The sequence below is a fragment of the Hyla sarda genome, chromosome 3 (genome assembly GCF_029499605.1).
Source record: "Hyla sarda isolate aHylSar1 chromosome 3, aHylSar1.hap1, whole genome shotgun sequence".
Taxonomy (NCBI): domain Eukaryota; kingdom Metazoa; phylum Chordata; class Amphibia; order Anura; family Hylidae; genus Hyla; species Hyla sarda.
In genome coordinates this window covers 392,615,974-392,688,062 of record NC_079191.1, presented here as the reverse complement: position 1 = coordinate 392,688,062, position 72,089 = coordinate 392,615,974, and positions in this window count along the sequence as shown.

The window sequence follows — 72,089 nt, the reverse complement described above, 5'->3', positions numbered from 1 at the left end:
AGGGTATCATTTTAACCGTATGGACCTACAGAATAATGATAAGTTGTCATTTTTACCAAAATATGCACTGCGTAGAAACAGAAGCCCCCAAAAGTTACAAAATGGTGTTTTTTCTTCGATTTTGTCGCACAATTATTTTTTCTTCCGTTTCACCGTGAAATTTTGGGTAAAATGACTAATGTCACTGGAAAGTAGAATTGGTGACACAAAAAATAAGACATAATATGGATTTTTAGGTGGGAATTTTAAAGGGTTATGATTTTTAAAAGGTAAGGAGGAAAAAACGAAAGTGCAAAAACTGAAAAACCCTGAGTCCTTAAGGGGTTAAAGGGGTACTCCGGTGCTGCAGAATTTGCTCAGAGCCGGAGGCTGCGATCATGATGTTACGGCCACGCCCCCTCCATTCATGTCTAAAGTCATGAATGGAGGGGGCGTGGCATCATGAGGGGGCATGACTGTGATGTCACTGCCACTGCCGCAGGAACCCCGCGTTTGTTTAGGACACCAGGTGCTGTAAGAGATCACGGGGGGAGGGGCAGCAGTGGGCCCCCCGCGATCAGAGATCTTATCCCCTATCCTTTGCATAGGGGATAAGATGTCTAGCAGTGGAGTACCCTTCTAACTAGATATTCAACAACAAAAAATAGACCTAAATGGGGATGGATGTAACACAAGATGGTAAAGTAAAAAATAGGATATATCCAATGAAAGTGTATTTCAGCTCACCCCGAGTGTTCGCCTCCCTGCAGCACGGACTGGAGCGGACCAACTCCAAAGATCCAAGCAAATAGAACAAAAAAAAATGTCAAGCACAGTAGCTCGGTATAAAATCCTTAATCCTTTATTAGCAACCAAACAGACATAGAGGGTAACACATGACGCGTTTCTGCTGTCTTGTGCAGCCTTAGTCGTACCCTCTATGTCTTTTCGGTCGCTAATGAAGGATTAAGGATTTTATACTGAGCTACTGTGCTGGACATTTCTTTGTTCCATTTGCTTAAAAAATAAGATATACTTTTTGGTGTAATCCTTGTTGTAAACATGTAATTTATCTTTAGGGTAAGGTTACACACAGCACATCCACATCATATTTAACCCTGCAGATAAGCTGTCTGCAGTCACAGAGTGACTGGAGACCAAGCTCCCTGCTGTGGCCGGGTAGCTCTGTGTGTCACCTTGTGCCGGTGGCAAATCTGCCGATACGAACGGACACACACAAAGCTCACTCTGTCGTCACTCTGTGACTGCTGGCAGCGCATGCGCCAAATACGATGTGGATGTGCCGTGTGTGACCCTATCCTTAATATAAAGAAGCATTACCTTTTATACTTAAAAAGTGCCTGACATGCTACACTAGGAAAAATCAGGACAACAGGCTGAGCATAGCACTTGCAAGGAATGGGAAAAGGAAGACATCTGTACAGAATCAGTGTAATAATGTAATGTAATTTCCTTTCATCAAAAACAATCCATTATTTTTCATAGAGTCAGAGATTAGGGATGTTTGTTATTGGTTGTGCTGGCTGAAATATCTATTTAGACATAAAGTGGTTAGCCAGTATGCAATAAATCCTGCCATCCATCCTACACTAAAAGGTCAGCCCTATGGCTTTGTTCACATTTACGTTGAGACCTCTGAAGCCTCCTTTGCAAATTTCCGCAGATTTACAAAGAAGAATAGCACTTCATGTAAAACAATGGGCACCATTATAAATCACTGGGATCTGTTGGGTACAGTTGGAACAATACAAGTATCCAGGCACCTTCAAATTTGTTATGTTGAGGACTTGCGCTATAATATGAAAAAAAACAACTAGTTTTCCCCACCACATTCTGAACTCGATAACTCTAAAATGACAAAGTGGAAACAGAATGTTAGAAATATTCGTTAATTTATTGAAAAGGAAAAACTAAAATCTTGCAGTGACATAGGTATTCAGACAGTACTTAGGTGAAGCCTTTTGGCAGTGATTACATCCTTTAGTCTTTCTGATGCCACAAGGTTTACACATTTGAATTTGAGGATTTTCTACCATTTTTCTCAAGCTCAGTCAAGATGGGGACTGTTGGAAGCCATTTTTGTTACAGTGAGCGCTCCGGTCCCCGCTCCTGGACCGGAGCGCTCACTGCCTCTGTCCCGGCCCGCAGTGTCCCTGCGCATCCCGGTCGAACACGCTGACCGGGAGCACAGAGTTATCCCCAACGGGGATGCGGTTAGCGTGGCAGGAGGTCCACGCACACGCGCCGCATCCCGATGCTGTCCCCTACCTCCTGCGGCTCCACGTGTCTTCTCTGTTCCCCGGCGCGCGCGTCCCCGCTCTCTAGGGCGGGCGCGCGCTGGCTTCAAGAAATTTAAAGGGCCAGCGCACCATTGATTGGTGTCTGGCCCAAAGTGACCTATAAATGTTCCCAGCCCCTTCCTGCCCTTGCCGAATCTTTGTGCCTTGTGCCAAGAGAAAGCGTTCCTTATTGTTATAGTGTTTCCCTGCCTGTTGCCAACCCATTGCCTGTGACCATCGCCTCTGAACCCGTGCTGCCTGCCTTGACCTGTTGCCAGTGACTATCGCCTCTGAACCTGTGCCGCCTGCCCTGACCTTTTCTGCATCTGACTACGTTTCTGCCTATTCATCCTGTACCGTGTCTATCTCAGCAACCAAAGGAGTTGAGTCGCTACCGGGTGGAACGACCTGGGGGCTACCTGCCGCAGCAAGACCATCCCAATTTGCGGCGGGCTCTGATGAAGACCAGTAGCTCCTTAGACTCCGTTCCCCCAGTACGGCCCACGCCATCACTCCTCTGGTCCAGTGGATCCACCTCCTGCCACCATTCCGGACCATTACAGTAAGATCTGGCAATGGATCCTGCTGAGGTACCTCTTCCTAACCTTGTGGATCTCACTACCGTAGTGGCTCAACAGACGCAACAGATTGTCCAGAAAGGTCAACAGCTGGCCCAGTTGACCGCCATGATGCAGCAGCTCCTACCTGTCCAGAAACAGCCGTCACCTCCGCCTGTGCCTGCTGCTCCACATCAGCCAGCAGCCATTTCCTCTTCCAGAATTCGCTTGTCCTTGCCAGACAAGTATAGCATAGATCCTAAGCAGTGCCGTGGGTTCCTGTCGCAGTGCTCACTCCACCTTGAGTTATTGGCTGACCAGTTTCCGTCTGAACGCGCCAAGGTGTCCTTCATTCTCAGCCTGCTAACTGTGAAGGCCCTGGCCTGGGCTACACCTTTGTGGGACCGCTTTGATCCAGCCACTACCTCCGTCCTGAATTTTTGCCAAGAGTTCCGCAGTGTATTCGAGTAAGCTGCCTGGGTGTCCTCTGCAGAGACTGCTTTGCTGAACCTGACCCAAGGAGACTCTACCGTGGGTGACTACGCCATCCAATTCAGTACTCTTGCTTCCAAGTTGAATTGGAATGATGATGCTCTATGTGCCACGTTTAAGAAGGGACTAAGCAGTGAAATTAAGGACCTCCTAGCTGCACGTGAGATTCCATCTACCCTTAGTGAGCTTATACTACTGGCCACTAGGATTGACATGCGTTTCTCGGAGAGAAAAGAGGAACTTCTGCATGAAAAGGAGAAAGCCCGTCCAAGACGCTATCCTCGTCTGGCTCCGGTTTTTCAGTATCCACCGCAACCCTTTTCTGGGCCTCCTGCCATGGAAGCCATGCAGGTGGATCGGTCTCGCTTGACCACTCAAGAAAAGAGTCGTGGAAGAAACGAGAATTTGTGTCTGTACTGCGCCAGTACCGAGCACTTCCTTAGAGACTGTCCTCTTCGTCCTCCGCGTTCGGGAAACGCACGCACCTAGTGAACGGGGGAGAGGCATTTCTGGGTGTGGATTCCTCCTCTCCACATCTTACATTATCAGTACAGCTCACCGTGTCTGCCAAGTCTACCTTCACTGCTACCGCCTTCTTGGATTCTGGATCTGCTGGCAACTTCATCCATGCCTCCCTGATTGACAAGTACCAGATTCCTGTGCACCGTTTGCCCAAGCCTTTCTTCATCTCTACAGTTAATGGTGAGAGACTTACTACCACAGTGCAGTACCGCACTTCACCACTACAGATGGACTTTGGCATTTTCCATACTGAGAGATTGGAGTTCTTGGTCCTTCCTTTTTGCTCCTCAGAACTCCACCTGGGTCTGCCCTGGCTACAACGCCATTGTCCCATCCTGGATTGGTCCTCCGGAGAAATCCAGCGTTGGGGTTCCTCTTGCTTCGGCCACTGTCTCCGGCCTGCTCCTGTTAATCAAGATCACGTTGCTTCTCTGCCACCTGGTCTTCCTGAGCCTTAACACAGTTACGCAGACGTCTTTTGCAAGAAGCAAGTCGAGGTTCTTCCACCCCATAGACCCTATGATTGTCCAATCGACTTGTTGCCAGGGACTACCCACAGAATCTACCCACTCTCTCAACCAGAGGCTCTCGCCATGTCGGACTACATTCATGAAAACTTGCAGAGAGGTTTCATAAGGAAGTCCTCCTCTCCCACTGGAGCCGTTTTTTTCTTTGTTGCTAAAAAGGACGGTTCCCTCCGTCCTTGCATTGATTACAGAGGCCTAAACAAGATCACAATTAAGAACCGTTACCCTCTCCCCTTGATCTCTGAGCTCTTTGACCGTTTCCGTGGGGCCAGAATATTTACCAAGTTGGATCTTAGAGGAGCCTACAACTTGGTCCGAATTAGAGAGGGTGACGAGTGGAAGACCGCCTTCAACACACGGGATGGCCATTTTGAATATCTGGTGATGCCCTTTGGTCTCTGCAATGCACCTGCCGTGTGCCAAGAGAAAGCGTTCCTTATTGTTATAGTGTTTCCCTGCCTGTTGCCGACCCATTACCCGTGACCATCGCCTTTTAGGGACAAGTCCCCAAGGACTGCCCTAAACTAGAGACCACTTAACTAAATTATTAAAGCTTAACTTTTATTCCAATTTATCAAAAATAAATATGAATCGTGTTTATTGGTACCATAGTGAATAAATGTTAAAAGACCGGTCATCCACTATGTGACTACAAATAGAATGATCCTTCTAATGTGTTTTGTGAACAGTGTCACTATGGGAACCTGAAGTTCCTCTAGACAGTGCTGCGACAACTGACCAGAGGGAACCCCCACACACTTGCAAATATTGCTAATGTGTCACTTGGATGCCGTTATTTAAAAACATTATAGCCCCTCCTGCTGACGTTTCGCCAGTGTACCCTGGCTTTTTCAAAACAATATTTGCAAGTGTGTGGGGGTTCCCTCTGGTCAGTGGTGGCAGCACTGTCTAGAGGAACTTCAGGTTCCCACAGTGACACTGTTCACAAAACACATTGGAAAGATCATTCTATTCGTAGTCACATAGTGGATGACCGGTCTTTTAACATTTATTCACTATGGTACCAATAAACACGATTCATATTTATTTTTGATAAATTGCAATAAAAGTTAAGTTTTAATAATTTAGTTAAGTGGTCTCTAGTTTAGGGCAGTCCTTGGGGACTTGTCCCTAAAATTGTAATTTTCATTGTTTGGCCCTGAGACACTTATGAGTATTTGGTTGGTTTAACTGCTGAAAAAACACCCCCACAGCATTATTCTGCCACCACGATGCTTACTGTGGGGATGGACAGGTCATGAGCAGTAAACAGTGACTGGATTTCCTACAGTCATGACTCTTAGAATTGATACCAAAAGTTTCATTTTTGTGTCATAAGAACAGAAATACTTGTTTCTCACAATCTGAGAGTCCTTTAGTTCCCTTTTTGTCAAACTCCTGGAAGCTTTCATATGTCTTTTACTGAGGAGACGCCTCTTTGTGGCCCATCTGTCATAAAGCCTAGATCCAGATTGGTAGAGGCTGCAGTGATAATTGACCTTCTGGAAGTTTCTCCCATCTACACATAGGATCTTTGGAGCTCAGACACAGGGCATCTCTTATTAAGGCCCTTCTCTCCCGAGTATTTGGTGGTGGCAGCTAGCTCTAGGAAGAGTCCTAGTTGTTCCATTAAAAAATTATGGAGGCCATACCCCAGCCACACACCTAACCACATCCCCGGCCTTGCAAATAACCATACCCTCTGCCACGCTTAAGCACACTCAGCTTTTTCCTTCAATAGTCTCACACATACATTCCTATCACCCTCAAATCTCAGCATGTACACTCTGCCTATGAGTGATAGGAGTGTGACTGCTGCAACCACACTCCTATCACCTTACGCAACCTGTACATACCTAAGTAGCCTGCACATGCTGAGATCTGATAGGATCACAACCACACTCCTATCACTTTTAAGTAGCATGTACAGACCGAGCTCTCACAGATAGTTAAAAAAAAAAAAAAAAAGATTTGTTGCTATGTAAGTAAAAATAAAAGGACAATATATATCTAACATAAGAAAGTCATAAAGTTACCAAATAACAAGAGTATACAGGGAGCAAATATCACTTCCATGCTGTTACTGACCAAACTCAGCATACTGAGACCAGTATTACCAATAGTACCAACATACAAGGAGGCATATTATCACATACATATTACCATTATACTGTTACTGACTAAATCCTGTATACTAAGATCAGTATTACCAATAATACCAATATACAAGGAGGAATATTATCACTATACGTATTACCATCATACTGTTACTGACAAAATCCTATATACTGAGACCAATATTACCAATAATACCGGTATACCGGTATACAAGCAGAAAATATAATCACCATATTTAATACTATCATACTGTTACTGACCAAACGCAGTATAGCAAGACCAATATTACCAATGATACCAGGATACATGTGAGGAATAATAACGCCACACCAAAATTACCGCATTGTGACTGGATAATGCAACCATACTGTTACTAAATAAAATCCACTATTTGTGACTTATAGGTGGCATATTCTCAGAGTAAATCAAAGGTGACATATTTTCTGATAGGAGTCATTCACTTTTCTCTTTCTTTGAAATTTGTCCTTGGCTATCTTGAAGACTTCTACTACCCACAACTTCTTTCACAAAATCTGCAAGACAATTGTGGTAGAGGGGTGTGTGGTGCAGGGCAGATGTTGTTACCCTAGGGGCAGATGGTATTAACCCCTTGTATCCGTGACGCCAGGGTGTGGTTTAGCCTATAACCCCCCGAAGGTATACCACTGGATCCTGGGCTAGGCACGGGGGGCAATAAAGACTCCGACGCCAAGTTACGGCCAACGGTAGCTTTGGTGAGGGTTGACAGTTGGTAAAGTCTATACAGTTCAGCCAGGGCCAAAGGAGGTGACCAGTGATGCAGAGACCTTAAAGTCTTGCTGGGACTTGTAGTAGGACTGGACAACTGAATACAGACCAAGCTGACTTGACAGATGACAGGGATTGACTTGACTTGACTCATAAAGCTGTGACTTTAGCTTACTTGACTTGATGGTGGCTGCAGGACTTGACTTTGAGGTCTCCAACACTCTAGACACACACACTAGGCGACTGCACTGGACCTCCGCTTAGTAGAAGAGCAGAGCTCAAAAAGAAAAAAGGCTTATATGGTGGAGACTAACAGGGAGCCCATAGGTCACTCTTGGGATCACCTGGTCAGTGGTACCTCCTGGGTAACAATCCCAAGACATATCACATGGTATGACTCTTAAAGCAACATTACATGTTATAACACTTTACATAGTAAAACATATTTACAATTGGGAAACAAGTGGACACTGAAGGAGGCTGTCTGACAGGACAGCAGGAGCACGGGGTAACACCTCCCGTACTGGGCCACCAAACAAATATTTTAGGCTCCATGCTCCAACACCTTCCTCTCCTCTATAGAAACTCCCCATGTATATTGCCCCACACATTAATAGTGCCCACTATTAATACATAGTAGATATGCCCCTCTGTGCCCCCATATATTATTAGGTCCTCTCTTTGCCTCCATATAATAGTGCAGATTCTCCCCCTCCTCTCTGTGCCCTCATATAGTTCAGGCTCCCACCTCCCCTATGTGTACCCATATAGTAAAAGCACCCCACCCCCACCCCTCTGTGCCCCACTATAGTACAGGCTCTACCTCCTTCTGTGCCCCAATGCAATTTAGGCTCCCCCTCCCTTCAATGCCCCCATACAATTCAGGCTTCCTCCTCCCCTCTTGCCCCTATACAGTGCAGGTTCTCATGTGAAAAAAGAAAAAATATTCACCTGTTACATCGCTCCGTGTAGATACTTTTCATCCTTTTGACACTTCGGTCCCCTGCATTCCTCTTTGAGCTTTCAGCGCAGGCAAGAACCTCACACGTGGTACGTCCGCATGGAAAATAAGATTGAGGACCTGACTTGTGCTCATAATACTGCAATGGACTCTGTTAACCATATAGAGGATGATGTAGATGTCTTTAAAGGGAATCTGTCATCAGTGTGACCTGCACTAACCTGTCTGTACAGGCTGGCAGTGTGGGTGACACTGATGAGAATGATACTTACCTATCCATGATCTGTCACACTGTTTGCCTGTTATCCTCCTTATTCTGTGGCAGGCTTGGTGCAAGGGCACTAAACACTTGTGGAACCATGCTATCACTTATGTGGTGGCCCCAGGGGCGGACTGACTGGCCAGTCCAATCGGACATCGTCCGAGGGCCCGGCCGGTTTAAGGGCCCGCCGCCGCTACTGATGATCTGCCTTTTCCTGTATGCGCGATACACGCACATACAGGAGAAGGTGTCCCCTCTGTCTGAGCCGCATCTGCAGCTTACCAGAGGAGACATGACCTCCGCCCCCACGCAGCATGCAGTACAGGCGCCGATGACGTCACTCATCGGCGCCTGCACTGTGGAGGGGAGAAGACGCGGGCCCTGCTGCTGAGGAGATCGCTGCGTGGGACATCAGGTGAGTATCACTTTTTTTTATTTTTTAACCCTGCCTATACCTATGGGAAAGGGGGGGGGGGGCTCTGCCTATACTTATGGGTAAAGGTGGGGCTCTGCCTATACTTATGGGGAAAGGGGGGGTAACTCTGCCTATACCTATGGGGAAAGGGGGGGTAACTCTGCCTATACCTATGGGGAAAGGGGGGGACTCTACCTATATCTATGGGGAAAGGAAGGGGGGACTCTGCCTATACCTATGGGGAAAAGTGGGAACTCCACCTATACTTATAGGGAAGGGGGGGACTCTGCCTATACTTATGGGGAAAGGGGGTGGGGACTCTACCTATACTTATGGGAAAAGATGGGAACTCTGCCTATACCTATGGAGAAAGGGGGGGGGGAACTCTGCCTTTACTTATGGGGAAAGGGGGGACTCTGCCTATACCTATGGGGAAAGGGGGGGAGCTCTGCCTATACCTATGGGGAAAAGGGGGGGAACTCTGCCTATACATATGGGGAAAAGGGGGGGGACTCTGCCTATACCTATGGGGAATGGGGGGGGTTTAACTCTGCCTATACCTACGGGGAAAGGAGGGGAGGGGACTCTGCTGTCTATGCTTAAGGAGAAAGGGGGGTTAACTCTGTTCCTATACCTATAGGGAAGGGGGGTTAAGTCTTCTGCCTATACTTACGGGGAAGGGTGGGGGGATAACTCTGCTGCCTATACCTTTGGGGAAGGGGGGTTAAATCTGCTGTCTATACCTACAGGGAAGGGGAGGGGAAAACTCTGTTGTCCATACCTACAGGGAAGGGGGAGTTAACTCTGTTGCCCATACCTACGGGGAAGGGGGGGGCTACCTAACTTTATACCTGATGCCTAACTACTTACCTATACACCAGGCTGTATAACTACCTGCATACCCAGCTACCTAACTATGTTCATACCTGGCCTTCATACATGGCTGCCTAGCTAGCCCCTTACCTACCTGGCTTGTCACCTACCTACATATCTGGCTTCCTGACCTACCTAACTTATTACCTGTTTACCTGGCTACCTACCTACCTACCCTTTTACTGTGCAGGACATTAAGGAGGGCATTATTACAGTTTGTGGGACTATAGATGGAAATATTGTGTAGAGGAGGGGAGGGCACTGGAAAAATGTAGAGTCTGACATGTTTGTCCTGCAGATGTTAAGAGATCCACATGGCGGTCTGATCCGGACGGAGAAGAAAAGGAAAGAGGACGCCACTGATCAGAAAAGACGTAATTGTGAGTCCCAAAATGTAACTGTAATCACTTCTATGGTGCACAGATCCTGTGTGCAGCTAATATCTACCGCAATATGGTCCTGTATATAATCACTTATATTGTATACAGATCCTGTATAGTATACTGGTCTGTGTACAGTGGTTTTATTCAGTACAGTATGGCAGTATGATCCAGTTATTGTGTGGTGGTATATATGTTCTCCTTGTATACCAGTATTATTGGTCATGGAAATTTACCTACGTTAAAGTGTTTCTTACATATATAAATTTTAACAAAAAACAAGGAGAAAAAGCGGAGTCACTTATAAAGCACATTAAGTGTTGATTTTATTAATTCCGTAGAATGTACAATACAAAAAACAATAAAAAATTACATGATATCAAAGAGGAATGCAACAAAAAATGGTGGTATCACTGACTCTGCACATGAAACTAACGCTGAGGTATATAAAGTATATTGTTGTCCGTGTCCACTGCAAACCAATAAGACTTATGTAAACCAGCACACTAAATTGTACATCTCCAAGTGAGAATAAAGTGCTACATATGGTGCAATGTGCAATGTGCATGTAAACAGAAAAAACGTGGTTGCAGAGATACAGACCAATGTAAAGATATACAGCAGTACAGCAGCAGATGGCAGAGTCCGGGATAGCACCACTCCAACGTACGTTTCGGTACGCAACCTTCGTCTGGGACACCATGACGAAGGTTGGGTATCTAAACTTACGATGGAGTGGTACTAGTTCTTAGGAGATGGTTTGCTCCTGAGGCACCATCCATTCGCGAATGGCAGAGTGCAATAGAACAGATGAGAAGATGAGGTTATTTACTACAGAGGGAAAAAAAATGGTAGAAAATGAATGGAGACAATTTGGAGGAAACAACCTAACTGGTAGTGGGTAATGGGGGGGGAGATGGTAACGGATGGGAAGCGAGGGGGGAGGGGGGTCAGGGGTATGCTTGTTCTTTTGAATTATGTATGTAATATTATAAAATTATAATAAAGAATATGGAATAAAAAAAAAAGATATACAGCAGTACAGCAGCAGATGGCAGAGACAGGGATAGCACCACTCCAACGTACGTTTCGGTACGCAACCTTCATCTGGGACTCCCAGATGAAGGTTGCGTACCTAAACGCATAGGCGTGCGCAGCCTATTGCATTAGGGTGTGCACCCTAAAGCACAAACTCATGCTGCGCGCGTGCATATATATATATATAGGTGCAGTATAGTTCCCCCCACATTAGGTGCAGTACAGTTCCCCCACATTAGGTGCAGTACAGTTCCCCCACATTAGGTGCAGTACAGTTCCCCCACATTAGGCTGGCAGTATAGTTCCCCCACATTAGGTGCCGTATAGTTCCCCCACATTAGGTGCAGTATAGTTCCCTCACATTAGGTGCAGTATAGTTCCCCCACATTAGGTGCAGTATAGTTCCCCCACATTAGGTGCAGTATAAGTCCCGCCACATTAGGTGCAGTATAGTTCCCCCACATTAGGTGCAGTATAAGTCCCCGCACATTAGGTTGGCAGTACAGTTCCCCACATTAGGTGCAGTATAGTTCCCCCACATTAGGTGCAGTATAGTTCCCCCACATTAGGTGCAGTATAGTTCCCCACATTAGGTGCAGTATACTTCCCCCACATTAGATGCAGTACAGTTTCCCCACATTAGGTTGGCAGTATAGTTCCCCACATTAGGTTGGCAGTATAGTTCCCCACATTAGGTGCAGTATAGTTCCCCCCACATTAGGTGCAGTATAGTTCCCCCCACATTAGGTGCAGTATAGTTCCCCCCACATTAGGTGCAGTACAGTTCCCCCACATTAGGTGCAGTACAGTTCCCCCACATTAGGTGCAGTACAGTTCCCCCACATTAGGCTGGCAGTATAGTTCCCCCACATTAGGTGCCGTATAGTTCCCCCACATTAGGTGCAGTATAGTTCCCTCACATTAGGTGCAGTATAGTTCCCTCACATTAGGTGCAGTATAGTTCCCCCACATTAGGTGCAGTATAGTTCCCCCACATTAGGTGCAGTATAGTTCCCCCACATTAGGTTGGCAGTATAGTTCCCCACATTAGGTGCAGTATAGTTCCCACATTAGGTGCAGTATGTTCCCCCACATTAGGTGCGGTATAATTCGCCACATTAGGTGCAGTACAGTTCCCTACAAAAGCAAAATAGACATGGAGGCCACCAGCATCTGGGGGTGCTACCTTCCTACTGGCAGGAAGCGGGGGTTAATTTGAGGGTAATACCTTCTTACTGGGGGGGTGGTTAATTTGGGGGTACTACCATCCTACTGTGGGGGAGGGGGTTAATCTGGGGGTACTACCTGCCTACTCGAGGCCCCAGATTAACCCCCTCCCCCCCCCCCCCCCAGTAGGCCGGTAGTACCGAAGATTAACCCCCTCCCCCCAGCAGGCAGGTAGTACTCCCAGATTAACCCTCTCCCCTCAGCAGGCAGGTAGTAACCCCCAGATTAACCCCCTCCCTCCAGCAGCAGGTAGTACCCCCAGATTAACCCCCCTCCAGTAGGATGGTAGTACCCCCCAGTTTAACCCCCTCTCCCCCCTGTAGGAATGCAGTACCCCCCAGATTAACCCTATCCCCCCACCCTGTTAGAAGGTAGTACCCCCTGATGACCCCCTCCCCCGTAGGATGGTAGTACCCCCCAGTTTAACCCCCTCTCCCCCCCTGTAGGAATGCAGTGCCCCCCAGATTAACCCTATCCCCCACCCTGTTAGAAGGTAGTACCCCCCTGATGACCCCCTCCCCCCCAGTAGGATGGTAGTACCCCCCCAGTTTAACCTTCTCTCCCCCCCTGTAGGAATGCAGTAGCCCCAAAATTAACCCTATCCCCCCACCCTGTTAGAAGGTAGTACCCCCCTGATGACCCCCTCCCCCCCCCAGTAGGATGGTAGTACCCCCCAGTTTAACCCCCTCTCCCCCCCCTGTAGGAATGCAGTACCACCCCCCAGATTAACCCTATCCTCCCACCCTGTTAGAAGGTAGTACCCCCCTGATGACCCCCTCCCCCCCAGTAGGATGGTAGTACCCCCCAGTTTAACCCCCTCTCCCCCCCTGTAGGAATGCAGTACCCCCCCCAGATTAACCCTATCCCCCCACCCTGTAGGAAGATAGTACGGTGCCCCAGATTAACCCCCTCCCCCCAGACCCAGTAGGCAGGTTGAAATAACATTCACTCACTCAGTGCGGTAATCCTGTGAGCCGCGTACCGTCACGTCACGCTCTGGGGCCGGCGTCCTTGAATACAGCATGACGTCCTGATGGTCATGTGGCGGCAGTAACGCGCCGTCACATGACCGGACCAACTGAAGGTGAGCCAGAGCGGAGCGGGGCGGGGCACAAACAGGAGCAGGAGGCAGCGCTGTGCGGTGCGCCTGGTGGACAGGTGCACCGCACAGCGGGGGGGGGGGGGGGGGGGCGGGGGTCTGGGCTGGTGAAGGACGGTCGGGCACAGATGGGGGGTGCTGCGGAGCATCTTGGTGTCACCCGGTGCGGGCCGCACCGCCACTGGATTAGGGTGTGCCTGGGCACACCCGGCACACCCCGTGCGCACGCCTATGCCTAAACGTACGTTGGAGTGGTGCTATCCCGGTCTCTGCCATCTGCTGCTGTATATCTTTACATTGGTCTGTATCTCTGCAGTCACGTTTTTTCTGTTTACATGCACATTGCACTTTGTACCATTTGTAGCACTTTATTCTCACTTTGAGATAGTTGCATTTTTTATATGTTATGCTGCAAACACTTGGAGATGTGAAATTTAGTGTGCTGGTTTACATAAGTCTATTGGTTTGCAGTTTTTTTGTCATATTCCTCTTTGATATTATGTAATTTTTAATTGTTTTTGTATTGCACATTCTACGGAATTAATAAAATCAACACTTAATGTGCTTTATAAGTGACACCGCTTTTTCTCCTTGGTTTTTGTTACAAGTGTATGGCGTTCACATACAGTGGGGATCAAAAGTTTGGGCACCCCAGGTAAAAAAATGTATTAATGTGCATAAGGGAGCCAAGGAAAGATGGAAAAATCTTCAAAAGGCATCAAATTACAGATTAGACATTCTTATAATATGTCAACAAAAGTTAGATTTTATTTCCATCATTTACACTTTCAAAATAACAGAAAACAAAAAAATGGCGTCTGCAAAAGTTTGGGCATCCTGCAGAATTTATAGCATGCACTGCCCCCTTTGCAAAGCTGAGACCTGCCAGTGTCATGGATTGTTCTTAATCATCATCTGGGAAGACCAGGTGATGTCAAACTCAAAGGTTTTAAATGCCCAGACTCATCTGACCTTGCCCCAGCAATCAGCACCATGGGTTCTTCTAAGCAGTTGTCTAGAAATCTGAAGCTGAAAATAGTTGACGCTCACAAAGCTGGAGAAGGCTATAAGAAAATAGCAAAACATTTTCAGATGTCAATATCCTCTGTTCGGAATGTAATTAAGAAATGGCAGTCATCAGGAACAGTGGAAGTTAAAGCAAGATCTGGAAGACCAAGAAAAATATCAGACAGAACAGCTCGCAGGATTGTGAGAAAAACTATTCAAAACCCACGTTTGACTGCACAATCTTTCCAGAAAGATCTGGCAGACACTGGAGTTGTGGTACACTATTCCACTATAAAGAGATACTTGTACAAATATGGTCTTCATGGAAGAGTCATCAGAAGAAAACTTCTTCTACGTCCTCACCACAAAAATCAGCATTTGAACTTTGCAAATGAACATATAGAAAAGCCTGATACATTTTGGAAACAAGTTCTGTGGACTGATGAGGTTAAAATTGAACTTTTTGGCCGGAATGAGCAAAGGTACGTTTGGAGAAGAAGGGGAACAGAATTTAATGAAAAGAACCTCTGTCCAACTGTTAAGCATGGGGGTGGATCAATCATGCTTTGGGGTTGTATTGCAGCAAGTGGCACAGGGAAAATCTCACGAGTAGAAGGAAAAATTGATTCAATAAAATTTCAGCAAATTTTGGATGCTAACTTGATGCCATCTGTGAAAAAGCTGAAGTTAAAGAGAGGATGGCTTCTACAAATTGATAATGATCCTAAACACACCTCAAAATCCACGGTGGATTACATCAAGAGGCATAAACTGAAGGTTTTGCCATGGCCTTCACAATCTCCTGACCTCAACATGATTGAAAATCTACGGATAGACCTTAAAAGAGCAGTGCGTGACAGACAGCCCAGAAATCTCAAAGAACTGGAAGACTTTTGTAAGGAAGAATTGGCAAAGATACCTCAAACAAGAATTGAAAGACTCTTGGCTGGCTACAAAAAGCGTTTACAAGCTGTGATACTTCCCAAAGGGGGCAGTACAAGATATTAACTCTGCAGAGTGCCCAAACTTTTGCAGACACCATTTTTTTGTTTTCTGTTATTTTGAAAGTGTAAATGATGGAAATAAAATCTAACTTTTGTTGACATATAAAAATGTCTAATCTGTAATTTGATGCCTTTTGGAGATTTTTCCATCTTTCCTTGGCTTCTTTATGCACATTAATACAAATTTTTACCTGGGGTGCCCAAACTTTTGATCCCCACTGTACTGTGATAAGTCAGGATATTGGAAAAGGCAGTGTTGGTATTTAAACGGGATTTCCCCTTAGATGGATGACCTGCCCTCAGGAAAACAGTCTTCAGGTCCAATCCCCGAACGACCTAAGTCAGGACTCTCATTTTATGTCGCCTCCTGCCCCTATGTAAAAGTTATTGTAGGTGTACTGTTAGAGGCACTGATAGATACAGGGTCACAAGTATCTACTATACCTAAAAGTGTTTTCTATCAGCATTGGGATGCTAGTTTGTTGTGTGAGCCTGATGATGTTAACTTCCGAGTATGTGCGGGTAATGGGCAACCAGTCCCCAGACATGGATACTTGGAGCCAACCATTCAGTTGGGAGAGCATGTACTGAGCGGGCAGGGCATGATTGTAACTAATGTGACAAAAAAGTGGTCTGTTGAGTTTATATTGGGGATGAACATTATGAAGAAATGTTTAGCTAAAGTGTTAGATGCCTTAAATGCCTCTCTTCCCCATATGTCCCCTTCAGGCCAGCCAATTGCACAGAACCACTTGAAATTTTTACAGGCGGAGCAGAAGTTTGCCAACAAGCAAGGTGAAATCTGCAGAGTACGCGTTCAAGACATCAGGTTGGTGACCTTACAACCCAACACGGAGACCATCATCTGGTGTTGTGCACATCCCAGAGTCAAGAATAGGGACTATCAAGCCCTGCTGGAACCTATGCAATTGGAAGATCATCTTCTTGTTCGAGCTGCGAGAAGCCATGTCACTGTCACCAATGGGAAAGCCCCGATGCAGTTAGTACACCTGTCTGATTCTGCTACTCCTGTAGCCCAGCTTTACCTCCTAGAGTCAAAAAACATTTTGACAGAACGTCTGGTGGCCCGACAGTGTGCAGCTCATGTGGCCGAAGGATCCGGTGTGAGCCCTCCAGAGCCCTTGTGGGCACAACTCCAGGTTGGAGACAACACTACCCAAGGGACCAAGTCAATGGAATCATCAATGTCGCCAAGAGGTACCATGAGGCTTTCAGCAAGCACCCCAAAGACTTTGGGCAGACTTCAATGATCCAGCACTGAATCTTCACAGGTGAGAGACCACCAATCACTGAAAGACACTGTCCTTTCACGCCAGGCATGCATCAAACTGTCAAGAAGATGCTGGCCAACATGAAAGAGGTAGACGTGATGCAAGTCAGAGCCACTGGGCGGCGTCACTTGTCCTGGCCAAGAAGACCATCTGCTTCTGTGTTGATTACAGGAAACTGAACGTTACACATAAAGACGCTTATCCTTTGCCAAGGATCGAGGAGTCACTCACAACCCTCGGGTCGGCTGCTTACTTCTCCACCCTTGACTTAAGCAGCGGATATTGGCAAGTGCCCATGTCCGTGGAGGATTGGGAGAAGACTGCCTTCGTCACACCCATGGGACTGTTCAAGTTTAAAAGTATGCCATTTGGGCTATGTTATGCCCCTGCTACGTTCCAGTGTCTGATGCAAAGGTGCCTGGGCCATCTGAATTTTCAAAGTGCCCTATTATACCTGGACAATGTCATTGTGTATTCCAAGTCCTACCAGTAACACCTTAGTCATCTGTCAGATGTGTTCCAAGTCATAATTAAGTATGGCTAAATGATTAAACTGTCCAAGTGTCACCTGCTCAAGCCTCAGGTCCATTATTTGGGTCATGTTGTCAGTGCAGACAGAGTCCAGCCCAATCCTGAAAAGGTGGAAGCTGTCAAGAACTGGCCTACCCCGTGCATGGGGAAAGATGTCAGGAGCTTCTTGGTATTTGCCAGCTACTACCGCCGCTTCATTCCCCATTTCTCTTAGATTGCAGAACCCCTCACAGCTCTCTTACGGGGTATGGCAAAGGAGAACTACAATGGAAGACTACCTATTGAATGGGCTGAAGAGCAAGAGACAGCATTCCAAGCTCTTAAACGTCTGCTGACGGAGCCATCTTGGTGCAAGCAGACTACAGTCAGCCGTTGTGGCTGTATACTGATGCCAGTTTCGAGGCTCTGGGTGCAGTCCTGTCCAAAGTCCAGGAAGGACAAGAGCGGGTAATTGCCTACGCCAGTTGCAACCTACGAGGAGCAGAGAACTATGCCAATTACAGCTCATTCAAGTTGGAACTTCTCGCCCTGGTATGGGCCGTGACCAAAAAGTTTAAAGACTATTTGGCTGCAACTCCATTTACTATCTACACGGGCAAAAACCTGTTGGTCCACTTGAACACTGCCAAGTTGGGTGCCATTGAGCAGCGATGGTCTTCAAGACTAGCCAATTACAGTTTTACCATCAAGTACAGAAGCAGCAAGTCAAATGTCAATGTCGATGCACTGTCCCGGATGACCCCCTGATGAAGAACCACCTGTCGAAGACATGTGGAAAGAGGTGGAGATGCCCCCATTTTATCAGCGGTTCGTGAACCAGAATGTTGTGACCACACTCATGGACGGTGAACCCAGGTCCGAAAAGGTTAAGGAAGACCTATATACCTGGAAGACTGCAAGACGAAAGTCGAGTCTTGGGGGATCTGTTGGACTACCTTCTGGCGAAAAAGGTACCAACCCGTCTATGCCGGGCCCAGTGTTACTATGAATTAAAACATCTGTGGCAACAGAGGAAAAGACTGTTTGTGCACAAGGGACTGTTGTACCAAAATTCTTTTGGATCCGGTCTCTGGTGATCGACTTCAACAGATTCTGGTTCCTCAGAGACGCGGCGATGGTACTCAACGCACACCATTATCTGTTGGGACACTTTGGAGTCCACAAGACCTTGGCTACTGTCAGGCGAAGATTCTATTGGATCGGAATGCGGAGCGACATTGAGAAATGGTGCAGTGAATGTGCTACGTCTGTAACATCACCAAGAACGTACGCAAAGACGCAAGAGCACCCCTCCATTCCATCCAGAGTGAAAGGCCTAACCAGTTGGTCGCACTAGACCATGTCAAGTTGTCTCCTACCCAGTCTGTGTACACTTATACTCTCACCATGGCAGATCACTACTCTAAATGGGTTGTCGTTGTACCCGTTAAAGACCTTACAGCCAAGACAGCGGCACAGATGTTCTACTCCAATTGGGTGCAAACCCTTGGGTGTCCGGAGTCTGTCCTTACGGACTGTGGAACAGCCTTTGAGGCCCAACTCTTTGGAGAGCTGTGTCAATTCCATGCCTGCAAAAAACCCTGGACTACTGCTTACCACCCCCAGGGGAATGGGCTCTGTGAGCGCATCAATCAAGTCTTTATCCATATGTTGGGAGCAGCCTCTGTGTCAAGACAGGAAGAGCGGCCTCAAACTATTGGGGATCTATAATAACACAGTCCACTGTTCTACGGGGTACACTTCTTTCTATTTGATGATGGGGCGACATGGGCAGCTGCCTAAAGACCAAATATTTGGGCTCCAAGCCCCATTCAACAACTCTCTGCAAGCCTCTCTGGAGTGGTTCTCTGCAAGAATTGTGAGCAAGAATATGTGCAAGGCCCAGCAGAGACAACAGGAGGACTATAACCATCATGCCTCTGTCAAACCACTTCAATTGGCTTGTGCTTTCTCTCAGGCACAAGGCAACAAAGATCCGGTAGGGAAGTGAGGAGGGTGGAGGAATTTATCAATGAGCCACAGGTGAATTACACTAATGAGCACACTGGCCCTTTAAATCTTAAAGCTCCTGCACGCGCGCGCACCCTAGGGGAAGGGGACAAGCGCATCGGAGCAGAGAGGCAGAGGCTGGGGCAGGAGAAGCACCAGGTGAGCGACGGACTGGGGCTTGCATGCAGGCGCGTCCCGCGATGTGAGTCCCAGTCCTGCCGGCAGCAGCAGGTAACGGAACCATGCGCTCACTGCCAGCGTGTGCGGCCGGAGTGCATAACGTAGCAGTACCGCCCCCCCCCCCCCCCCATTGGTCTACCCCTCCTTTTACGAGTCAGAAAACTCCTGAGAAGGTCACGGTCCAGGATATTCTCCTCAAGCTCCCAAGATCTCTCCTCAGGACCATAACCCTCCCAGTCGACTAAAACATTTTTTTACCTCTCACAGTTTTTGTAGCAATAATCTCTTTAACCTTGAAGATGTCAGAAGAGCCGGAGACAGGTGTGGGGAGAAGATTCTTCTGAGAAAACCGGTTTGTGACAAGAGGCTTCCGGAGAGAGACGTGGAAGGAATTGGGTTGTAATAGACAGGGTTGATTTTTTGTAGAATCTGGAAGGGACAAAGGTAGCGAGGACCGAGCTTGTAACAGGGGATCTTGAAGCGGATGTACTTGGATGAAAGCCACACTACGTCATCAGGAGAGAAGGACGGAGGAGGTCTTCTACTTTTATCCACTTGCACCTTCATGTGGGAAGAAGCCTGAGATAACGACTGTCGGGTCTATTGCCAGATGGTAGCGAAGTCACGGACCAGCTCATCAACAGCAGGTACACCAGAGGAGACTGGGAGAGGAAGAGGAGGATGGAGATGGAGTCCGTAGACAACAAAAAATGGAGATGACCTCGTGGACTCGGAATCTTTATGATTATATGAGAATACAGCCCAGGGAAGAAGGTCGACCCAATCATCTTGGCGAGCTGAAACAAAATGCCAAAGATAAGTCTCTAGGAATTGATTAACCCTCTCCACCTGACCATTCGACTGAGGGTGGTAGGCCAAGGAGAAGTCCAGATTGATGTCCAGACGGTTGCAAAGGGCTCGCCAGAACTTAGAGACAAACTGCACACCTCGATCCAAAACAATATGCTGAGTAAGACCGTGTAAATGAAAGACATGCAACAAGAAGTACTTTGCCAGCTGCGGGGCAGAAGGAAGACCTGGTAAAGGAATAAAAGGAGCCATCTTGGAAAACCAATCTACAATGACCAGATGACAGTGTTATTATGAGATGGTGGCAAATCTGTGATTAAATCCATGGCGATATGGGACCAGGGAGTCTCTGGAATGGGTAAAGGCTGTAAGAGTCCTGCAGTATGAATAGTTTTGTCAGGAATAGTTTTGTTACGGGCAAAAGTTTCACAGGAACGAACAAAATCAGAAACAGCACGTTCAAGATGGGGCCACCAGTAGTGCGGGAGATAAGTCTTGCATATTCCAGGATGTCCTGCTGCCAAGGAAGAATGACTCAATTTCAGGACCTTGTGTCTCAATCTGGCGGGCACAAAGGATTTTCCGGCAGGAACTTGCTGAATCTCGGCAGGAGCTGCAGGAATCAAATGGTCAAAAGGAATAATATGCCTAGGCGTGGAGTCCAAGCCAATGACGTCAGAGGACCTGGAGAGCGCATCAGCCCTGATGTTCTTGTCTGCTGGATGGAAGTGAATGAAGAAGTTGAACCTGGAAAAGAACAGTGACAAACTTGCCTGGCGGGGGTTCAAACGCTGAACAGACTGAAGGTATAGAAGATTCTTACGGTCGGAGTAGATGCTGACCGGATGAGAAGAACCCTCCAATAAATGTCGGCATTCCTCCAATGCTAGCTTGATAGCGAGGAGTTCACGATCTCCAATGGAGTAATTCCTCTCAGCAGGAGAGAAGGTCTTGGAGAAGAACCCACAAGTAACAGTCTTGCCCTTAGCGATTTTCTGATTACGAACGGCACCCGCTCCTATAGATGAGGCATCAACCTCCAAAGCAAAGGGCCTCTCCAGATCAGGTCTTGTAAGCACGGGAGCAGAGGCAAATGCAGACTTTAAACAGGAGAAGGCCTCTTCAGCCTCTTGAGGCCAAGACTTAGGATTAGATACCTTCTTAGTGAGAACCACAATTGGAGCAACCAAGGATGAAAAATGTGGAATAAATTGACGATAATAGTTTGCAAGTCCCAAAAAGCGTTGAATAGCACGTAGGCCTGAAGAACGAGGAAAATCCAATACTGCAGACAATTTATCTGGATCCATCTGCAAGCCCTGGTGAGAGACAATGTAGCCAAGAAATGGAAGACTAGATTTCTCAATTTCTCCAGTTTGGCGTAAAGATGATTCTCCATAATTGCTGAAGAACCAGACGAACATGAGTACGATGCTCCTCTAAGTTGGAAGAGAAGATCAGGATGTCATCTAGGTTTACGACAACACAAGTTTAGAGAAGATCACGGAAGATATAATTTACAAACTCTTGAAAATCGACAGGAGCATTGCAGAGACCAAATGGCATTATGAGATACTCAAAATGTCCGTCACAAGTATTGAAGGCCGTTTTCCATTCATCTCCCTTGCGGATACGAATTAGGTTATACGCTCCACGTAAGTCCAATTTGGAGAAGACCTTGGCACCACGTAGACGGTCAAAAAGTTATGAGATAAGAGGTAGAGGGTAACGGTTCTTGACCAGGATTTTGTTAAGTCGCCTGTAGTCAATGCATGGACCGAGTGAGCCATCCTTCTTCCTTACAAAGAAGAAACCAGCTCCAGCAGGAGAATTGGACTTACAGATAAATCCCTTTTTGAGATTCTCCTGGATATACTCAGCCATGGCTTTGGTTTCAGGAACCGATAGAGGGTATATCCTTCCACGAGGAGGAGTGGTACCAGGCAGAAGATCAATAGGGCAATCGTGAGGACAATGTGGAGGAAGAGACTCAGCCTGTTTCTTGCAGGAAACATCAGAAAAATCTTGGTAAGGTGGTGGCAGACAAGGTAAAGGAGGAGGGTGAAAAACTATTTTAGACTGAACTGATTGGAGGCAAAGATTTTGACAGTATGGTCCCCAGCGAATAATTTCTCCAGTTCTCCATTCCAGGTGCGGAGAATGGCGTTGCAGCCAAGGAAGGCCAAAGAAGTACAGTGTGGCAGTACATAGAATTCAATCTTTTCTTTATGTACCCACTTGCATGACCAGAGATTCAGTATGGAAGTGAACTGTTACGCCGAGCGCTCCGGGTCCCCGCTCCTCCCCGGAGCGCTCGCTACACTCTCGCTACTGCAGCGCTCCGGTCAGATCCACTGACCCGGTGCGCTGCGATACCGCCTCCAGCCGGGATGCGATTCGCGATGCGGGTGGCGCCCGCTCGCGATGCGCACCCCGGCTCCCGTACCTGACTCGCTCTCCGTCGGTCCTGTCCTGGCGCGCGCGGCCCCGCTCCCTAGGGCGCGCGCGCGCCGGGTCACTGCGATTTAAAGGGCCACTGCGCCGCTGATTGGCGCAAGTGGTTCTAATTAGTGTGTTCACCTGTGCACTCCCTATGTATACCTCACTTCCCCTGCACTCCCTCGCCGGATCTTGTTGCCATTGTGCCAGTGAAAGCGTTTCCTTGTGTGTTCCTAGCCTGTGTTCCAGACCTCCTGCCGTTGCCCCTGACTACGATCCTTGCTGCCTGCCCCGACCTTCTGCTACGTCCGACCTTGCTTCTGTCTACTCCCTTGTACCGCGCCTATCTTCAGCAGTCAGAGAGGTTGAGCCGTTGCTAGTGGATACGACCTGGTCACTACCGCCGCAGCAAGACCATCCCGCTTTGCGGCGGGCTCTGGTGAAAACCAGTAGTGACTTAGAACCGGTCCACTAGCACGGTCCACGCCAATCCCTCTCTGGCACAGAGGATCCACCTCCTGCCAGCCGGCATCGTGACAGTAGATCCGGCCATGGATCCCGCTGAAGTCCCTCTGCCAGTTGTCGCCGACCTCACCACGGTGGTCGCCCAGCAGTCACAACAGATAGCGCAACAAGGCCACCAGCTGTCTCAACTGACCGTGATGCTACAGCAGCTACTACCACAGCTTCAGCAATCATCTCCTCCGCCAGCTCCTGCACCTCCTCCGCAGTGAGTGGCCGCTTCAGGCCTACGACTATCCTTGCCGGATAAATTTGATGGGGACTCTAAATTTTGCCGTGGCTTTGTTTCTCAATGTTCCCTGCACTTGGAGATGATGTCGGACCAGTTTCCTACTGAAAGGTCTAAGGTGGCTTTCGTAGTCAGCCTTCTGTCTGGAAAAGCTCTGTCATGGGCCACACCGCTCTGGGACCGCAATGACCCCGTCACTGCCTCTGTACACTCCTTCTTCTCGGAAATTCGAAGTGTCTTTGAGGAACCTGCCCAAGCCTCTTCTGCTGAGACTGCCCTGTTGAACCTGGTCCAGGGTAATTCTTCCGTTGGCGAGTACGCCATACAATTCCGTACTCTTGCTTCTGAACTATCCTGGAATAATGAGGCCCTCTGCGCGACCTTTAAAAAAGGCCTATCCAGCAACATTAAAGATGTTCTGGCCGCACGAGAAATCCCTGCTAACCTACATGAACTCATTCATCTAGCCACTCGCATTGACATGCGTTTTTCCGAAAGGCGTCAGGAGCTCCGCCAGGATATGGACTTTGTTCGCACGAGGCGTTTTTTCTCCCCGGCTCCTCTCTCCTCTGGTCCCCTGCAATCCGTTCCTGTGCCTCCCGCCGTGGAGGCTATGCAGGTCGACCGGTCTCGCCTGACACCTCAAGAGAGGACACGACGCCGCATGGAGAATCTCTGCCTGTACTGTGCCGGTACCGAACACTTCCTGAAGGATTGTCCTATCCGTCCTCCCCGCCTGGAAAGACGTACGCTGACTCCGCACAAAGGTGAGACAGTCCTTGATGTCAACTCTGCTTCTCCACGTCTTACTGTGCCTGTGCGGATATCTGCCTCTACCTTCTCCTTCTCTACTATGGCCTTCTTGGATTCCGGATCTGCAGGAAATTTTATTTTGGCCTCTCTCATCAACAGGTTCAACATCCCGGTGACCAGTCTCACCAGACCCCTCTACATCAATTGTGTTAACAATGAAAGATTGGACTGTACCATACGTTTCCGCACGGAGCCCCTCCTAATGTGCATCGGACCTCATCACGAGAAAATTGAGTTTTTGGTCCTCCCCAATTGCACTTCCGAAATTCTCCTCGGACTACCCTGGCTTCAACACCATTCCCCAACCCTGGATTGGTCCACTGGGGAGATCAAGAGTTGGGGTTCCTCTTGTTTCAAGGACTGCCTTAAACCGGTTCCCAGTTCTCCTTGCCGTGACCCTGTGGTTCCCCCTGTAACCGGTCTCCCTAAGGCCTATATGGACTTTGCGGATGTTTTTTGCAAAAAACAAGCTGAGACTCTACCTCCTCACAGGCCTTATGACTGTCCTATTGACCTCCTCCCGGGCACTACTCCACCCCGGGGCAGAATTTATCCTCTCTCTGCCCCAGAGACTCTTGCTATGTCTGAGTACATCCAGGAAAATTTAAAAAAGGGCTTTATCCGCAAATCCTCCTCTCCTGCCGGAGCCGGATTTTTCTTTGTGTCCAAAAAAGATGGCTCCCTACGTCCTTGCATTGACTACCGCGGTCTTAATAAAATCACGGTAAAGAACCGCTACCCCCTACCTCTCATCTCTGAACTCTTTGATCGCCTCCAAGGTGCCCACATCTTTACCAAACTGGACTTAAGAGGTGCTTATAATCTCATCCGCATCAGAGAGGGGGATGAATGGAAAACGGCATTTAACACTAGAGATGGACACTTTGAGTATCTGGTCATGCCCTTTGGCCTGTGCAACGCCCCTGCCGTCTTCCAAGACTTTGTTAATGAAATTTTTCGTGATCTCTTATATTCCTGTGTTGTTGTGTATCTGGACGATATCCTGATTTTTTCTGCCAACCTAGAAGAACACCGCCAGCATGTCCGCATGGTTCTTCAGAGACTTCGTGACAATCAACTTTATGCCAAAATGGAGAAATGTCTGTTTGAATGTCAATCTCTTCCTTTCCTAGGATACTTGGTCTCTGGCCAGGGACTACAAATGGATCCAGACAAACTCTCTGCCGTCTTAGATTGGCCACGCCCCTCCGGACTCCGTGCTATCCAACGTTTTTTGGGGTTCGCCAATTATTACAGACAATTTATTCCACATTTTTCTACCATTGTGGCTCCTATCGTGGCTTTAACCAAAAAGAATGCCAATCCTAAGTCATGGCCTCCTCAAGTGGAAGACGCCTTTAAACAGCTCAAGTCTGCCTTTTCTTCTGCTCCCGTGCTTTCCAGACCTGACCCATCTAAACCCTTCCTATTGGAGGTTGATGCCTCCTCAGTAGGAGCTGGAGCAGTCCTTCTACAAAAAAATTCTTCCGGGCATGCTGTTACTTGTGGGTTTTTTTCTAGGACCTTCTCTCCGGCGGAGAGGAACTACTCCATCGGGGATCGAGAGCTACTAGCCATTAAATTAGCACTTGAGGAATGGAGGCATCTGCTGGAGGGATCAAGATTTCCAGTTATTATTTACACCGATCACAAGAACCTCTCCTATCTCCAGTCTGCCCAATGGCTGAATCCTCGCCAGGCCAGGTGGTCTCTGTTCTTTGCCCGATTTAATTTTGAAATTCACTTTCGGCCTGCCGATAAGAACATTAGGGCCGATGCTCTCTCTCGTTCCTCGGATGCCTCGGAAGTAGAGCTCTCTCCGCAACACATCATTCCTCCTGACTGCCTGATCTCCACTTCTCCAGCCTCCATCAGGCAAACTCCTCCAGGGAAGACCTTCGTCTCTCCACGCCAACGCCTCGGAATCCTCAAATGGGGTCACTCCTCCCATCTCGCAGGTCATGCGGGCATCAAGAAATCCGTGCAACTCATCTCTCGTTTCTATTGGTGGCCGACTCTGGAGACGGATGTTGTGGATTTTGTGCGAGCCTGCACTGTCTGTGCCCGGGATAAGACTCCTCGCCAGAAGCCCGCTGGTCTTCTTCATCCTCTGCCTGTCCCCGAACGGCCTTGGTCTCTGATTGGTATGGACTTTATTACAGACTTACTCCCATCCCGTGGCAACACTGTTGTTTGGGTGGTCGTTGATCGATTCTCCAAGATGGCACATTTCATCCCTCTTCCTGGTCTCCCTTCAGCGCCTCAGTTGGCAAAACAATTTTTTGTACACATTTTTCGTCTTCACGGGTTGCCCACGTAGATCGTCTCGGACAGAGGCGTCCAATTCGTGTCAAAATTCTGGAGGGCTCTCTGTTAACAACTCAAGATTAAATTAAACATTTCTTCTGCCTATCATCCTCAATCCAATGGGCAAGTAGAAAGAATTAACCAGGTCCTGGGTGATTATTTACGGCATTTTGTTTCCCCCTGCCAGGATGACTGGGCAGATCTTCTACCATGGGCCGAATTCTCGTATAACTTCAGAGTCTCTGAATCTTCCTCCAAATCCCCATTTTTCGTGGTGTACGGCCGTCACCCTCTTCCCCCCCTCCCTACTCCCTTGCCCTCTGGTTTGCCCGCTGTGGATGAAATATCTCGTGATCTTTCCACCATATGGAAAGAGACCCAAAATTCTCTCTTACAGGCTTCATCACGCATGAAGAAGTTTGCTGATAAGAAAAGAAGAGCTCCCCCCATTTTTTCTCCTGGAGACAAGGTATGGCTCTCCGCTAAATATGTCCGCTTCCGTGTCCCTAGCTACAAATTGGGACCACGCTATCTTGGTCCTTTCAAAATTTTGTGCCAGATTAATCCTGTCTCTTACAAACTTCTTCTTCCTCCTTCTCTTCGTATTCCTAATGCCTTTCACGTTTCTCTTCTTAAACCACTCATCATCAACCGTTTCTCTCCCAAACTTGTTTCTCCCACTCCTGTTTCCGGCTCCTCGGACATCTTCTCCGTAAAGGAGATACTGGCCTCCAAGAAGGTCAGAGGGAAAACTTTTTTTTTGGTCGATTGGGAGGGTTGTGGTCCTGAAGAGAGATCCTGGGAACCTGAGGACAATATCCTAGACAAAAGTCTGCTCCTCAGGTTCTCAGGCTCTAAGAAGAGGGGGAGACCCAAGGGGGGGGGGTACTGTTACGCCGAGCGCTCCGGGTCCCCGCTCCTCCCCGGAGCGCTCGCTACACTCTCGCTACTGCAGCGCTCCGGTCAGATCCACTGACCCGGTGCGCTGCGATACCGCCTCCAGCCGGGATGCGATTCGCGATGCGGGTGGCGCCCGCTCGCGATGCGCACCCCGGCTCCCGTACGTGACTCGCTCTTCGTCGGTCCTGTCCCGGCGCGCGCGGCCCCGCTCCCTAGGGCGCGCGCGCGCCGGGTCTCTGCGATTTAAAGGGCCACTGCGCCGCTGATTGGCGCAAGTGGTTCTAATTAGTGTGTTCACCTGTGCACTCCCTATGTATACCTCACTTCCCCTGCACTCCCTCGCCGGATCTTGTTGCCATTGTGCCAGTGAAAGCGTTTCCTTGTGTGTTCCTAGCCTGTGTTCCAGACCTCCTGCCGTTGCCCCTGACTACGATCCTTGCTGCCTGCCCCGACCTTCTGCTACGTCCGACCTTGCTTCTGTCTACTCCCTTGTACCGCGCCTATCTTCAGCAGTCAGAGAGGTTGAGCCGTTGCTAGTGGATACGACCTGGTCACTACCGCCGCAGCAAGACCATCCCGCTTTGCGGCGGGCTCTGGTGAAAACCAGTAGTGACTTAGAATCGGTCCACTAGCACGGTCCACGCCAATCCCTCTCTGGCACAGAGGATCCACCTCCTGCCAGCCGGCATCGTGACATGAACCATACAGTCCAGATTTTGTACATTAACAGAGGAGATGAACAAGGGCTTGGCAAGCCGAGTGACAGGAAGATGATACTTGTGGGCCAAAGAAGCATCAATAAAGTCACTGTTACGCCTAGCGCTCCGGGCCCCCGCTCCTCCCCGGAGCGCTCACGGCGTCTTTCTCCCTGCAGCTCCCCGGTCGGTCCCGCTGACCGGGAGCGCTGCTCTGTCATGGCCGTTGGGGATGCGATTCGCACAGCGGGACGCGCCCGCTCGCGAATCGCATCCCAGGTCACTTACCCGTTCCCGTCCCCTGCTGTCATGTGCTGGCGCGCGCGGCTCCGCTCTCTAGGGCGCGCGCGCGCCAGCTCCCTGAGACTTAAAGGGCCAGTGCACCAATGATTGGTGCCTGGCCCAATTAGCTTAATTGGCTCCCACCTGCTCCCTGGCTATATCTGGTCTCCTCCCTTGCACTCCCTTGCCGGATCTTGTTGCCCTTGTGCCTAGTGAAAGCGTTTTGTGTGTTTAAAGCCTGTGTACCAGAACTTCTGCTATCTCACCTGACTACGAACCTTGCCGCCTGCCCCCGACCTTCTGCTACGTCCGACTTTGCTTCTGCCTACTCCCTTGTACCTCGCCTATCTTCAGCAGTCAGAGAGGTGAGCCGTTGCTAGTGGATACGACCTGGTCACTACCGCCGCAGCAAGACCATCCCGCTTTGCGGCGGGCTCTGGTGAATACCTGTAGTGGCTTAGAACCGGTCCACTAGCGCGGTCCTCGCCATCCCTCTCTGGCACAGAGGATCCACTACCTGCCAGCCGGCATCATGACAGTAGATCCGGCCATGGATCCCGCTGAAGTTCCTCTGCCAGTTGTCGCTGACCTCCCTACGCTGGTCGCCCAGCAAGCTCGTCAGATCGCCCAACAAGATCACCAGCTGTCGTACTTGACCACCATGACACAGCAACTCCAGTCACAACTACAGCAAGTACAGTCACAGCTACAGCAGCAACAACCATCTCCTCCGCCAGCTCCTGCACCCCTTCCGCAGCGAGTGGCCACTCCTAGCCTCCGCCTGTCCTTGCCGGACAAATTTAATGGGGACTCTAAGTTTTGCCGTGGCTTTCTTTCGCAATGTTCCCTGCACTTGGAGATGATGTCGGACCAGTTTCCTACTGAAAGGTCTAAGGTGGCTTTCGTAGTCAGCCTTCTGTCTGGAAAAGCCCTGTCATGGGCCACACCGCTCTGGGACCGCAATGACCCCGTCACTGCCTCTGTACACTCCTTCTTCTCGGAAATTCGAAGTGTCTTTGAGGAACCTGCCCGAGCCTCTTCTGCTGAGACTGCCCTGCTGAACCTGGTCCAGGGTAATTCCTCCGTTGGCGAGTACGCCATACAATTCCGTACTCTTGCTTCTGAACTATCCTGGAATAATGAGGCTCTCTGCGCGACCTTTAAAAAAGGCCTATCCAGCAACATTAAAGATGTTCTGGCCGCACGAGAGACTCCTGCTAACCTGCATGAACTCATTCATCTAGCCACTCGCATTGACATGCATTTTTCTGAGAGGCATCAAGAGCTCCGCCAGGAAAAAGACTTAGATCTCTGGACACCTCTCCCACAGTCTCCACTGCAATCTGCGCCTAGGCCTCCCGCCGAGGAGGCCATGCAAGTGGATCGGTCTCGCCTGACCCTGGAAGAGAGGAATCGCCGTAAGGAAGAGAATCTTTGTCTGTACTGTGCCAGTACTGAACATTTTTTGGTGGATTGCCCAATCCGTCCTCCACGTCTGGGAAACGCACGCTCGCACCCAGCTCTCGTGGGTGTGGTGTCTCTTGATGCTAAGTCGGCTTCTCCACGTCTCACGGTGCCTGTTCGGATTTCTACTTCAGCCAGCTCTCCCCTCTCAGCCGTGGCCTGCCTGGACTCTGGAGCTTCTGGGAATTTTATTCGGGAGTCCTTAGTGAATAAATTCCGCATTCCGGTGACCCGTCTTGTCAAGCCACTCCACATTTCCGCGGTCAACGGAGCCAGGTTGGATTGCACCGTGCGTTACCGCACGGAGCCCCTCCTAATGTGCATCGGACCTCATCACGAGGAAATTGTATTTTTTGTCCTTCCTAATTGCACTTCTGAAGTTCTCCTTGGACTACCCTGGCTTCAACACCATTCCCCAACCCTGGATTGGTCCACTGGGGAGATCAAGAGTTGGGGTCCCTCTTGTTCCAAGGACTGCCTTCAACCGGTTCCCAGTACTCCCTGCCGTGACCCTGTGGTTCCTCCTGTATCCGGTCCCCCTAAGGTCATTAAGGACTCTGCCTGCCACAGGAAATGCCTCTCCCCCCCTCCCAGTCCCATCAGGCAAGCCTCTGTGTCCCCTCATGGCCCTCGTCCTGGTGTCACACTGCCCCGTGCCAGGTCTCGCCCTCTGCCCTCTCTCCCCATTCCTACTCCTGCTGTTCTGCCTGCCGTTGAGGAATCCCTCCATCCTTTCCCGGTGTCCTCATCCCAGGGGAGGCAGTTACCGGACAAAGAGAAGGGGAGACCTAAGGGGGGGGGTACTGTTACGCCTAGCGCTCCGGGCCCCCGCTCCTCCCCGGAGCGCTCACGGCGTCTTTCTCCCTGCAGCTCCCCGGTCGGTCCCGCTGACCGGGAGCGCTGCTCTGTCATGGCCGTTGGGGATGCGATTCGCACAGCGGGACGCGCCCGCTCGCGAATCGCATCCCAGGTCACTTACCCGTTCCCGTCCCCTGCTGTCATGTGCTGGCGCGCGCGGCTCCGCTCTCTAGGGCGCGCGCGCGCCAGCTCCCTGAGACTTAAAGGGCCAGTGCACCAATGATTGGTGCCTGGCCCAATTAGCTTAATTGGCTCCCACCTGCTCCCTGGCTATATCTGGTCTCCTCCCTTGCACTCCCTTGCCGGATCTTGTTGCCCTTGTGCCTAGTGAAAGTGTTTTGTGTGTTTAAAGCCTGTGTACCAGAACTTCTGCTATCTCCCCTGACTACGAACCTTGCCGCCTGCCCCCGACCTTCTGCTACGTCCGACTTTGCTTCTGCCTACTCCCTTGTACCGCGCCTATCTTCAGCAGTCAGAGAGGTGAGCCGTTGCTAGTGGATACGACCTGGTCACTACCGCCGCAGCAAGACCATCCCGCTTTGCGGCGGGCTCTGGTGAATACCTGTAGTGGCTTAGAACCGGTCCACTAGCGCGGTCCTCGCCATCCCTCTCTGGCACAGAGGATCCACTACCTGCCAGCCGGCATCGTGACAGTCACCTGCTGATCCAGAATCCAAAAATGCTGTAGCACTGAAGGAAGACTTGGTAGAAGCGAGGATTTGTACAGAAATAGTTAATCCTGCTAGACAGTCCTTTTTTGAATGTGGCACACAAGGCCTCATCATTCCATGCTAGTTCTGAGGCTAGAGTGCGGAATTGAACCGCATAGTCACCAACGGAAGAATTCCCTTGACATAGGTTCAGCAAAACCGTCTCAGCAGAAGAGGCACCTCAAAGACACAGCGAAATTATGCCAGAAAAGCTGTCAAGTTGGAATCTACTGGTTCCCCACGGTTCCAAAGGGGTGTAACCCAGGCCAGGGCTTTTCCAGACTGTAGGCTAATAACAAAGGCCTCCTGCAGGAGCTGATGGTGGGAGTGGGCCAGGTTGCGGTACCTGCTGCTGTTGCAAGACCAAAGCTGTTGCATCATAGCTGAAAGTTGAGAAAGTTGCTGTGCCTGTCGGGCCAACTGCTGCGACCAATGTACCACAATGGAGGAAAGATCCGCGACTTCAGTCAGGGGTACCTCAGTGGGATCCATGGGTTGATCTTACTGTAATACTCACGTTTCAGAAGACAGGATGTGGACCCGCTGGACCTGTGTGGCAGATGACTCGGACCGTACCAGGAAGCGGAGTCTAAGGTGTCGCTGGTTTTCACCAGAGCCTGCCGGAAAGCGGTATGGACTTGCTGCGGTAGGCGGCACCCAGGTCGCTACCCCTGGCACGGCTCGACCACACAGGCGGCTGAGGAGATGCGAGGCACAGGAGGGATAAGCCAGCTCGTAGTCAGGATAGCAGAAGGTCAAGGCAGGCGGCACAGTAGCGTAGTTAGGATATAGCAGGAGGTCAGTAGGCAGGCGGCAGAGGAGCAAGGTCAAGTCACAGAGCAAAGGATCAGATACACAGTAAGGCAACTCTCAGGAATGCTTTCTCTCAGGCACAAGGCAACAAAGATCTGGCAGGGAAGTGAGAAGGGTGGAGGAATTTATCAATGAGCCACATGTGAATTACACTAATGAGCAAACTGGCCCTTTAAATCTTAAAGCTCCGGCACACGCGTACCCTAGGGGACGGGGACATGCGCGCTAGAGAAGAGAGGCAGAGGCTGGGGCAGGAGAAGCACCAGGTGAGTGACAGACTGGGACTCACATGCGGGCGCGTCCCGCGATGCAAATCCCAGCCCCGCAGCAGCAGGTAACGGGACCATGCTCTCACGGCCAGCGTGTGCAGCCAGAGAGCATAATGTAACACCAGTTAATGTAACACCAGTGACACCAGTCTAACATTTTTCCTGTCCCCCGTGTACAGGGTGCTCTCCTGGCCAGAGGGTTCCCCTGCAACTTAAATAAAGTGCATAGGGAGACAGAAAAGCTGTATGGAAAGTAACAGTGTATGTTGTATAGTAGTATGTTGAATGAAACAAATTTAGAGTTCTGGGGAGAAGTGTTTAGCACAGAAAAGCCACAGTAGCTAAGGCATCAGGTAGAGAGCCTCAGGCAGCTTGATCCGACTCAAGTATATTAAATGTGTCATCAATACAGTTACAAGGTTTATAAATACCTTTATGTTTGAAAATGTATTCCAAAGGAGCACGTATGGACGTTTGCACAAAAATGCCACATAGAGTCGTCACAGTTCTTTTTTTCAAACCAGTGAAGGACATTATACAAATATGCCTTTACTGCCCTGTCAGGCAGCCTCCCTTCAGTGTCCCCTGGGCCCCCTTGCACCTGTTCCCCCATGTACATATGTTTACCATTTATTATACTGTCTAATGTGTGAAGAAAGTGTTTTCACATTAAGACTGTTTAACATATGAGTTGTCATGTGATTGTTACCCAGGAGGTATCAGTGACCAGGGGACTTAAGAGTGACCAATGGGACCCCCCAGAGCCTCCCCCATAAAAGCCCTGGGTGGAGCCTCTGCTCGCTCTCTTGCTCCCTGCTGAGGTCCAGTCAAGTCGAGCCTAACTGTGTGTCCAGAGTCATAGGAGGCCTCCAGTCAAGTCTGCAGCCACTAGCTACTAACCTGCAAGTAAGCCACAGTCACAGTCTTGTCAGTCACAAGTCAGTCAAGTCACAGTTATCTGTCTAGTCAAAGTGGCCTGCACTAAATTGTCCACATCTACTATTGTCCCAGCAAGCCCTTAATGTCTCTGAAGTCACTGGTCACCTCTGTGGGCCTGGCTGAACTGTATAGACTTTTCCGCCTGTCTAACCTCAGTAAAGCTACCATTGTCCGTAACTTGGCGTTGGAGTCATTATTGCCCCCGTGCCTAGCCCAGGACCAGCGGCATACCTTTGGGTGGTATTGAGGATAAACCACGCCCTGGCGTCACGAATACAAGGGGTTAATGCCATTTGCCCCTAGGGTAATTCCATCTGCCCTGCATCTCACACCCCTCTACCACACTTATAAGTGGGGCTTCCCTGTGAAAGGGATATGCTGCAGGCACTAAACACTTGCGGGATCATGGTATCACTTATAAGTCCAGAAAAGCATATTGCATACTCACAGAAAGTTCTCAACTGTGCCAGGATTATCATGTATCTCTATGGGATAAATAGAGGGGGGGGGTGTAGGCCGGCACTCCGTGTGGGGGTTGGCACGCCCCCTTCCAGCAGACTGCCAGGGCCCGTTTCAGGATTGTGGGGGGTCCCAACGCTTGGACCCCCGCAATCTATAATTTATCCCCTGGATTTGAATGGATGCTGATCCCCTCCTACTGATAGAGTCTCTACCTTTAGAGCACAGATTGCAAATATGCTCACAGAATATAATGTAATTAATAATGTAATTAAGCTTTTATCAATATAAATTAACCCCTTCCATACTAGAAGTTTAAATCATTCCTCCTTTTTCCCATTTTTCACATTAAAACATGTAAACAAAAAGAAAATGTGAACTATTAAAATATTATGTTAATTAAACTGCACAGTGAATGGTGTAGATGGAAAAAAATACCAAACACCAGAATTGATCTCATCACATCTCAGGAAAGAATGAATAACAAGCAATCAAAGTCCAACAATAATAGTACTGATAAAAACTAAAGATCATAGGGAAATAAAACTAACCATCATGCAGCCCCGTGTTTGTAAAAAAATAAAAAGTGAGAGGGGTTAGAAAATGGCAATTTAACCTCTTCAGGACGCAGAGCGTACCCATACACCGTGCATCCTGAGTCCTTAAGGACGCAGGGCGTACAGATACGCCAGTGAGAATTTCGGTCCCCGCCGCTAGCAGGTCGGGGAACGGACAGGGATGCCTGCTGAAATCATTCAGCAGGCATCCCAGCACATCGCCAAGGGTAGTCCTGAGAGTCAATTCAGACCAGCAATCTCCAAGTTTTCCAACCAGTGTGCCTCCAGCTGTTGCATAAGTACAACTCCCCGCATGCAGGGTCTGTCCGTGCATGCTCGGAGTTGTAGTTTTCCAACACCTGGAGGTTTGCCCCCCATTTGAATGTACAGGGTACATTCACACGGGTGGGTTTACAGTGATTTCCTGTTTCAAGTTTGAGCTGTGGCAAACTCCTAGCGGGAAACTCCCCTTACACCCCCACCAATATGAATATACCCTAAAAACACTACACTAAACACAAAATAAAGGGTAAAACACTACATATGCACACCCTTACACTGTCCACCCTCCCCCCCACCAATAAAAATGAAAAACGTATCGTACAGCAGTGTTTCTAAAACGGAGCCTCCCTGTTTGGGAATCACTGGCGTAGAATATTTTTGATAGCGGAGCCAATTGTAATGCTTGCATCCGAGTCCACCCCTATTCAAGTCCCTTATTTAGGCTTAAAATGCGCATGGCGCTTTCTCACTTTAGAGCCACATATGGGGTATTTCCATACACGGGAGCAATTGCTTTACAAATATTTTTTTTATTTTTTTTCCTTTAACCCCTTATGAAAAGGAAAAGTTAAACAGATTTGTAAATTAGGGTAGAAAACAGACATGGCGCACATCTACAATCTTGTATAATGATCTGATTGCTTCTCAGCATAATATCAAAAACTAACAGGTTGTTAGTATACATTTCTGATCAAAAAGTACAAGCCCACTCGCCACGTCAAGGCCACCTATTCAGAGTGGGTCCCTAACGTCCCTAGCATAAAATGGCGTAGCACTGGGCGGCGACCACCGCCGCCGCGACACCAGTGTCCACGGGGGGGGGGGGGAGCGACCCACTGGCACAGCGGCCCCAATGCCACTCAAACCAGTCTATGGGCCGCACCCGCCCGCAGACACAGCGCCACGGCAGCAACGGACGCCGCCCCGCACCACACCAGATGTGCGCCATGTCTGTTTTCTACCTGAATTATCACTGTGATTTCTATCTTCCCCCTTTTTTTTTTTTTTTGAACATGTGCTGCACTCTTCCCCACCCCCTCAGCCCAACCCTATATAGGTAGTAATTAGCTACATAAGGGCCATTTCATTCCTAGCAGCCTCCCAGTCTGACTGGGAGAGCATGGTAAGTGAGCCATTACACCTTGTTCACACTGGTGTGGTGCTGGGCGGCGTCCGTCGCTGCCGTGGCGCTGTGTCTGTGGGCGAGGGCGGCCCATAGACTGGTTTGAGTGGCATTGGGGCCGCTCTGCCAGTGGGTCATTACCCCCCCCCCGTGGACGCTGGTGTCACGGCGGTGGTGGTCGCTGCCCAGCGCTACGCCATTTTATGCTAGGGACGTTAGGGACCCACTATGAATAGGTGGCCTTAACGTGGCGAGTGGGCTTGTACTTTTTGATCAAAAATGTATACTAACAACCTGTTAGTTTTTGAAATTATGCTGAGAAGCAATTACATCATTGTGGAAGATTGTAGATGTGCGCCATGTCTGTTTTCTACCTGAATTAACCCTGAGATTTGTAAATTACTTCTATTAAAAAATCTTAATCATTCCAATAGTTATAAACTCCATAGGAACTGCAAAGCTCCCGGGACGTGAGTCATCAGAGAGCAGTTAGACAGAAAACAACAACTCAACTTCAGAAGCTAATAACTATTGGAAGGATTAAGATTTTTTAATAGAAGTAATTTACAAATCTGTTTAACTTTCCAGAGCCAGTTGATATATAAAAATAAATGTTTTGGCCTGGAATACCCCTTTAAGTCCATGAAGCTAAAAGAATAAGTAACATTTACCATTTAACTCTGATTTCACAATATATTGTTTATAGAAATTAAATAGATGAAAACTATAAGATGATAGGCATTGACCTACACATAATAAGGGCACCAAAAGAAATAACAAAATACCACAAACTGTTTAGAGAACAGCAACAAATTACTTACAGGCTGATGGGCCACAATAGTATTTGTACAATGTAAAAGAGCATGCTTGATTGCCACTGCATTTGCACCCCTTTTATTATGATTGATGGAGGTCCCAGTGGTTAGACCCTAACCAATCAGATTCATCTATCCTGTGGTGAAGTGATAAGTCCCATCGCTGTCAGTAAGTCCTATTGGTGCACAATGCACAATACTACATTTCAGCGGCAAAGCTTTCTTTTGCTTAAATTTATCTGCTTAAAGAATGAACTTGGTCATTCTCTCGGCAGAATATCATGTGGAATACACTGCCGTCTATGGAAACCGGCAATGAACGTGCAGGCCTGGCCCTTGGGATCCACGGCCTTAAAGTGTACCCGTCAGATCCAAAGAAAATGTGGTTTTTTAAATATCACTCAGTACCTAATCCTGACCATGTACGTCTAATTTTTATGTGTCTAGCACCTTTATTTTTTTTTCTATTACACTTTTTATTTAGCTCACTAGTCTGAATTCCTCTCAAAGGGAGGGGCGTGGCCTCACTGTGCAGGTCTCCGCCCCTCCCTCAGTATGCTGTCTGCTCACATCTCCCCTAGCATTAACAAAACTACATCTCCCACTTGTCCTCACTGACAGTAGGGGGACACAAGCTGACAGTGGGAGGATTTTTCCTCCAGCTCTGAGCCCTGCGCTCACAGCTGTCAATCAAGGAAGTGTGTCCATGACGCATGGACACAGTAGGACTAGTATGTGTCCAAGCAGGCAGGGGGGTCAGTTGTCTGACTGTTTTTTCAGTATGAAATCCTGAAAATTTTCTAATGAAAAAAATTGCAAAACTTATTAGTTTTGCATGCTTTACAACATATCAAAAGTTTTTGTATCTGACAGTGCCCATTTAAGGTAACCAAGCCTTAAGTCTGAGTATCCCCTAGATTTTCACCTTTTATCCCACTCCAGGATGTGGAGGCTAGACTTTTGCTGCTAGGGGCTACCAGATTACCTTCCAGGAGTGGTCCCAGTATGGGTGTTGGCTGACTGAGCAGACCAGGTGCTAATAATAAGGATCAGGCTAAAGCTGGTCTAGACACTAGTGTAGGCCATGGGCAGACGGGAGACAATATAGTCAGAAGTGTTGCAGCAGACATCTCTGGTTCAGGGTCAATAATCTCGATCAAGCACAGGAAACACAGTAAAGTAAACAGTGGTCAAGCAAAGGCAGAGTGAGGAGATCAGGCAGAGGTCAAACACAGGAATCAGAATCAGACAGCTTCTCTGAACACCTTTGCTTTGTAGAACCACAGTGTTGCTTAGGAACAGGTGAGCAGGTGAAGCAAGCTTACATAGATATTCATGACCAGGATAGGTGGAGGATATATTCAGAGTGTGCACACTATCCACAGGCGAAGGGATAAGTAGCTTATCATGGACGGGAATCGTCGCTTAGTGAGGAGCATGTCCTGCAGCCGTCACATACTCCATTCATTTCTAGGGGAGTGCCGAAAACACCCGAGTACAGCTCTTGAGCATCAATGGCTCTCCCATAGAAAGGAATGGAGTATGTGACGGCACATGCTCCTCACTGAAAGCGTCGGGGTCCCCTACTGGAGATCACGGGGGCCCCAGCTGCCAGACACCCCCCCGCCATTAGCTACTTATCCCCTATCCTGTGGATAGGGGATAAGTAAATTTTCGCCGGAGTAGTCCTTTATGTTGCAAATAGCGCGTTCATCCTACAGGACAGGGCAGAAACTACAACAAGATATTTAGCATGGCGGTTGCAATAAAGGGCATTGTAAAATTGTACAAAATTCATCATACGTTGCATGACATGTTACAATTTGCACAGTGGAAATTGGCCTAAGGGAGAAAGTACAAGCTATAAAAGTGGGGTGCAAAAGTCACAAATGATAACTTACCCCCTTAGCTCTTAAAGGGGTACTCCGGTGGAAAGCAATTTTTTTCATATCAACTGGGTCTATAAAGTTTAACAGATTTGTACATGACTTCTATTAAGAAATCTTAATACTTGCAGTACTTATCAGCTGCCGTATACTCCACAGGAAGTTGTGTAGTTCTTTTCTGTCTCACCACAGTGCTCTCTGCTGACACCTCTGTCCGTGTCAGGAACTGTCCAGAGTAGAAGCAAATCCCCATAGCAAATCTCTCCTTCTCCGGACAGTTCCTGACATGGACAGAGGTGTCAGCAGAATGTGTTGTGGTCAGACCAAAAAGAACAACTCAACTTCCTTGAGCATACAGCAGCTGATAAGTACTGGAAGGATTAAGATGTTTTAATAGAAATAATTTACAAAAATTAGAAAAAAAATTGTTTTCCACCGGAGTACCCCTTTAAAGTCAGATGAGTACGGATGCTATTTTTGAACTGTTCCTTGTTATCCTCCCAAGTAATCTGTGTTTTCTTTTCACTCTCTCTATTTCATTCTCATGTCATTCAGCAAATGTTTTTGACTTTGTCTTCTTTTTTTTTTCCTTCCTCATTTCTTTACATTCAATATGCCGAGCCCTTGGTAAACAATATGATTTAATTGCCGTCATGCGCATGATATTGTCTAACGTACTGTAAATTAGTCTAATTTTTCCTGATTTGCACATACTCCACGCGGGTCACTGGACTCTACCTTCAGTATTGTATGCTGTTACCCTGTACGTTATTTACCGTGTATTGTTGAGAGACTTTGTGGCTTGGCGTTATGTCTCACCCTGTTCTATTTGTCCTTTTCTGTTGTTTTAAGTTATCTATAATAATAAAAAATATTATCTGTAGACATAGTCACATAAACAATTGTAAAAGCTACATATAAAAGTGTTATACAGTATATCGTACTCTCTACAACAGATCTCTACAACAAATAACTATACATATGCTGGAAAGGAAATACGGCATAGATGCCACTTTATTAAAAAGTGTTAACAAGACAATGAGATGTACAGATAAAGTATTGTACCTTTACATTATACTAGTGATAAAATCTGCTGTTTTGTGGTTCTGTGGTTACAGAAGACATAATATTTGTTGTATCCAGAGGAACAGATTTTCTCTTACAACAATTTGCAGATTGATGTTATTGTAAAAGATTTTGCACTGAAGTATCCATGGAAAACAAAGCTAAAGATTAAAGCTTCATACAGTACATTCCGAATTGATTAAGAGTCATTATAGTGTGGTAAAGACTTCTGTATTGATTAAACACTATACCGCAGTGGTCTCAAACTGTGGCCCTCCAGATGTTGCAAAACTTCAACTCCCAGCATGCTCGGACAGCCAACAGCTGTCCGGGCATGCTGGGAGTTGAAGTTTTGCAACATCTGGAAGGCCACAGTTTGAGACCACTGCGGTATAGTGTTTAACCCCTTAAAGGAGTAGTCCAGTGGTGAAAAACTTATCCCCTATCCTAAAGTTTCAGATGGCGGGGGGTCCGACCGCTGGGGCTCCCCGCGATCTCTCTGTACGGGGCCCCGGCTCGCTGGCCAGATAGCGTGTGTTGACCACCGCATGAAGCGGCGGTTGACATGCCCCCTCATTACATCGCTATGGCAGAGCCGGAGATTGCCGAAGGCAGCGCTCCGGCTCTGCCATAGAGTTGTATTGAGAGGGCATGTCAGCCGCTGCATCATGCGGTGGTCAACACGCCCCCTTCCCGCGGGCTGTCGGGGCCCCGTACAGGAGATCGCAGGGGGCCCCAGTGGCCAGACCCCCCGCGATCTGAAACTTATCCCCTATCCTTAGGATAGGGGATAAGTTTTTCACCACTGGACTACTCCTTTAAGGACCAGGGGTTTTTCTGTTTTTCCACTTACATTTTTTCCTCCTTACCTTTAAAAAAATCATAACTCTTTCAATTTTGTACCTAAAAATCCATATGATTGCTTATATTTTGCACCACCAATTCTACTTTGTAATGACATCAGTCATTTTACCCAAAAATCTATGACGAAACTGAAAAAAAAAACATTGTGCGACAAAATTGAAGAAAAAGCACCATTTTGTAAATTTTGGGGGCTTCTGTTTCTACGCAGAAAATTTTTCGGTAAAAATTACACCCTATCTTTATTCTATAGGTCCATAAGATTTAAATGATACCCACTTATACAGGTTTGATTTTTGTCGCACTTCTGGAAAAAAACATAACTACATGCAGGAAAATTTGTACGTTTTAAATTGTCACATTCTGACCCCTATAACTTTTTTTATTTTTTTTATTTTTTCGGGGGCGGTATGAGGGTTCATTTTTTGCGTCGTGATCTGAAGTTTTTAGTGGTACCATTTTTGTATTGATAGGACTTTTGATCTCCTTTTATTCATTTTTTCATGATATAAAAAGTGACCAAAAATACACTATTTTGGACTTTGGAATTTTTTTGCACGTACGCCATTGACCGTGCGGTTTACTTAACGATATATTTTAATAATTCGGACATTTCAACATGCGGCCATATCACATATGTTTATTTTTATTTTTATTTACACAGTTTTTTTTTAAATGGGAAAAGGGGGGTGATTCTTACTTTTATTAGGGAAGGGGTTAAATGATCTTTATTCACTTTTTTTCCCCCCTTTTTTTTTGCAATGTTATAGCTCCCATAGGGACCTATAACACTGCACACACTGATCTTTTACATTGATCAATGGTTTCTCACAAGAAACCATTGATCAATGATTCTGCCGCTTGACTGCTCATGCCTGGATCTCAGGCACTGAGCAGTCATTCGGCGATCGGACACCAGGAGGCCGGTAAGGGGATCCTTCTCGTGTCCTACAGCTGTTCGGGATGCCGCGATTTCACCGCGGCGATCCCGAACAGTTCTCTGAGCTAACCGGCATTGGTTTACTTTCACTTTAGATGCGGAGTTCAACTTTGAACGCCGCGTGTAAAGGGTTAATAGCATGCGGCACCACGATCAGTGCAGCGCGCTATTAGCCATGGGTTCCGGCCGTTGTTAGAGGCCGGGCCAGACCCGCAATGATGCAGGGCCACATCGTAGCCCCTGCGTTATAGTAAGGGAGAGGACCCAGGACGTACCGGTACATCCTTGGTCCTTAAGGGCTTGAACAATAAACACATCTATTCACTATTCTACACTATGAGGAAGATTTATCAAAGCCTGTGTAGAGGATGAGTGGTACAGTCGCCCATAGCAACCAAACAGATTGCTTCTTTCATTTTTCACAGGCCTTTTCAAAAATGAAAGAAGCGATCTGATTGGTTGCTATGGGCAACTCAGCAACTTCTCCTCTGCACAGTTTGTGATCAATCTCCCCCTAAGACATTATTCTACTTGTAACACATGGCTCCAAGATCTCATTGGCATCCTGTATGGACAAAAGACTGATACATATATATCCCTATCTCCTGGGATTGTTAGGGTATGTTCATACGGCAGAATGTCCGTGCAGAAATCCACCGGAATATTCCGCACAGACATTACACTGAAGCAGCGTTGCTTGAAATTCAATGGGATTCTGCTGCATGGTGCACACAGTGGAATTTCCGCGGCAGATGTTTCTGCCACAGAAATCCAGTTTCCGTAGACTTGTCTATTCTTTCTGCGGACATGGCATTTCTGAGCAGTCCTAGTTCCTACCGGAACTTTCACATTTGCGTAATGTCCACCCATTGGGGGACGGCGGACATTCCGCACCTTTTACTACTGTGTGACTATACCTTTAAGAACACTTCTGCTTATCACAAGGGTAGAAACACACATTGCAGATGCCCTGCAGATTTGTGCCAAAGGCAGAAGTAGCTCCTACTGGAAGTGGAAATATAATAGAAGATGGACTACTTACCCCTTCCAGCTGGATCCATTGCTCCCTTTGGCAGATTTTCTGCTGCAGAAAATCTGCAGCGTATTTGCAATACTTGTTTGTACCTTTCAACAGGTTTAGGAGTCTCAATAGTCTTGTATTAGGGGGAGCACTATTACCTAGTGCCCCCTCCAACGTATGCATAGCTGCCCTATCACTCCCTTCCTACACAGTTAAATCAAGTGACCTACAATTGACGTCTTCTCTGATTGGAATTTTCCTCTCTCCTTTTCTCTTCCATGTGGCTCTGACAGCTATCACGCCCCCTCCCATAGGCTTGCATTGAGGGGCGGAGCGTGACGTCACACGGGGGCCCTTTGGTCGCCGGTAATCAGACCCGGAGCGAACACGCTCCGGGGACTGATTGTAACTGGGGTGCCGCGTGGGGTCTCCAGCGGCGGGACTCCCGCGATCAGGCATCTTATCCCCTATCCTTTGGATAGCACCGGAGTACCCCTTTAAAGAATAATTACACTTGTCATGAACAAACCACGCTGACCATATAGTGAGGATTACATGACACGTTCTGACTGACATGCTGGATTTATTCTCTCTCGTGTTTTGTCGCTGACATACTTACACAGATTATAGAAATAAATTCTTTGCTCCCGAATATGGAGCTTAAAAGCAGAAATATCCCCGCAAAGTGCAAGGAAATGTGATTTCCATAATGGCTTTTCAGTTCACTAAATGAATCAGGAAGGAAAGGGAAATTAATGAATAGGAGAGGAGCGAGCCCCGCTGTTTAAGCCAAATGAATATCAGGGAAGGAAACACAATTATTGTTCAGGGAGCCAGCTGGAAGGTACATGGAGCGCTATTTGTCTGGGTGCCACAGCCTTTTGGTAATTAATCTTTAATTTGCTGAATTTATGCAAGCAGGACTAACAAGCTCCTTAAGTGTACGAGTATTAATATTTTACCCGTCTGTGTTTTTTGCTTCTTTTGTGGTGCTGGGTCAGACAGGTAACAGGTAGACGGCTTGTAACGAGACCCTAATCACATCTAACAATAGCCAATAAACATATATGTTTCAGAGAGAATAAGTGAGAAAATATGATATGCGGCCCCTGACAGGACGTCTCAGCACTGCTTTGGTAAATTATTCAGGCCTTGAAAATAATGGCCGAAAACTTTGTTTGGTGAGGATCACTCTACACAATGCAGTTGCGATCGATCAGCCGTATTCTACTATATTATACCACCTGCTATATAGAGCCGAGAGAAGAAAATAATGGAGGGCAGCAGCTTGTGTAATTCTGTGGTTATTTAGGATTAAACCCGTCTGAGACCATATAAAAGTTGGAAACTATCTTCAGAGTAAAGAAATGAGATGCACTCACCCAAGCCTTTATCTTTCAGCAAACTTTATGTCTTGTTCATAAAAAAGGCACAGCGGGTAGATACAGGGGGAGCAGCCTCGCAGCGTTGCTGCGAGGCTGCTCCCCCTGTATCTACTACCCGCTGTGCCTTTTTTATGAACAAGAAATAAAGTTTGACGAAAGATAAACGCTATGGTGAGTGCATCTCATTTCTTTACTCTGAAGATTGTTTGCTGTGCTGCTTCTCACTGGATTGCACCCCCGTATAGCCACCCAGCTGTTTCTATCTAGCTTCAGTCTCCCATAGACTCTATCTGTGGTTTGCAGTGCCGGACTTTGTTTGTTGCCACATATTGCCTCTTGAGAACGCTGTGGTGACGGCGAAACATGTAGAGGCGGCAATTTTGTGTTTTAATTAGTGTCACAATTGGGAAGTTTGGGCTTCTGCAGAGCCCTGTACACTGGAGCCATGTTGCCCCAATAACTATAATATTTTCTACTATAAGGAGGGAAAGCATTGCCATTTAGAGGGGACTTGGTCTGTATTTTGTTAATATTGGTACAATGTACCATTGTTAGTGGTGAATATCAAAATAACATCTATATGGAGGCCAGGATCCTAGGTCTCCCAGCAGAACATCTGCCCCCAGCGTCACACTGTCTCTTCTCACCTTTCTTCTTCCCATAATGAATCCAGGTGCTATTTCTTCCCCAGGTAAGTGATGCACACACACCTGGCTATCTACATGATGTAGGGAAAAACCTAATTCATCAAACAATGTAATCTTCTATCATTACTCCAAGGTCCAGTTCTGATGCTCATGTGTCCGATGTAGGAGTATATAGCAGTGGACAGGGATCAGCACAATCACTTTGACCACTTTGCGACTATGCAGTCCCATGCATAGCAAAAAGACAATACCCTATGTGTTCTGATACCTCTTTATCAGCTTAAAGTGCAACTGTTATGAGTTTTGACCCCCAACCTAAGCCCAGTATATAGAAGATGGTGAGAAGCTTGATGTAGCCATGCCTTTGGTTGCTGTTTAGAAGTCTTATTTGTCCTATAAAAATACTTTTAGAGTCCAAGAAAAAGTATTTCTTAGGACAAATAAGACTACTAAACAGCAGCCAAAGATATGTCTGCATTCAGCTTCTCGCCATATTCCACATAGTGAGTTTAAACACAAATAGGCACTGTCATTTGAATAATCTTGGCATAGATCAATAGTAGAAGTGTAATATGACTAAAATGCTTCTTTCTTCTGTCATCAAACTTTTCCCCTCTTCCCCGTTCCTGCTGCAAAATTTTTCCACTTTTCCAATTTTTCAGCTCAGCTTTGTCCTGTGTCTGTAAGACAAGCAATACAAGTCTGTGGAGGAAAGAGATCCACCCACCAGCTCTGGGAGAACTGCAAATTACAGATGAAGCCTGCAGAACAGAAATCTGCTAAAAAAAAATTAATAAACCAGTTATATAATGGTAAGAAATAGTGCTGCTCCTCATGTACATACACAGGGCTGCTTATCCAGAAAAGTCACCTGAAATAACAAGTACACTTTAATTATTGGGCATGAAGTCAAAACTTGGAAGGGATTGACCTGGCAAAAAAAAAAACACAAGTGCTTTTGATAGTGTCGCCTCCATTTTATGTGGGCAAATCAAATGATGAGAAGAAAAAGGAGGCGTTTACATAAAATTGGAAAAGCATTGGCCAGGCAACAGGGAAAGAGGACTCTGGCAGGACAGGCAAAGAGCAGCTCTTACCTTTAGAGCAGTGTTTCTCAACCGGGGTGCCTCCAGCTGTTGCAAAACTACAACTGCCAGTATGCCCGGACAGCCTTTGGCATGCTGGGAGTTGTAGTTTTGCAACAGCTAGAGACACCCTGGTTGGGATATACTGCTTTGGAGCCTTGAAGGACAAACAAGAAAAAGGCGCCGTTTGCAGTGAACGTGTTCAGATAGCATCAGGACTGATTCTGCATATAGGAAAAATTGGCAGCCTCCTAAAGTGCCCTCTTCATAGGGGCACCGCTCTGTCAGCTGAAATATAGTAAGCCAGCATCTGAAGCACCCGCCCATCTGAAGCACCTGCCCATCAAGCAAAACCCTGCCACGCTACCCCCACCCCACCTGTACTATAATAATCAGCATTTTTTAGCCTGCTGGAAGAGCGCAGCGCCACTTCCGTGACAGAAAGGGGCAATCACTAAGGTCAGATCCATCCAACATTGTGTGCATCTCCATACATCAGGAGGAGCTTTCGCCTAGGGTGTCAATATCCTTGGTTAGCATTGATGTTACGGGTACTGACATTTCCAGTACCAAGCAGATGGACTCTTCCTCCAAACAAACGGATACAGTGGGGCAAAAAAGTATTTAGTCAGCCACCAATTATGCAAGTTCTCCCACTTAAAATAATGAGAGAGGCCTGTAATTTTCATCATAGGTATACCTCAACTATGAGAGACATAATGGGGAAAAAAATCCCTAAAGAATTTGTTTGCAAATTATGGTGGAAAATAAATATTTGGTCACCTACAAACAAGCAAGATTTCTGGCTCTCACAGACCTGTAACTTCTTCTTTAAGAGACTCCTCTGTCCTCCACGCGTTACCTGTATTAATGGTTCCTGTTTGAACTTGTTATTAGTATGAAAGACACCTGTCCACAACCTCAAACAGTCACACTCCAAACTCCATTATGGCCAGGACCAAAGTAAAAAAAAGGCTACCATCAGTGACACACTATGCCACCAGGGACTCAAATCATGCAGTGCCAGACGTGTCCACCTGCTTTAGCCAGTACATGTCCAGGCCGTCTGAAGTTTGCTAGAGAGCATTTGGATGATCCAGAAGAGTATTGGGAGAATGTCATATGGTCAGATGAAACCAAAGTAGAACTTTTTGGTAAAAATTCAACTTGTCATGTTTGGAGCAGAAAGAATACTGAGTTGCATCCAAAGAACACCACCTACTGTTAACCATGGGAGTGGAAACATCATGCTTTGGGGCAGTTTTTCTGCTAAGGGACCAGGACGACTGATCCGTGTAAAGGAAAGAATGAATAGGGCCATTTATCGTGAGCTTTTGAGTGAAAACCTCCTTCATTCAGCATGGGCATTGGAGATGAAATGTGGCTGGGTATTTCAGCATGACAATAATCCCAAACACACCGCCCGGGCAACAAAGGAGTGGCTTCGTAAGAAGCATTTCAAGGTCCTGGAGTGGCATAGCCAGTCTCCAGATCTCAACCCCATAGAAAACCTTTGGAGGGATTTGAAAGTCTGTGTTGCCCAGCAACAGCCCCAAAACATCACTGCTCTAGAGGAGATCTGCATGGAGGAATGGGCCAAAATACCAGCAACAGTGTGTGAAAACCTTGTGAAGACTTACAGAAAACTGTACAGAAAAAGTATTGAGATTAAATTTTTGTTATTGACCAAATACTTATTTCCCACCATCATTTGCAAATAAATTCTTTAAAAATCAGACAATGTGATTTTATGGATTTTTTTTTCTCATTATGTCTCTCATAGTTGAGGTATACCTATGATGACAATTACAGGCCCCTCTCATCTTTTTAAGTGGGTGAACTTGCATAATTGGTGGCTGACTAAGTACTTTTTTGCCCCACTGTGTATTGTTTTACCTTTCACAATAATTCACAAAATGCATTATGGCAACTACCAGGAAACAAGGCCGTATCAAACTATACAGATACATCGCAGACAAACTCTAGACAAAACAATGCTGAATTCTTACATGTTTCTCAGTTCAGTATACTGACAGCTGGTTCACCCGCACTATAAGGCCATGTTCACACAATGCTTGCTGAATGGAATTGCGGCGGAATTCTGTGTTCTCAAAACACAGAATTCTGCTGACATTTAAAGGAGTACTCCGGTGAAAACCTTTTTTCTTTTAAATCAACTGGTGGCAGAAAGTTAAACATATTTGTAAATTACTTCTAAAAATCTAAATCCTTAATCCTTCCAGTACTTATTAGCTGCTGAATGCTACAGAGAAAATTCCTTTCTTTTTGGAACACTGATGACATCACGAGCACAGTGCTCTCTGCTGACATCTATGTCATGTCCATTTTAGCAACTATGCATAGCAGATGTATGCTAAGGGCAGCATGGTGGCTCAGTGGTTAGCACTGTTGCCTTGCAGTGCTAGGGACTTGGGTTCAAATCCCACTAAGGACAACAATAAATAAAGTGTTATTATTATTATAATAACGTCAGCAGAGAGAACTGTGCTCGTGATGTCATCAGAGAGCATTCCAAAAGAAAAATAATTTCCTCTGTAGTATTCAGCAGCTAATAAGTACAGGAAGGATTAAGATTTTTTAATAGAAGTAATTTACAAATATGTTTAACTTTCTGCAACCAGTTGATTTAAAAGAAAAAAGGTTTTCACCGGAGTACCCCTTTAAAGCCTTTTTAACTGCAACGGGATTCCGCCATGGAATTCCGCAGAATTAAAGACAAGTGATTTTGCAGAATGTCCACAGTGCAATTGCCGCTGCAGAAATTATGCAGTGTGAATGGGACAGTAGATTGAAGTAAATGGGCAGTAAATTTCGGCGGAATTTCTGGAAGAATCCTCCCGCTGTATCCTTCTGTGTGAACATAGCCTAACCCCATGTATTGGGTTTAGTGCAGGTGAACCAGCTATCAATTTACCTTTAATAAACTTTATGAGTAAGGGGCTTGGCATGCGGATAGAAAGGGCACGTGTCAGAAGCAACAGTTAGAAACACAGAGAGTTATTTAGATAGTAGTGAAAGAGAAGCTGTGGTTACTGTATATACAATACTTAAACAATTGTTATACGTAGGAGAAAACATACTGTACATACCAGCGTCATATTGATACAAGTCTATTATGCAGCATTATGAGGATGTATGATGAATGGACCAAGGTGCTGGGCCCCAAGTGACGCCTAAACAAGCCATGTTGAGTTGAAAAGTAAGAAAGGATATGCAAAGTAGTTCTTACACAACCTTTTCAGATAGCTTCCACTTTAAATTCAGTGTTTCACTGCAGCTAGAAGTCTTAGAAACTGACTGGGAATGTATGCCAAGCCTGAAATCTCTCCAAAAGGAAAGAATACACATTTTGTAGAGATTTCTGGCTTGGAATACATTCCTAGTTTCTAAGACACCTTGTTGGAGTGAAATGCTGACTTTAAATGGAAAGCCATTAAAAAGGATGGCATGAGAGCTGCTTTGCATGTCATTTCTTTCTAGAATTTCCAGTGGAGCATGAACAGTATAAGTTTCCAAATGTCTTAGGACACCCTCCAACAGATAAGAAAGAATGTTCAGGTCACCTAAGCGTTATGCACGGACCTCAGAGTCTTCTAGCAACACTTTTTCAGCTGTAGCATGAAACCATGCGTTTGGTCTTTAAAAGGAATGTGTTATCAAATGTTGTTTTATTTATTTTTAGAGTTTAAATACATTTTTCACATTTAAAAATATTTTTGGAAATATTTTTTACAAAAATTGTCATAAAATATGAAAAATGTTAAAATAACTTGTCATATTTCCCACTCTTGACCAGCAGAGGGAGCTAATATGAGGAATCTGGTAAAAACAAGGGACGTGCTGCAAAATGTGGCCTCGCCCGTCTACACCTTCCTCTTGTGTCTGTATGCAAAAAGAGAGGGGAGGGGGAATTTGTAGTCTTTTCAATTCCACTAGGCAGAGCCATTTTGTTGGTGATTGAAGAATGGTAAAGTACAGACTACCAAAAAAACCATATATATATATATATATATATATATATATATATATATACACACATATATATATATATATTTATACACATACACATATATATATGTGTGTGTGTGCAATTGCGATTATGGAGGTAAATATTGCACTTTCCATATGCGATTGCAATAATAAACAAATGGTGAAATCCCTCCCATTTCATGTCCAATCCCCTCACTTCATATATGAGGATGAGGATCTCATCTCGGTACCTAATGGCAGTCAGGCTACCTCTGGCAAGCACATGGAGGGCTGTGCGGCCCCCCAAAGAAATGTCACCCCACACCATTACTGGCTCACCACCAAACTGGTCATGCTGGAGGATGTTGCAGGCAGCAGAACGTTCTCCACAGCGTCTCAAGACTCTGTCACATGTGCTCAGTATGAACTTGCTTTCATCTTTGAAGAGCATAGGGCACCAGTGGCGAATTTGCCAATCTTGGTGATCTCTGGCAAATGCCAAACGTCCTGCACGGTGTTGGGCTGTAAGCACAAAACCCAGCTGTGGACATCGGGCCCTCATGGAATCTGTTTCTCACCGTTTGAGTGGACACATGCACATTTGTCACCTGCTGGAGTTTATTGCACAAAGGCGGAGGTAGCGGTCCTGCTGTTGTTTCCCTCCTACGGCCTCCTCCACGTTTCCTGATGTACTGGCCTGTCTCCTGGTAGCGCCGCCATGCTCTGGACACTGCGCTGACAGACAGAGCAAACCTTTTTGCCACAGCTCCCATTGATGTGCCATCCTGGATGAGCTGCTCTACCTGAGTCACTTGTGTGGGTTGAAGACTCCGTCTCATGCTACCACTACAGTAAAAGCACTGCCAGCATTCAAAAGTGACCAAAACATTAGCCAGGAAGCATGGGGAATGAGAAGTGGTCTGTGGTTACCACCTGCAGGACCACTCCTTTATTGGGAGTGTCTTGCTAATTTCCTATAATTTTCACCTGTTGTCTGTTCCATTTGCACAACAGCATGTGAAATTGATTGTCAATCAGTGTTGCTTCCTGAGTGTACATTGTGATTTCATAGAAGTGTCATTGACTTGGAGTTAAATTGTTTTGTTTAAGTGTTTATTTTTTTGAGCAGTGTAAGATGAAAGTATTTCATACAATTAGTTCATTCATTCAGATCTAGGATGTGTTATCTTAGTGTTCCCTTTATTTTTTTGAGCAGTGTATATATAAATGGGATATGAGGTCAGGACATGAGGATGGGACAGGAGGTTGGAGTATGAGGACGGGATATGAGGATAGGATGTGAGAACGGGATATGAGGTTGGGATAGGAGGTGGGGATAGGAGGTTGAGATATGAGGACGGGATATGAGGTCGATATAGGAGAACGGGATATGAAGTCGAGATATGATGTCAAGATATGGGGACGTGATATGGGGTCAGGCTATGAGGACGGGATATGAGGTCGGGATATGATGACGGGATAGGAGGTCGAGATAGGAGGTCAGGATATGAGGAAAGGATATGAGGACTGGATATGTGGTCGGGATAGTAGGTTGGGATATGAGGACAGGATATGAGGTCAGGACAGGAGGTCAGCCTATGAGTTCGAGATATGAGGACGGGATATGGGGACGGGATATGACAACAACATATGAGGATGTGATATGAAGTTAAAAGCTTCCTCCTTTGTTGATTTTTCACCCAACAAGGATTAGGAAGGAAAAACCGGGCAACACCGGGTACTCAGCTATTATATAATATACATATGAGAACAAGAGCTTAAAGGGGTTTTCTGCCCCAAGACATCTTATCCCCTATACAAAGTATGGGTGATAAGATGTCTGATCGTAGGGGGTCCTGCTGCTTGGACTCCCGTGATTTCAGGGCCGGCACCGCTGCGTTCTGAACACAGAAGCTTGGAGCTTCCAAGTCTGTGACATCACGCTATGCCCCCTCCATTCATGTCTATGGGAGGTGGCATGACGGTAGAGCCGTCATGCCTCTTCGCATAGACATGAATTGAGGCTGTGTTTGCCCGTCATCCGGCACGGAACGGAGTTTGAGGGGTTCCGTGCCGGAGATCATGGTGTCCCAGCGGCCTGACCCTTCACGATCAGACATCTTATCCCCTATCCTTTGGAGTACCCCTTTAAATATCACTTAAAATATAGTAGTTTTGGGGTGTATTCACACTTACAGTATCCTTTGCATAATTTATGCTATTTTCAGTAATTTAGTTTACATTGAACTCTGCAACATAAAATCTGCAGCTTCCAATCCTGCGCAAGAAATATGCCCTAATTGTCACTATTATTGTATTGTTATTAAGGATACCCAAAAGAAACTCTACCCAACATTCAGTACAGTCATAAGCAGGGGCGTTGCTAGGTCTCCAAAAGACCCGGGGCTAGAGCCCATAGCCCAGCCATACCACTAACCACAGCCTCAGACATGCCACAACACACCCTCAGACATACCCCTAACCACACCCAGCCTCCTTCTTTAATATTCTTCCAGTACTGCACAAAATACTGCACATATGTGACCAACACTCCATTTATGGTTTGTAGAGCCGTGCCTCTCCATAGAGGATGCATGGAGCGCTGGTCTACTCTCTTCATTTCTATAGACATTACTCCTCTATTCTGGTGGTCTGTGGGTGGCCCAGCAGTCAGACCCCACCGATCATCTTGATATCCCCTATCCTGGGGATCATTTTATTTAAATTTTGGGATTAATTCTAAGAGAACATTTTTTTATCAGAATTTAGGAGGACCTCCAATACTGACAGACTGACAACAACCACCATCATTACCACCTCAGACCATATAGAATGATAGTATGACTGACACATAGCACTAGTATAGTATGATTGGAGTGATAGTAGTAATAGTATGACAGACACATAAAGAACTAGTATAGTATGATGGGGGTGGCGGTAGTTAGTGGTATGACTGACACATATAGCCCTGCTATAGCATGATGGGGGTGATAGTAGTAATAGTTTGACTAACCTATAGCACTAGTATAGTATAATGGGGGTGATAGTAGCAGACTACTACTGTCACCCCATTACACTATACTAGTGCAATATGTGTTAGTCCTACTATTACTACTATCACCTCCATCATGCTATACCAATGCTTATGTATCAGTCATACTACTATGACTATGACTGATACATATAGCACTGTTATAGCATGATGGGGGTGATAGTAGTGATTATATGACTGACAGTCACATACAGATATATACTTGGTGTGACAGGTCAGTAGAGCATGCTGCAGACCCTCTTATAGGTTTACACTACACTCCTCTTCAGCAGTAATAATAATATTGCCACACACTGTTTCTTCTCAGTTCGGCTGGATCCCACCCCTTCACTGTCCTCCTTCAGACCCCTCTGTTTTCCACCAGACACCTCTGTTCTCCTCATCCAGACCCCTAAATACCCCTCCTCCAGAAAGCTCTGTTTACCTCCTTCTCATGACTCCTCTGTCCCCCTCCTCCTTCAGTCTCCTCTTTCCGCCTCCTCCTCCAGACTCCTCTGTCCTTCTCCTTCGTCAGACTCCTCTGTCCTCCTCCTCCTCCAGACTCCTCTGTTCGCCTCCTCCTCCAGACTCCTCTGTCCAACCCCCCCTCCAGATTTCTCTGTCCTCCTCCTCCTTCAGACTCCTCTGTCCTCCTTTAGACCCCTTTGTATGTCTCCTTCTCCAGACCCCCATGTCTGCCTTCTATGCCAGACACCTCTGTCTGCCTCCTACTCCAGACACCTCTGTCCGTCTCCTTCTCCAGACCCCTCATCATGCACATCTATTATACATACATACATGCATACATCTATCATACATACATGCACACATGTATCATACATACATCCACACATCTATCATACATACGTCTATCATACAAACATCATGCATGCACACATCTATAATACATACATACATCACACTTACATACATCTATCATACATACACATATTTATCATACATACCTTTATCATACATACATCTATCATACATACATATTCTGTCATAGATGCACACATCTATCATACATACATGCTTCATACACACATACATACTACATACATCTACCTATCTATCTATCTATCAATCAATTATACATGCACAAATCTCTTATGCATACCTTTACCTGGCCCCCCACATCCCCCCCCTCCTTATCCTGTTGGGGTCCAAGGGCGTACAGGTACACCCTTGCATCCCGATACTTGAGGACCAAGGGCATACCCGTATGCCTCGGTCCCATTAGCAGGGTTTGAAGCGTGCACATGAGCTGAGCATGCTGCAAACCCCATGAGTCCCGATTGCTATCAACAGCCAGGACCCAGGGTTAAAGAGTAGCTCCCACCATCCTTTATTTTTTATTCTGTCCCTGCCTATTGCCCATCTATCCCTAACCCCCTCCCTGCCTTTAAATATTTTTTTACTTTCTGAGAAATGGTTTTTTGTCTGCCTGGTAGTGTGCTCACTTACCAGGCAGACTTTCCCAGCAGGTGCGACGTCACTGATGCCTGCTGGGGGGGGCCGACTTCCTCCCTTAGTTCACCTATACAGGGTGCCTCCAGCTGTTTCACCACTACAACTTCCAGCTTGCCCTGACATCTATTGGCTGTCAGGGCATGCTGGGAGTTGTAGTGGTGAAACAACTGGAGGCACCCTGTGTTGAAAACAATAACTTTGTTAGGGCCATGGCACTACCCCGAACCCCGCTCTCCCCCGACCCCCCCCCCCCCCCCCCCCCCGTTGAAAACAATAGTTTTGTTATAGCCGCAGCACTACCCTGAACCCCTTTACCCCCCCCCCCTCCTGCAAAAAACATACCTGAGTGCAGAGCAGCAGCGGAGCGTATATGCAGGGAGGCTGGGCTGGCGCGTGAGGCCAGGGAGCCAATGTTCGCTCCCGCCTGTCTGATTGACAGGCAGGGAGCGAGCGCTGGCTGAATGAATTAGGACCGATTGCCCAGCCGGCATCAGTCCGAATTCAAGCACGACGTCACGCCAGCATGCACCCGGCCACTAGGAGGGAGATCCCTAATGGCCGTTTTTCAAAATTAAAATAAACTATTTTAAAATGTATGGTTTTATATTACAGATATGTTGTAGTAAATAAGTACTACAACATATAAAAAAAAAAGTTTGGTGACAGTGCCCATTTAATGCCGGGCACCGCAGATCAGGCTGATGCCAGGCATTAACCCTTTAGCCGCCGTGATCAAAGTTGAAACCGCGATATCCCGATCAGCTGAGAGGACGGCAGGAGGGCCCTTACTTGCCTCCTCACCGTCCAATCAGTATTCTGCTGCTTCCAGCCAGCCATGCAGGCTGGAGCAGCAGAGCATCATTAACACTGATCAATGCTATGCTATGGAATATCATTGATCAGTATAAGCAAAATATTGAATTAACCTCTTCCTAATAAAAGTTTGAACCCCCCCCCCTTTTCCCATTTTTTAAAATAAAATATTAAATATTTAGTCATATGGTACCGCCACATGCGTAAATGTCCAAACTATTTAAATATAAGGTTAGCTAAACCGCATGGTCAATGGCGTACACGTATCATTTCATATACCATAAAAAAATGTATAAAAAGAGATCAAAGAGTCCCATCAAAACAAAAATAGTACCAATAAAAACTACAGATCATGGCGCAAAAAAAAATGCCCTTATTGCATGTAGTTATAAGTAGTAAAATAAAATAAAACCTACAATAATTGGGTATCCTTGTAACCGTATGGTGATATCAAATCGACAATTGGTGATATAAGAAACAAGCCCTTATATCGAACTGTAGGTGCAAAATTGACAACGTTATGATTTTCAGAAGGAAAAAACGAAATACAAAAACTAAAATGGGCTTGGTCCTATAGGGGTTAAAGCAGCTGTGGCAATAATTTTTTTAAAAAAGCAGAGCCCTGAGACCTGGGGCTATAGGCACCATACTCGGGGCTACAGCCCCCTTAACCCCTCCCCTAGAAACGCCCCTGGTCATAAGTGTATAGGTGAGGTATCTTACCATAACACAACCTGCCACCACCAGCACCCCTTAGGCAAATATATGTTGCTGACTCAACTCCTAAGCCAAAACAACTTGCCTCTCTTGAAGAAATGTACAAATGCTTGTTGGTCATACAGTAAATGTGTAGACTGTTCTCAACGCTGGAGCACTAAATATTAATTACATACAATATGTAAAATTCCCATAGTAAAGAAAATTAGAACCGTAAAGTGTACCTGTTGTTTAAAAAAAAAACCTTGACCTATCCTAGAGACATGTGAAAAGTTTTGTTTGGTCAGGTCTGAGAGTTCCAACCCCAACCAGTTGTTAGAACGAGTGGCCTTGAGAACAGTGAAACTACTATAACTGTCTTGCTAATATTTCTGCACACTACGGAATTTCTGCCTGGAGAAATTCTGGGCAAACAGGTGCAGAGATTACAGGTGCAGCAAGTGCCAGTGGAATTGGCGCCAATGTGCATGGAGACGTTAAAGGCTGTCCCCATTGATGGCAATTTCTGCTGCGGAAATTCCCCAGTGTTCAGAGTAACAGAATCCCATTGACAACAAAAGAAGTCTGCTTCTCCAGGCAGAAATTTTGTAGAGTGCATGGACCCTAAGTACAGTGGTCCCTCAACATACGATGGTAATCCGTTCCAAATGGACCATCGTTTGTTGAAACCATCGTATGTTGAGGGATCCGTGCAATGTAAAGTATAGGACAGTGGTCTACAACCTGCGGATCTCCAGATATTGCAAAACTACAACACCCAGCATGCCCGGACAGCCAACGGCTGTCCGGGCATGCTGGGAGTTGTAGTTTTGAAACATCTGGAGGTCCGCAGGTTGAAGACCACTGGTATTGGAGGTCATACTCACGTGTCCCCGCCGCTCCGGACCGTCACCGCTGCCCTGGATGTCGCCGTCCATGGCTGTCGCCGCGTCCCCGGGGTGTCCCCGATGCTCCGGCAAGGCCTCTGCTTCCCCAGCATCCTCGCTCTCCGTCGCCGCCATCACGTCGCTACGCACACCGCTCCTATTGGATGATGGGACGGCGTGCGCAGCGACATGATGACGACGACGGAGAGCGCCGACGATCCAGGGGATCCAGAAGAGGACGCGTCTGAGCCCCGAGGACAGGTAAGTGCTCGTCAGCGGACCACACGGGGCACCGTAAACGGCTATCCGGTGGCAGCTAAAGCAGTCTGCGCTGCCGGATAGCCGTTTATGCGATGGCCCCGACATACAAAAGCATCGTATGTTGATGCTGCCTTCAACATGCGATGGCCTCTGAGAGGCCATCGTATGTAGAAATGATCGTATGTCGGGGCCATCATAGGTCGGGGGGTCACTGTACTCACATTGTACTTGGCTGTTAGCACTACAAACATTTATCTACCATCTAGAGAAGGTTGAGCTACCTAGACCTACTTTATATTATATACTGTACATGTGTAACAGTCTTAGAGTATGTTCACACACCATAAAGAATAAAAACAAATAAACTCATCATATGTGTGTGAACATACCCTTAAAGGGGTACTCACAGCTTAACTATAGAGGGTGCAAAGGTAGCAGTCGCATCGAGACCAGTATTATGAATGGCACATGGGACCCTGATGCAGATTTTGCATGGGGGCCTGAAGCTACAAGTTACACCTTTGGGTTTATTTCTGGATGTGGACAATTGACAGCCAGCTGAGCAGGATGATATTTGCCCAAGGTAGGAGCCAGAGTGTGCCGAGGATGGGTAAGTAGGTCGGACAGGAGATCCGGGAGGGGGGGTTTAGCGCTCAAACCACTCAGCCATCAGACACTTACTCCCTATCCTTTAAGGAGGTTGTTTACCCCAATAGCCTTGAATGATAGATGTCTTCCTGGTTGGGTATAGGGAGAGGTCAGTCAATTAATGGCGGGAAGAAGACACCAGACAGGGGCCAACTCAATGACTCCTGGTTAAGGCTTCATGATAGTGATGGCAGGTCCCCTTTTACATAAAGAATTTTCCCATGAACTATTTTGGGCATCCTCTTCTCCTCGGGATCAGTCTCCTCAGGCCACTTACAGCAGCCAACAATCTCCTTAGGAAATAAATAGATGAAACCTTGAGGGTCCTCCTGACCCACTCTTTCCTGCAGCTGTCACTATTGTCACATTGCACTGCTGCTAGAACTCTATCCCTGCCCAATATGGCACCAAAACAAGACCTAAATGCTGTTACACCATGGCACTCCCCTCTGACGTAGACAGGACACCAAGGCAACCAGCTCTCAGTCCGGGGGAAAGGTACATTAGAATAATAGGCACAGTAACATTTGGCCAGAGGGCAAGGTACACCACCTTACCGCCACACCACTGCGATGACATAAGGCACCTGCTGAGCAAATCCAGTCACATATTTACTGCTTGAGTCACACTCCAAATAAAATTCTTGCTAATCCTATATATGATGTATATGGTGTCACAATACATATGAGTTATTCTTTCTGGTTGGTGAGAGGAGGGGATTGTGCAAAATGTGAAATACAGATGCATCATAAATGTAAAGAAGAAGAAATCGGAGGCAATCCAAGCTCCAAATGGGAATTTGATACCTATTTGTCAGGCTTTATTTTTACTGTAAATCAGTGGTCTCCAAACTGTGGCCCTCCAGCTGTTGCAAAACAAAACTCCCAGCATGCCCGGACAGCTGTTAGCTGTCCTGTCTGGGCATGCTAAGAGTTGTAGTTTTACAGCTGGAAGCCTACAGCGATAAATACAAAGACAAAAAAAACACATCAATTTGGGCATTGCTTTGATATTTTTAATATATATATATATATATTATAATATATTATAATATTATATTATAATATTTTTATTCATTCACTTTTTTTATTCATTTATTTGATAAATGGGCAAAAGGCTTGTTTTATATATATATTTTAGTGTTTTAAAAAACTTTATTTTGTGTTCTTTCATGTATTTTAACTTATAGTAAAGGAATGCAAACCTTTGATCGCTTGTACAATACACTGCAATTATCTAGCTGTGACAGCTCTCCTATTACACCCTACCATTGTTAGGGTGTACAAAGAATACAAAGATATCTGGAATAGTTAAAGCAGTTATCCAGAATTATAAAACAGAGCTGATTCCTTTCAAAAACAGCGCCACATTTGTCCATAGGTTGAGTGTGGTATTGCAGCTAAGTTCATTTAAAGTAAAAGGAGCCATGTTGTAATACCACTCACAACCTGTGAACATGGGTGATGCTGTTTTTGAAAGGCATCAGATATGTTTTCCTAATCCTGGATAACCCCTTTAAAGGAAATCTGTCATCGGATTCACCTGCACTAACCTGTCAGTACAGATGTGTAGTGCAGGTGAAATTGATGACAACCATACTTACCTGATCCTGTTCCGTGCTCCAGTTCTCCCGCTATCTTTATCCGTTCCCTTCTGTGGCCAACTTGGACCATGGGCTTAGCTTAGTGACGTCACCGCTCCTGCTTCTCTGCTGGGTCCCTCTGCTAGAAAACAGCAGAAGTGACATCACGAAGCTCCGACCATGCTCCAAGTCGGTCCCGGAAGGAAAAATATGGAGGAAGATAACGGGAGAACTGGACCAGGTAAGTATGGTTGTCATCAGTGTCACCTGCACTACATGTCTGTAACAACAGGTTAGTGCAGGTGAAACTGATGACAGATTTCCTTTAACCTGTAATCGTTTTGTGGTGGGGATCAAAGAGGGTGCCCCCCCCCCCTTTGTCTAACCACCTAGATGCCCCAGTCACTATTGACTGTGACGTCTATGTACTGTTCAGGGCTCCTAGAGGATGGACTTCTTATAGATCAGACATTGGTGGCGTGTCCTTAGGATTACCCTGTGTTTGCTGATAATAAACATTTGTTTTAGGAGTTTTTTCCCACACAATAAACCAAACACACAAATCCATAGGGCAGTATTGAAGATTTAGTAATCACACCTCTTTTACATTGCACGAGTCTCCATCTGGTGCTGTTATGTAGTACTGCGTCATTCTTTAATTTTTTTTGCATAAATGTACCGGATGGATGGCTAGACAATATTAAAAATGTGGAAAAAATGTTTAGACTTTAAAGTTTCCTTCTGAACATATCAAGGCCCAAAACCAGGCCAGCATAGTGTTTTCCGAATCAGGACGCCTCCAGCTGTTGCATAACTACAACTCCCAGCATGCCTGGACAGCCAACGGCTGTCCGGGCATGCTGGGAGTTGTAGTTTTACAACAGCTGGGGACACCCTGGTTCAGAAAACACTATGCTAGATTAAACATATTCTTAGGAAAATAAGGCTGGTTTTAGGACTACAATTCTAGCCTTAAAGGGGTACTCCAATGGAAAACTTTTCTTTTTTTTTATTTTATTTTTTAAATCAACTGGTGCCAGAAAGTTAAACAGAATTGTAAATTACTTCTATTAAAAAATCTTAATCCTTCTAGTACTTATTGGCTGCTAAATACTACAGAGGAAATTCTTTTCTTTTTGGAACACAGAGCTGTCTGCTGACATCATGACCACCGTAGTAGAAGAAAATCCCCATAGCAAACATACGCTGCTCTGGACAGTTCCTAAAATGGACAGAGATGACAGCAGAGAGCACTGTAGTCATGATGTCAGCAGAGAGCTCTGTGTTCCAAAAAGAAAATAATTTCTTCTGTAGTATTCTGCAGCTAATAAGTACTAGAAGGATTAAGATTTTTTAATAGCAGTAATTTACAAATCTGTTTGACTTTCTGGCACCAGTTGATTTAAAAAAATAAAAATAAAAAATAAACTTTTCCACCGGAGTACCCCTTTAATACGGATGCTAACAAGCGTTGGTAATACACCTATGTAAAACTGGTTTTGAGATGCATTAGAAGTTGAAGGGGTACTCCGGTGGAAAACAATTTGTTTAATATCAATTGGTGCCAAAAAAAGTTATACAGATTTGTAAATTACTTCTAGAGGAAGTTGTAAAGTTCTTTTCTGTGACCACAGTGCTCTCTGCTGCCACCTCTGTCCATGTCAGGAACTGTCAAGAGCAGGAACAAATCCCCATGGCAAACCTATGGACAGAGGTGGTCAGACAGAAAAGAACAACTCAACTTCCTCTGGAGCATACAGCAGCTGATAATTACTGGAAGGTTTAATATTTTTATATAGTAATTTACAAATCTGTTTAACTTTCTGGCACCAGTTTATTAGAAAAAAATTGTTACTCCACTGAAGTACCCCTTTAAAGTTTATTTTTTTTTTTTTTTGTATTTTATTTTTAATTCCGTATAGGAAACCCCCTCAGTTTGCACGCCACTCCAGCGTTGCCACCATCGCTCTGGTGCCCCCCTCTGGAAAAGCTAAGATGACATTCCATACATTGTACATGTGACACTGCAGCCAATCATGTTCACAAAGTACGAAATCCCTTGCATCACATATGGCAGGGGACACACTAGTGGTGGTGCTGGAGTGGATAGGCTACTTTTTAGCAATAAAAAATAAATAAATAAATAAAAAGTTTTACCCAAGTCAACAAAGAGTGAATAGATTTTCTCTCTAGTACATTCCGGCAGATGATGACACTTCTTTATCCCATGAAAGTCAAGTCTGAAAATAGAGCAAAGGACGAATTCTAGAGAGAACAGAACATACGATCCTTGTCCCCATTAAGAGAATTGACATTAGGAATAATATAGGAGCTTTAGGTCTTATAATAACTTCCTGTAACATTGAGACTGACCATTTCCCTGCAAAAGATCTCCATACAGCTGCAAAACTAGAACAACGTTGGGTAAATGGTCCCTGTCAGAATCAAAAACTTTTTATATGTTGTACATCTTGGCAAAACATTAACCTTTCTTATATGCTTCATATATAAAATGTTATCTCCTTTATATGGAAATCATGGCTTATAAAAAAAATAAAAAATAAAAGACCACTAGGGTTCCCCATACCATCCAGAAAATAATCGTGTGTGGCTGCAGCATTATCTTTGTTCACTGAAGCACAGACAGGGACAAAGACCAGTAAGTGAGGGCGGGACTAGCACGCCTCGGTGCTCCTGTCCTATCAGACTGCAGTATGAAAAGAGAGAGGAGGGGGTTACAGAGGGATTGGATGAACAGACCCAGCACAGCACAGCAGACTCAGGGAGGAAGTGAATGCAAGGTGAGTGAGGGCGGGCTCAGTGCTTGCCTCGGACAGGCTCCTTCCTGAGCAGTGGATGTCAGAATGAGTGAGCTGCAGAAGAGAGGGATTTGTAAGCCAAATACAGAAGCTGGACACATAGAAAAAATAATGCTTCAATATGTTACTTGCAGATGGTTTACATGTCTTTTCTGTGATATAACAGGTATGCTTTTGGCCCCAAATGCCACCTCCCCTCACTACAACCTTTAACAACCAATTTTACTCATTTAAATCACAGAAAGAAGTTTTCCCACACCAATGGAACCTGTGTGAAAAAGTAAGGGTTCGTACAAAACGGTGTTGGAGCTTCATGCAGGAGTCCATTCAAGTGTCAAAAAATTGAGCTTAACAGTCCATTGCACAACTGACACCCACAGGTCCCAATTGATTTTATTAGGGCCCGTTTGGTGTCCATTGTTTTGCAGGCTCTAGGCAGAGATAAAGGAACTGCTTGCTCCATTCATATCCTGCTGCTTCGCACACAGCGATCGGTGCTCTCCTGCACGTAGCCTAAATTACCCCTATCAACAGGGAGGTTGTCACATTTTTTTTATAGGATAAAGTTCTCCTGGTATTTAGGCTTATCCTTATTTTTATAGGATGAGCTGCAATACCAGATATGTCTGCTACCGAATGTATGGAAGTGTTCCTGGCAAGCACCGCGGTATCTTCAACAACCTAATCGGTGTGTGTGCCAGGAGTTGGATCCTCACCCGTCTATAGGCCATCAAGAAAACTTCTTAAATGTGCAGAAAACTTCTTAAATGTGCACCTTCATTCTAAAAAAACATTAAAGGGTTTATCCAGGAAAAAGCTTATATATATATATATATATATATATATATATATATATATATACATATATCAACTGGCTCTAGAAAGTTAAACAGATTTGTAAATTAAACTTCTTAATCCAAGGATAATGAAGAAAAACCGGCACTCACCCGTCTTCTCTCTAGAATTCTTTCTTTATTGCAAAATACTCACAATTAAAATCGTAGATGGGGGAGAGGGATCGACAAGGGGGGGTACACAAACAGGCGACAGATTCTGTTTCACTCGGCTGGCGAGCTTCCTCTGGCCATGCAAGTCTGGAGACTGAACTGGCTCTTATACAGGTGAGAGGTGGACCTGAAATTGATCCGGACCGCCCATCTGCGCTGACATGATTGGTGTGAACACAATGGTTCACACCATTGGCTATATATCGCCATTTTAAAGTGCGGAACGAGTACATATGTTCTCTTATTCGCACACTCAATTGCCTGATCATTTTCCCTATGTAGAAGAACCCACAGGGGCAGAAGATCACATATACAACATACTTCGTCCTGCACGTAATGATATCTGTGACAGTATGCGTAACCGCACCCAGCCCATCGTTTTTAATTCGGCGTTGAACCTACAGAAATTACAGGACTTACATGAATAATTCCCTTTCGGGTGGATTTTTCAAGCCAGGTCATTTCAATGGAGTCTCCATCTTTCTTTTTAAGAGTGTCTCCTAGCGTCCTGTTTTTTCTATAGGAAATGAGGGGTTTCCTAATAGTGACTTCTTTTAATTCTGATACATTATCTGATACATTATTTCCTCTAAGGTGGATAAACTGGCCAAAAGGGACACCCTTCTTCACAGAATGGGTAGTGAAGAAGGGTGTTCCTGGCCATCTCTTTTCTATAACCTTCGCTAATAATTCTATTCTGCTCTACGATAAGTCTCACATCTAAGAACTCAATTGAGGATCCGCCGAATTGGGAGGTAAATGACAAATTCATTTTATTTACATTGTTCAGATAAGTGACAACGTCACTAAATTGATTTTCAGTGCCTGCCCAATCTATGAGAACATTGTCAACGTATCTTGCATAGAACTTAAGCCGACTAATGAAGGGATTGTAAGATGAGCATATGTATTGGCTCTCGAACTCTGCTAAGAACAGATTAGCATAGGTACAGGACACCGGGGTCCCCATCGGGGTGTCGGTGTCCTGCCTATACCATTGTTCTCCAAACTTGAATGTGCTATTTTTCAGCACAAATTCGAGTGCTTTGGTGACAAAATTAACGAAGTGTGTCGTTTTGTTCGAGCGAGTCAAACTCGCTCGGACTGCCTGTACATCCGTATCATGTGGGATACGGGTGTACAGGCTCACAACGTCAATTGGACACAACTTCCAGCCTTCCTCCCAGGTAAGTTCTTTCATCATTTGCAGTAAATGTAGTGTATCTTTTATATATGCTGGTATAGCTGGTAACATCGGTGACAGTAGCCATTCTAAGTAATGAGACAGATGTTCAGTGACGGATCCTACCCCCGAGACGATAGGTCGTCCAGGGGGTGGGATCTGCCCCTTGTGTACCTTGGGTAAGTAGTACCAAGTAGCTTGACGTGGGGCATCTTGAATGAGTCATTCGGCATTCTTTTTGGATATTACTCCTTTACTGACAGAGTTGTGAAGAAACGTAGTTAAACTAGACAAAATCTTTTTGGTGGGGTCTGTTATGAGGGGTGAATTGGTAATTCTGTCTCCTAACTGTCATTCGGCTTCTGACAGGTACATTTCTTTGTACATATACACCACGCTCCCTCCTTTATCAGCCCTTACCACCACTATGTCTTCTCTCTTTTTCAGTTTACTAAGGTCCTCTGACTCACATCTGGACAGATTAGAAGGTGTCTGATGGTACAGTATTGATTTTACATCATTAAGAATTGCATTCTGAAATGAATCCAGACTGCTCCCTGGAAAAATAGGAGGATTGAATTTCGATTTTTTTCCTATTGAGAACCGCACTTCTTTAGAAGTAGGTACACCAGAAGGGTCACTAAACTCATTTGCCAGCATGTCAATGCATTCTGACTCAAATAGCGTGCACTCTTTGGGAAAAAAACGAGACCAAAAGCCTGTACGGGAGTATCGGCATCACATATACTTTGCTCATACACATTTTTTTTAAAGGAAAAACTTATATAAATTAATGTCCCTCAATGATCGAGCCAGATCAATTTCAAAAGCAACAGGGTTGAACTGTTCTATCAGACCGAAGCTCAGTCCTTTAGATAGCAAGCTGTCAGTAGCTGGATCGATAACCTCAGTGGTCAAATTGACCACATTAGAAACAGCTTGAGGTATCGCAGCAGGAAGTTCTATTCGATAAGAGTCTTTCTTTTCTTTGGATCTTTGGGATCTCTTTTTTCGGCCTCTCCGGGTAGGTTTCTTTCTAAAGGGACAGTTCCTTTTGCAGATTCATCCACTAAGGCTGACTTCTTATTGGCTGTATTCACATCAGGTGCGGCTTCAGTATGTTTTGTATGCGTTTGTTTAGATGGACGTCGAGAAAAAGCTGATTTGGTTTTGAACAGAGGACCAGATGGTTTTTGATGCCATAGAAATTCTTTGTCACTGTCATAATCTGATTTGTCCCTTAAGAACTTTTCTCTTTTTTTAATTTTTACTTCCTCTTGTAGGGACACTAACTTGGTATTTAGTTTAGTGAAGAATATTTTCTTCTGGTCCTCAGAGGCTCTTTTATTATACTCTTGCTTGGTTTTCATGAGGTCCTCATTTACTTTATCATGTTCGATTCGGTTTCTAGTGAGCACAATGTGCAATAGCTTCATTGTGTGCTCATGGTGGGCTTGTTTCCATATACTCACAAACACTTGGTCATCGCTGAACTGTGCTGGGGCTTTGTATGCCCTTGAGCCTCTTGGCGACCGTTCACATTGAATATAAGACTGGAGAGAGTTAATGGACCAAAAAACATTGATTTCTTTCTCAGAAAGTTGGACTAGTCGATGTTCTAAGGATTTAATGTCCATAAGTTCAATATCATCCTTAGTGTTACACTCCATAAAATACCCCCCCCCCCCCAAAGAACAGAAGAAGTTTGGAGAACAGTGGTATAGGTAGGACACCGGGACCCCGATGGGGACCCCGGTGTCCTGTACCTATGCTAATCTGTTCTTAGCAGAGTTCGAGAGCCAATACATATACTCATCTTACAATCCCTTCATTAGTCAGCTTAAGTTCTATGCAAGATACGTTGACGATGTTCTAATAGCTTGGGCAGGCACTGAAAATCAATTTAGTGACTTATTTGAACAATTTAAATAAAATGAATTTGTCATTTACCTCCCAATTTGGCGGATCCTCAATTGAGTTCTTAGATGTGAGACTTATCTTAGAGCAGAATAGAATTATTAGCGCAGGTTATAGAAAAGAGATGGCCAGGAACACCCTTCTTCACTATGGGAGTTTTCCCCCCCCATTCTGTGAAGAAGGGTGTCCCTTTTGGCCAGTTTATCTGCCTTAGAAGAAATAATGTATCAGATACCACATTTGAAAGACAGGCAGATAAACTTCGAAAGAGGCTGACAGAAAGAAAGTATCCGATACAATTGATTACAGAAGGAAGAGAAAAAGCGAGTAGAATAGAGTGAGATACATTACTAACAAACAAAAAGAAAAAAGGCTTGTCAGGAGAAAATAAACGTTTCCCTTTCACATTTCTGAATTCCCCTAATAACCCAATGATAGAGAGAGCTATCAGAAAAAATTGGCTTTTACTAGAAAGTGACCCCGAATTAAAAGAAGTCGCTATGAGGAAACCCCTAATTTCCTATAAAAAAAAAAAACAGGACGCTAGGAGACACTCTTAAAAAGAAAGATGGAGACTCCATTAAAATGACCTGGCTTGAAAAATCCACCCCGAAAGGGAATTATTCATGTAAGTCCTGTAATTTCTGTAGGTTCAACGCCGAATTAAAAACGATGCGGCTGGGTGCGGTTACACATACTGTCACAGATATCATTACGTGCAGGACGAAGTATGTTGTATATGTGATCTTCTGCCCCTGTGGGTTCTTCTACATAGGGAAAACGATCAGGCAATTGAGTGCGCGAATAAAAGAACATATGTACTCGTTCCGCACTTTAAAAGGAGCCCCGCGCCTGATCTCCCATGTAGTGGAATCCCACAGGGGTTAGACAGATCACTTAAAATTTTCAGGTATAGAGAGAGTTAGACCTAAGCCCGGTAGAAATATAGATAAGTATTTATTGCAACATGAAACTTACTGGATCATACATACTGCCGCAGCGGGCCCGATGGGACTAAATGAGAAAGTGGATTATGCACCATGTTTTTAAATACCTAGTTTATACGTTGTATTTATATGTTCGTTCTGTGCTCTTCTGATGTGTATACCAAAATGGCGATATATAGCCAATGGTGTGAACCATTGTGTTCACACCAATCACGTCAGCATAGGTGGGCGGTCCGGATCAATTTCAGGTCAACGTCCTTCATCCGAGTTAAATACCCTAGCAGTGCCAGGACACTAGCGTCTTTCTTACGTATATAGATTTGTAAATTACTTCTATCAAAAAAATCTTAATCCTTTCAGTACTTTTGGGCTACTGAAATTGAGTTGTTCTTTTCTGTCTAGGGGCTCTGTGATGACACCTGTCTCAGGAATTGTCCAGAGTAGAAGCAAATCTCCATAGAAAACCTCTTCTACTCTGTGCAGTTCCCGAGACAAGCAGAGATGTCAGCAGAGAGCACTGTTGCCAGACAGATAAGAACAACTCAACTTCAGCAGCCGATAAACATTGGAAGGATTAAGATTTTTTAAGAGAAGTACTTTACAAATCTGTTTAACTTTCTGGAGCCAGTTGATCTAAAAAACAAAAGATTTTTCCTGGAATACCCCAAGAGACATATTAAAAGTTTTGATCTGTTGTGGTCTAAACCTTAAAATTCAAACAGATCACAAGAACGAGCCAGGACAATATGCACATTATCTACCGAATACATAGACACAGAGCTTGTTCTAGCAATAGTTCGGATTGTGTTTTTTTGACGGGCACACTTTAAAGAGGTTGTGTAGTGAAAATTATGAAAAAATAAAATAAAAACATGCACATGCTGTTTTTTAACAAAAAAACAAACAAAAAAAAAAAAACCTATCCTCTGATATCGTTGCTCCTGATCTCCCCCATGTTTCACTTTCTGGTGCTGGGGCCCGGGATGTCAGAGTCCCACTCAACCAATCCCATGCTGAGGTGGGACACTTCTGTGGCCAGTTATTGGCTAGGGGATTTAACCCCAAAGGACCAAGCCCTTTTTCACCTTAAGGACCAGAGCATTTTTTGCACATCTGACCACTGTCACTTTAAGCATTAATAACTCTGGGATGCTTTTACTTATGATTTGATTCCGAGATAGTTTTTTCGTGACATATACCACAGAGTGGTAAATTTAGCATTTTCCTAACTTTGAAGCTTGTAAGGAAAATAGACATTCCAAATAAATTATATATTGATTCACAAATGCAATATGTCTACTTTATGTTTGCATCATAAAGTTGACATGTTTTTACTTTTGGAAGACATGAGAGGGCTTCAAAGTTCAGCAGCAATTTTCAAATTTTTAACACAATTTGTGGATTTGAAGTGCCTTCATATTAGAAATACCCCATACATGACCCCATTATAAAAACTGCACCCCTCAAAGTATTCAAAATGACATTCAGAAAGATTGTTAACCCTTTAGGTATTTCAAAAGAATAGCAGCAAAGTGAAGGAGAAAATTAAAAATCTTCATTTTTTACACTTGCATGTTCTTGTAGACCCAGTTTTTTTATTTTTACAATTGGTAATAGGAGAAAAAGCCCCCGAAAATTTGTAACCCAATTTCTCTCGAGTAAAGAACTACCTCATATGTGGATGTAAAGTAGTCTGTAGGTGCATTAGAGGGCTCAGAAGGGAAGGAGTGACAATGGGATTATGGGACAAGGGGTCCAGTGAGCCTTAACACCACACAAGTGTGTGATGACTTTTTGTTAAAGTCGGATGTGTAACTGAAAATGTTTTTTTTTCCACTAAAGTGCAGTTTTTCCCCCCAAATTTACCATTTTTACAATGGGTAATGGGAGAAAATGCCCCCCAAAATTTATAACCCCATCTCTTCTGAGTATGTAAATACCCCATGTTAGGACGTAAAATGCTCTGCGGGCGAACTACAATGAGTCACATTTGGCTTTTGGAAAGCAAATTTTGCTGAAATGTTTTTTGGGGGGCATGTCGCATTTAGGAAGCCTCTATTCCAGAACAGCAAAAAAACACACATGGCATACTATTTTGGAAACTACACCCCCCCCCCCCAAGGAACGTAACAAGGGGTACAGTGAGTCTTAACACCCTGCAGGTGTTTGACGACTTTTCGTTAAATTTGGATGTGTAAATGAAGCCTTTTTTTTCACCGAAATGCTGGTTTTCCCCCAAATTCTACATTTTTACAAGGGGTAATAGGAGAATATGCCCCCCAAAATTTGTAACCCCATTTCTTCTGAGTATGGAAATACCCCATGTGTGCATGTCAAGTGCTCTACTGGCACACTGCAATGCTCAGAAGAGAAGGAGCGCCATTGAGCTTTTGGAGAAAGAATTTGCTTGGAATGGAAGTCAGGGGCCATGTGCATTTACAAAGCCCCCCATGGCGCCAGAACAGTGGACCCCCCACATGTGACCCCATTTTGGAAACTACACCCCTCACATAATTTAATAAGGGGTGCAGTGAGTATTTACACCCCACTGGCATTTGACAAATCTTTGGAACAGTGGGCTATGCAAATCAAAAATTACATTCTTCGTTTTCATGGACCACTGTTCCAAAAATCTGTCAGACACCTGTGGGGCATAAATGCTCACTGTACCCCTTATTACATTACATGAGGGGTGTAGTTTTCAAAATGGGGTCACATGTGAGGGGGGGTCCATTGTTCTGGCACTATGGGGGCTTTGTGAACACACGTGGGCTTCAATTCTGGACACATTTTCTCTCCAAAAGCCCAATGGTGCTCCTTCTCTTCTGAGCATTGTAGTGCGCCTCCAGAGCACTTTACATCCACATATGGGGTATGTTCTTGCTCAGAACAAATGAGGTTACAAATTTTGGGGGGATTTTTCCCTTGTGAAAATTAAAATTGAGGGTAACACTAGCATTTTAGTGAATATTTTTCCCATCCAACTTTAACAAAAATTCGTCAAACACCTGACGGTGTTTCCAAAATGGGGTCACACATGGGTATTTATTTTTTTGCATGTATGTCAGAACCGCTGTAAAATTAGCCACCCCTGTGCAAATGACCAATAAGGCTTCAAATGTACATAGTGCGCTCTCACTCCTGAGCCTGGTTGTGCGCTTGCAGAGCATTTTACGCCCACATATTGGGTATTTCCGTACTCAGGAGAAATTGTGTTACAAATTTTGGGGGTCTTTTTATCCTTTTACCTCTTGTGAAAATAAAAAGTATAGGGCAACACCAGCATGTTAGTGTAAATATTTTTCTTTTTTTTACACTAGCAGACTGGTGTAGAACCCAACTTTTCCTTTTCATAAGGGGTAAAGGAGAAAAAGCCCCCCAAAATTTGTAGCACGATTGCTCCCGAGTACGGAAATACACCATATGTGGCCCTAAACAGTTTCCTTGAAATACGACAGGGCTCTGAAGTGAGAGCACCATGTGCATTTGAGGACTAAATTAGGGATTGCATTGGGGTGGACATAGTGGTATTCTACGCCAGTGATTCCCAAACAGGGTGCCTCCAGCTGTTGCTAAACTCCCAGCATGCCAGGACAGTCAGTGGCTGTCCAGAAATGCTGGGAGTTGTTGTTTTGCAATGGCTGGAGGCTCACTGGATGGAAAACCTTCAGTTAGGTTCTGTTACCTAACTCAGTATTTTCCAACCAGTGTACATCCAGCTGTTGCAAAAATACAACTGCCAGCATGTACTGATCGCCGAATGGCATGCTGAGAGATGTAGTTATGGAACAGCTGGAGGTCCGCAACTACAACTCCCCGCATGCCGAGACAACTGTTTGCTATTCGTGCATGCGGGTAGTGGTAGTTTTGCAAGATCTGAAGGGCCACAGTTTAGAGACCACTGCACAGTTATCTCCAAACTGTGGCCCTCCAGATGTTACAAAACTACAAATCCCAGCATGCCCAGACAGCAAACTGCTGTCTGGGCATGCTGAGAGTTGTAGTTTTGCAACATCTGGAGGGCTACAGTTTAGAAATCACTGTATAATGGTCTCCAAACTGTATCCCTCCAGATGTTGCTAGCCAACAACTCACCGTCTTCCGTAGGATAGCCGCACCAGGGAGCCGCACGTCATCACCGTCCTCTGCCACCTGCCACCGATCGCCGCCGGTAAGTGACCTCCGGTACCAGTCACATCACGGTTCCCCTGCTCTGCCCGGACTACAGTGGGTGGGCAGAGCGGGGAATCGAACTTTAACCCCCCCACCCCCGATCTGCTATTGGTCGGTCGCTTCTGACCAACCAATAGCAGGTATAGGAGGGATGGCACCCCTGCCACCTCACTCTTATCCCTTCAGGGGGATCGTGGGTGTCTTGGATCCCCCTTATTTTCCGGGTCACCGAAAAAACGTATGACCCGGAATCGCCACAGATCGCCGGTCTGAATTAACCAGTGATTTGCAGTGATCCCCGACGTGGGGGGTCTCAGGACTCCCCCAGTGGTTTGCACAGGGTGCATGCTGAATGATTTCAGCAGGCAACACGGTCCGGTCCCCGCCTGGTGAGCGTCGGGGACTGGAATTCCCACAGGCGTACAGGTACGCCCTTGGTCCCTAAGTGGTTAAATGGGCACTCTCATTAAAATAAATTTTTGCTATTGCACTCCTTATGGTAAATAAAAAATCTTTCTAATGTACTTTGAAAAGAAAGTTTTCTGTGTTTTATTTGTGTTTAAAAAAGCTACCACTAGGTGTCTCCTTACTTATCCAGAGCACATTTTCCCCCATCTTGTCAACAGACTTTGGACTCCTGCAGGCCTGGCAGAAGTCCAAACACAGGAAATGCAGCCTGGAGTGCTGAGGGGTGTGTATCCAGCTTTATCCAGTCATAGCTCCTCTCACACTAAACAGCACACTGGCAGTTGGTAGCAGAGTGAGGAAGGAAGTTCTCCCCTATATGGCTTCAGATGATGTCACGCCTGCTGAGGAATGCCCCTTCCCAGTCTGTGAAGGGTACAGTGTTCATGATGGGGGCAGTGAACTGGGAGGATTATAACATTCATCAAGTTAATGAGAGGTACTCCGCTGAGGATTTAAAGTTGTAAAATCTGCAGTTGCAGAAATGTCACTGACAGCCAGGGGAGGATGCTGTAAAGTG